Below are 72,089 nucleotides of genomic sequence, written 5' to 3'. Positions count from 1 at the left end.
GTAACAATTGTTGCTTTTTTCAATTCTATTTTTACTTATTTCAGGTACTTATATAGCGTCATTAGTTTATGCAGCGCTTTACATATATATATTGTACATTCACATCAGTCCCTAACCCTCAAGGGGTGTACAATCTAAGGTCCCTAACTTACATTCATACATACACATACTAGTGCCAATTTAGACAGGGTCTAATTTACTTACCAGCATGTCTTTGGAGTGTAGGAGGAAACCGGATTACCTGGAGGAAACCCACACAGGCACACATGCACAGGGAGAACGTCATCAGTTTACGCAGTGCTTTACATATATATATTGTACATTCACATCTGTCCCTAACCCTCAAGGGGCGTACAATCTAAGGTCCCTAACTTACATTCATACATACACATACTAGGGACAATTTAGACAGGATCTAATTTACTTACCAGCATGTCTTTGGAGTGTAGGAGGAAACCGGAGTACCTGGAGGAAACCCACACAGGCACAGGGAGAACATGCAAACTCCAGGCAGGTGGTGCCGTGGTTGGGATTCGAACCAGCGACCCTAGTACTGCCAGGCAGAAGTGCTAATCATTTAGGCACAGTGCTTTTCACTGTATATTTTATATACCAATAATTAAAACCTACAATATTAAAAAAATGAGTACCTGAGAGTCTGTAAAAGCAAGAAGGTCAGATGTACGAAGGTTTAGGTCAAGCCTAGGTTTAAGTGGTAAAACACAACAGTTTGGCTCAATCCAAGAGTATTGGAAAACCCCAGGCATGTAAAGGAGCAAGAAAAAAAGGAGTACAGGAGTGAAGGGTTATAACAAACCTCAGAGCAGAAGCTGCTCAGTGATAGCGAACTGTCAGAGTCAATAATAGAGGAGAAGAGAAGTCTTTTGCTTCCTAGAGTCGGGCAACCAGACTCAGAATTCTGCTGTCTTTTTCATGCACACTGGATGTTTTTACAGCGGCTGTTTTTGGCGTTTTTTTTCTACAGTCAGTAAACTCCCCAGCGTGTTATCCTGTCCATGCACACATAGACTGTAATCAGCGGTTTTTGGCGGGGGTCATTTTTGGCTGAAAAAAAAACAGAACTAGTGGGTTTCTAGAGGAGTTTTTTTAGACCTTTTTGAAGCAAAAAATATTTTTTTTGTAAAAAAAACTGCTAAGAAATGCAAACACAAAAAAACGCAGCTAAACGCTAAAAACTCTGAAAAACTCATGTTTTTAACATGATTGTACACAGCTAATGTTACCGGCATTATTAAAATGCCCCATGTGCATGGAACCTTATAGGGCCCACGGGACAATAATTGAATATGACCCTGAATGTTCACACCTGCTCCCTAAGTGCCCATACACACTAGGAACTGCATGTGAATTGCACAGGAACCATGTGTGGTTCTTGTGCCTTTAAGATGAAGTTCTGTGCAGTGCAATTTCAGCCCATTTGTTCTGAATTGACTGAAATGGCACTACACCAAAAGTACTGCATGAACTACTTTCAGAAACACACTGCATTAGATCACATGGTACTTTTGTACCATGCGATCCGGTGCGGGCAACCACACTGTGTGCATTTGGAGTGTCGTTAAATTTGCACTGACACCCACTGCAGATCACAAGGGCTGTGCGATTGCAATGCAGTGCGCACCACATTCTAGTGCTAACAGGCCCTGGGTCTGTAAATATAACTGTGCACCCAGGTAGGTTCACAAAAGAGAAGACAAACTGCTGAAAAGATAGCATAGACAGGAAGCAAAAGCAGTAAAGGAAGACACTATGGATGTTGAAGTATGATGGAGGTTAACTGTCAGTGACTGTCTAACAGATGATCATAAACCACAGTTGATCAGTAATGAAGAACCACACCACTCCTGGACAACCAACGTGTGAGTGACTGCCATACAATCAGCTAAACAAGCAGATGACAATCAAGTTCCTTACAAGATGGAAGAAGAAGAAGAAACCTTTAAAAATACTCTAAGGGCATTTAATATACTGCAGATCCACCATCTTATGAAGGGCAAGGTAACCATGTCTCTGGAAAGGGTCTCCAGTCCGCCCCTGGTTTAGCTAAACGGGAACCTTTGAACAAAGTATATGACAGCCTATGTTCTGACGCTCATACAAATAATAAACACTCATAGGTTAACGGACCAAAATGTAGCATTTAAAATATACTGACTGCTCCCTCTTGTGGTGATATTTCATTTTACTCCACTTTCGGTAAAACAATTTATGTATGGCCTTGGTTTCCGTGAGCATGGAGGGAGGAAAGACATGCAGTATATGTGTGCAATGCTTCCATTCTAGGGTTGGAACTGAAATCAAGAGTCTGGTATAGGCAACAAAGACATTTTCAAGTTTGCATATAGGCCAACTTTGAGTTTTTGAAACTTCCAGACCTGACTACACGAATTTCAATCACTGGAAACTAGTTTTCTCAACTATGTGATGTCTGACAATATATATATATATATATATATATATATATATATATATAAACCATCATAATTACCTTTTTTAAGTTATCACATAATCTCTGTTCTCAGTTGCATAAGGGGCTCAGAGAGGTGTGGATGGAGAAATAGCAGGACACTGATCTTCCCAGTGAATGACTGTGTAGGGGGGGGTCGTGTCAGCACAAGTCACATTGGAGGAGAGCCAGGCTGTTTTCCCAACACAGCCAGAAAATTGACTAATCTGGGATGGATGTGCTCTCATGTCTAGCATAGTCAGTTTGAAATAGGAAAGCAGGGGAGCTGGGAATATCACCAAGTAGTTCACACAAAGGAAGAAATACAGAGAACAGGATCATTTTCAACACAAGTACATGGTACAGCAGGCACATATCACGAATATGAAATGCTGGGGTAACATATTCTTTAGTGAAACACAAATAATAAACAAATTAAGATGTATTGATAACATATGCAAATCACTGTAGTACTGGGGCAAAAAGTGAAAGAACTATAACCAGAATTTAAAAAAAAAGTAGGGGAATTAATGACCTGGCACTGAGGTAAACAGGACACCATGGTATTAGACCCATGAGAACCACCATCTGTAGTATGCAGATCCAGTAGAATTCTTTTTGTAGTTGATAATGGTTTCTGCCACTTCCTCGAACCAAAGGTTAAATGCAACCCACTATCATACATCTAAAGTCATGTGTTTGGTGAAGTGCCTGCAGGGCCACTGTTAGCACCATACAGATAGGTCCCCCTACCTCATAGGGCCAGGGTTTGAGGTCGACCACCCCTCTTCCTTAGCCAGCAGCCACCCAGTGGAGACGGAGGTGGTGGCATGCACTGTGTGCTCTGGAAATATTTGGGTGTGGCAAAACTGAGTGAGGTTTGAAAGAGAGCACAGGGGTCACAAGTATGTAGCAAACAGAGTATCAGGCGTATATAATGTAGAAAATGCAGTTGTCAGGAGCATGTAATGTACAGAGTGCATGTTTCAGGAGTACATACCGTACAGTGTGCAGGAGTCATGGGTGGGTAAGGTACATAGTTCAGCAGTCAGGAGTGAGTAATGTACAGAGTTCAGGGTTTAGGAGTGGGTAATGTATATTGTTCAAGGGTCAGGAGTGAGTAATGTACATAGTGCAGGGGTCAGGAGTGGGTAATGTACATAGTTCAGGTGTCAGGAGTGAGTAATGTACATAGTGCAGGGGTCAGGAGTGGGTAATGTACATAGTGCAGGGGTCAGGAGTGGGTAATGTACATAGTGCAGGGGTCAGGAGTGGGTAATGTACATTGTACATTACTCACTCCTGACTGCTGAACTATGTACATTACCCACTCCTGACCTCTGCACTCTGTACATTACTAACTCCTGACCGCTTAACTATGTACATTACCCGCTCCTGACCCCTGCACTATGTACATTACCCACCACAGACCCCTGCACTGTGTACATTACATACTTCTGACCTTTGCACTGTGTACATTACATACTCCTGCCTCCTGAACAATGTACATTACCCGCTCCTGACCCCAGTGCTCTGTACATTACTCACTCCTGACCCCTGCACTCTGTACATTACCCACTCCTGACCCCTGCACTCTGTACATTACCCACTCCTGACCCCTGCACTATGTACATTACTCACTCCTGACCCCTGAACTATGTACATTACCCACTCCTGACCCCTGAACAATATACATTACCCACTCCTGATCCCTGAACTCTGTACATTACTCATTCCTGACTGCTGAACTAAGTTCAGGGATCAGGAGTGGGTAATGTATATTGTTCAGGGGGCAGGAGTGAGTAATGTACATAGCGCAGGTGTCAGGAGTAATGTACATAGTGCAGGGGTCAGGAGTGGGTAATGTACATAGTTCAGGGGGCAAGAGTGAGTAATGTACATAGTGCAGGGGTCAGGAGTGGGTAATGTACATAGTTCAGGTGTCAGGAGTGAGTAATGTACATAGTGCAGGGGTCAGGAGTGGGTAATGTACATAGTTCAGGTGTCAGGAGTGAGTAATGTGCATAGTTCAGGGGTCAGGAATGAGTAATGTACATAGTTCAGGTGTCAGGAGTGAGTAATGTACATAGTGCAGGGGTCAGGAGTGGGTAATGTACATAGTTCAGGTGTCAGGAGTGAGTAATGTACAGAGTGCAGGGGTCAGGAGTGGGTAATGTACATAGTTCAGGGGTCAGGAGTGAGTAATGTACAGAGTGCAGGGGTCAGGAGCGGGTAATGTACATTGTTGAGGAGGCAGGAGTATGTAATGTACACAGTGCAAAGGTCAGAAGTATGTAATGTACACAGTGCAGGGGTCTGTAGTGGGTAATGTACATAGTGCAGGGGTCAGGAGCGGGTAATGTACATAGTGCAGTGGTCAGGAGCGGGTAATGTACATAGTTAAGGGGTCAGGAGTTAGTAATGTACAGAGTGCAGGGGTCAGGAGCGGGTAATGTACATAGTTCAGGGGTCAGGAGTTAGTAATGTACATTGTTCAGGAGACAGGAGTATGTAATGTACACAGTGCAAAGGTCAGAAGTATGTAATGTACACAGTGCAGGGGTCTGTAGTGGGTAATGTACATAGTGCAGGAGTCTGGAGTGGGTAATGTACATAGTTCAGGAGTCCAGAGTATGTAATGTACAGAGCGCAAGGATTAGAAAAGGGTAACACACAGTCAAAGGCAGTAGATGGGGCAATAGCTCCAAAGACAGTGGATGGGGTATACACATGCAGCGCTGGCAATGATCTGCAAAGCATCATGGCATGGCAAATATTATCCCCTCTGTCACGTTCAGCTGTCGAATATGGCCTGTTTCACTGAATGGCCGCCCTGCGACTGCGTACAATGCTCACAGTTGCAGCATGATGCTGCAGGTTTTTAGGGATTAAATGAGACAGTGCAGAGGCAATAATTTCATCACCTGTCAAACACCCTCTGAAAATCAATCCATTGCTCTTGGTGACAAAAGTTCTGAGCACTGAAGCAGTAATCCCCTTGTCTGCAGCAATATAAAAAAAACTCCCTGGGCCCCAATTAAAGTCCAGGCCAGCCTCTTCATATTGATGTAGAAGAGGCCATGACCTTAATTTGTCAGGAATGTCCTGTCCCCTCCTCCTGGGCAACAGGGATGTGGGGCAAAAAGGGGACTGTTTAATGATTTTCAGGTGCAGGAAGAGTAATCTGCCATGCCTCGCTTCCCTCCAATTAAATTAAAGTCCCACTCTGCCCTGGTGGATTGATATGGAAGCGGCTGGGATTTGTATTTGTCAGTAAATGCGGTTCTGCAGATTACTACACCTGCACCCCAAAAAAACATTAAATAGTCCCCTTTCTGCCCCTGACCCCCTACTGAACAAAAGAGGCTGAGGGATTTTTAAATATTTAATTGCTGTAGAGTGCAAGATTACCATGCCAGTGCCCAGAACTTCGGAGTCCCCACTGTGCCTCCGAGTTCCCCTACTGCAGGGGCCTGCAACCTTTAAGACATAAAGAGCCACTTGGACCCATTTCCGAGAGGGAAAAAAAGACTGGGAGCCGCAAAACCATTGCAACATTTAAAACAAATCCGACACTGCATATATTGCAAAAAGCGCTCTGGTCATGAAGGGGGTTTAAGGGCCCAGTAAGCAAAGGGTTAATCAGGGCCACAGTGTATCGTCATAATCACAATCATAGCCTTAGGTCAGTGGTGGGCAACCTTTTTTTTCAACTGAGCCAAATCTCGCCAAAACCACGATTGAAATTTATTTTGAGAGCCACATTTTTAAAACTGAAAATACATCCCCCATATAGTAATTCATCCCCCATATAGTAATTCATCCCCCATATAGTAATTCATCCCCCATAGTAATTCATCCCCCATAGTAATTCATCCCCCACATAGTAATTCATCCCCCATAGTAATTCATCCCCCATATAGTAATTCATCCCCCATATAGTAATTCATCCCCCATAGTAATTCATCCCCCATATAGTAATTAATCCCCCATATAGTAATTAATCCCCCATAGTAATTCATCCCCCCTATAGTAATTCATCCCCCACATAGTAATTCATCCCCCACATAGTAATTCATCCCCCATAGTAATTCATCCCCCCTATAGTAATTCATCCCCCATATAGTAATTCATCCCCCATAGTAATCCATCCCCCATAGTAATTCATCCCCCATATAGTAATTCATCCCCCATAGTAATTCATCCCCCCTATAGTAATTCATCCCCCATATTAATTCATCCCCCATATTAAGTCCCCAAGTCCCCCCTGTTTCAATTCACTTACCTTTGCTCCGCGCGTTCCTCTCGCCGTGTTCCCGCGCCGTTCCGGTGTAGCATGAAAATCTGTCTCCTATGAGGATCTGTCCCCCTCGACGTATCTGCGCATGTGCCAGTTTCAGGCATTAGCAGCCGATCGGCGATTAAAACTGAAAATTCATCCCCCATAGTAATTCATCCCCCATATAGTAATTAATCCCCCATATAGTAATTAATCCCCCATAGTAATTCATCCCCCACATAGTAATTCATCCCCCATAGTAATTCATCCCCCATATAGTAATTCATTCCCCTATAGTAATTCATCCCCCATATAGTAATTCATCCCCCATAGTAATTCATCCCCCCTATAGTAATTCATCCCCCATATAGTAATTCATCCCCCCTATAGTAATTCATCCCCCCTATAGTAATTCATCCCCCATATAGTAATTCATCCCCCATAGTAATCCATCCCCCACATAGTAATTCATCCCCCATAGTAATTCATCCCCCATATAGTAATTCATCCTCTATAGTAATTCATCCCCCCTATAGTAATTCATCCCCCATATTAATTCATCCCCCATATTAAGTCCCCAAGTCCCCCCTGTGTCAATTCACTTACCTTTGCTCCGCGCGTTCCTCTCGCCGTGTTCCCGCGCCGTTCCGGTGTAGCATGAAAATCTGTCTCCTATGAGGATCTGTCCCCCTCGACGTATCTGCGCATGTGCCAGTTTCAGGCATTAGCAGCCGATCGGCGATCTCCGGCACATGCGCAGATACGTCGAGGGGGACAGATCCTCATAGGAGACAGATTTTCATGCTACACTGGTCTTCAGGGCGGACTGTGAGAGGAGCCCAGCGGGAGCCTAGCTCCGCGGGCCGGATTAAAAGGTCCGCCGGGCCGTAGTTTGCCCATTGCTGCCCTATTGCCTGTCACCTGGTGGGCAGTGTGCTCCGGAGCCGCAGCCAAGGTGAAAAAGAGCCGCGGGTTGCCGACACCCGCCCTACTGGGTCTGGTACAGAATGTACAGCTACAGGTTTATCACAATTGATGGTCTTCTGCAGATGTTGGCTTTAAAGGGCCGCCTAGATGTAATTATGCTTCTGAAAGTGACATATAAAATGGGTTCTTAGTGTTATAAAAAAAAAACCACCCAAAATAATGAAAAAATGTTCTAGTGCTAAAATGCACAGTCCCAAAATGTACCAAATGCTTTGGGCACCTTGAAAAAGGCATTAAAGTAGATCTAATGTAATTACTAAAATGTAATTGTCATTTCAAAAGTTGTTTTCAATTTAAAAAAAACCCGCAGCTTTCATAAAGGAATGCCTGTTGGGAATGCTATGAATGTCATTGTTCAGGCATTTCCTGTTATGGTGTGACAACTGTCTCCCAACTGTGATCCTGCAATGTCACCCTGTAACATGCTTCCCAGGCAGGCCCGCACTGTCCATAGGGCAGAACAGGCATTTGCCTGGTGTGCCAGTGCCGCCTGGATAGGAGGAGCGGCACATAGAGGAACCGGGCCATGCATTTCTCGGTTCTTCGATGTGCTGCCCCTCCTATCCATCTCCTGCTGCCCTGGGTTCCTGTACGCTTTCCCCGCTTTCCCACCTTCCTTCTTTCCCTCCTTCCATCTTTTCCTCTTTCCTTCCTTCTTCCCTCCTTTTCCTTTCTCACCTGCCTTCTTTCCCTCCTTCCTTCCTTCTTTCCCACCTTCCTCCTTTCCCTCCCTCCTTCTTCCTTTCCCTCCTTCCTCCTCTTCCTTCCTTCTTCCCTCCTCCTTTCTTTACCTCCGTCCATCTTTTCCTTCTTCCTTCCTTCTTTCCCTCCTTCCTTCTCCTCCTCCTTTCTTTACCTCCTTCCCTATTTCTTTCTTTCCCTCCTTCCTTCTTTCTTTCCCTCCTCCCTTCTTTCTTTGCCTCCTTTCCTCCCTCCCTCCTTCTTTCCCTCTCTTTCCCACCTTCCTTCTTTCCCTCCTTCCTTTCTCTCCTTCCTTCTGTCTTTCCCTCCTTCTCCTCCTCCTTCCTTCTTCCCCTCCTTCCTTTTTTACCCTCCCCCTTTCTTTCCCGCCTTCCATCTTTTCCTTCTTCCTTTCCCTCCTTCCCTATTTCTTTCTTTCCCTCCCTCCTTCCTTCCTTTACCTCCTTCCATCTTTTCCTTCCTTCTTTCCCTCCTTCCTTATTTCCCTCCCTCCTTCTTTCCTTCCCTCCTTTCTTTCTTTACCTCCTTCCATCTTTTCCTTCCTTATTTGTTTCTTTCCCTCCTTCCTTCTTTCCCTCCCTCCTTCCTTCCTTCTCCCTCCCTCCTTCTTTCTTTCCCTCCTTCCATCTTTTCCTTCTTCCTTCCTTCTTTTCCTCCTTCCCTATTTTTCTTTCCTTCCTTCCCCCTTTCCTCCCTCCTTCCTTCTTTCCCCCCCCCCTTCCTTCCGCTCCTTTCCTCCCTCCCGCCTTCCTTCCTTCCCTACTTTCTTCTTTCCCTCCTTCTCCCCCTCCTTCTTTTCTTTCCCTCCTTCCATCTTTTCCTTCTTCTTGCCTTCTTCCCTATTTCTTTCTTTCCCCTTTCCCTATTTCTCTTTTCCTCCTTCCCCCTTTCCCTCCTTCCTTCTTTATTTCCCTCCCTCCTTCTTTCCTTTTCTCCCTCCTTCCTTTATTACCCTCCTCCTTTCTTTACCTCCTTCCATCTTTTCCTTCTTTCCCTCCTTCCCTATTTCTTTCTTTGTTTCTCTCCTTCCCCCTTTCCCTCCCTCTTTCCCTCCCGCCTTCCTTCTTTCCCTACTTTCTTCTTTCCATCCTTCCTTCCTTCTTTCCCTCCCTCCTTCCTTCTTCTCCTCCTTCCTTCTCCCCCTCCTTCCATCTTTTCCTTCTTCCTTCCTTCTTCCCTATTTCTTTCTTTCCCCTTTCCATATTTCTCTTTTCCTCCTTCCCCCTTTACCGCCTCCTTCTTTATTTCCCTCCCTCCTTCCTTTTTTACCCTCCTCCTTTCTTTCGCTCCTCCTTTCTTTACCTCCTTCCATCTTTTCCTTCTTTCCCTCCTTCCCTATTTCTTTCTTTGTTTCTCTCCTTCCCCCTTTCCCTCCCTCTTTCCATCTTTCCCTCTCTTTCTTTCCCTCCTTCCTTTTCTTTTTTTTTCTCCTGCAAAAAAATGAAAAAAAAAATAAATATAAAATTATAAAAAATGTAATAAAAATAAAAACCTACTGACACTAGTGGCAGAACTACCAGGGTCGCAAAGGTCGCTCTTGCGACCGGGCCCTGGCATTCCACCACTGGTCTCTGAGGAGAGGGTCCCCGGGCTTGGAACTGCTCAGTCCAAAATGCACAGGCCTATTTTTTTTGTCCCAGTCCGGGCCTGTTCCCAGGTGATCAGTACAAGTGGCCATGCCTATACAACATGCACAAACATGGTCCACTTTAGTCACTATGATGAAGTAGATCCAGGGGAATGATGTCCAGTTGATGCAGGAATGAGTGCATGTAGACTGAAAGTGGCTGAGAAAGTCTGCAGAAGATTTGCAGCAAAAAAAAAAGTTATACAGAAAAAAATACAGCAATTATTTATGGTATACACAGTCTTCTAGCAAACTAAATGTCCTTTGTAAAGTTAAATCTAAAGCCTATCAGTGGATTTTGATTTGTTATTTGATTTGTTTGATTATTTTATGTGTATAAATAAAAGCTGCGCTTACCCTTGAAAGCGTAAAATATTTTTATCATACAAAATTGCAAAAAACTAATTATTAAATGCAAAGTGCAGTAATGTTAGGATTCATACAAACATATATCAGTCTTGTGAAAATATAGCCAAATAAAGTGCCAATCTCCATAGAGTGCAGTCCACTATAAAAGTGCAGTTGTGCAACTGGTGCAATCAAGGGCTGCATTTCTTCTTAAGTAACATGACTTGTGCTTTGTGCATAATTTACGCCAGACAACTCCAATGCGTGTCACCACCCGTGTCCCCTAGGGACCAAACTCACCAATGGCTGTTGACCCCCTAAGCATATACCAAGGAAGTTCAATAAGCGCTTGTGTCACAGACTCACTAGCAGATTGCCTAGGGAGTGATATTTGCTGTATTCATATCATACATAGGGAGAAAACCAAAAAACAGCCCTCATAGAATAAAACCATTTATTGAGTCATTAAATAAAAACAAATAATATCACTCTAAATGTAAGGTGCCTCCCCTGGCACCCAGAATGATCTGCCAAAGCTTTCACAGGTAACGCCAGCACTCCGATCTACATAGGAGCTAGCATGAGTTCCAAAGAGCGGAACTGACATGACCGGAAGTTTCCACTCCTACGCGTTTCGTCACATCCAGGGCATCATTAGAAGGCACTATACATTAAAATTTTATGTGCCTGGTAAGTGCAATAAATAGGACTAGAAAAAAATCCTGCACACAAAGGGGAACTTTAGTGAATACTGGAGAAAAAACTGAACATATGATTTAGGCCTCCATGGATAAAAAAGGATGCTCTCTCTTATTGTCTTCTATCAGTTCAAATAAAAATGCCTGTGGGTCAAGCCACATAGTAATTAAAAAAGCAACAATTATATGAAATGTCATATGACTCTCAGTTCACTTGATCACATGGGGGAAAGTAGAGATCATCACCTCTCACTGTAAGACCCCTTTTCTCTCTCTTTTCTCTACTTGACTAGGGGTCAGCAATGGGTTGATCAAGGCAATATTATGGGTGGATTGCATCCTGGTTTTACTATCTCTACCATCCTACTGGCTGGAGTTGGGATATAGCAGAGAGCCAGGAGGATGTGTAGGCTGCTGTCTCCTTCTCCAGGAAGGCTGTTGTGATTGGTCAGAGGGAGGGAAAGGAGAAAGTCTACTTTTTAATAGGGTCCTGATATGTAATTTTATTGAGAAAGGCTTTCTGCACCTTGGTGATCTTTGATCTCCTCCATGTTGTTCAAAATAGATCTCCACCTCTCCATGATTGCGAACCTGTGCCTTAGAAACATGGATATATAAAAAACATATAAAATAAGTGTCACTAGATGGCAGTATCTGCTACACAGTTGTAAGGAATACCCAAACTTTGGTATTTTGTACTACTTTATAGCACTTCACATTTAAAAATAGAAATAACTGTGTAAAGTAGATAAAATATTGCTGACATTAATTCCAATATCAAATAAAACTATAGCAATCTTAATTTTGAGACACAATGGACAGGCTAACCACTGTGAAAATCCAATAGCTTGCTCTGGATATAGTGCATCAAAACTTTAACCTAATGGGAAGTTAGTTGAGGAATTGTTTTAATATTCTTAATTCTGAAACATTTTTTACGTTTGTTTTACGATCAGTATATATATATTTATTTATTTCAGGTACTTATATAGCGCCGTCAATTTATGCAGCACTTTACATATATATATTGTACATCCACATCAGTCCCTAACCCTCAAGGGGTGTACAATCTAAGGTCCCTAACTTACATTCATACATACACATACTAGGGCCAATTTAGACAGGATCCAAATAACCTAACCAGCATGTCTTTGGAGTGTGGGAGGAAACCGGAGCACCCGGAGGAAACCCACGCAAGCACGGTTTGCATGGTTGGGAATCGAACCCATGACCCATTTACTGCAAGGCAGACGTGCTAACCACTAAGCCACTGTGCCGCCCATGTATATGTGTGTGTATGTTTTACTAGTGAATGACCATATTATCATCTTCATCATTCCTCCAAGTTTTGTGTTTAAAAGGTACGTGCACCAGGGTAATTAGTATACAGGATTTATATAAAGCCAACAGTTTGTGCAGCACTTTACAACATGAGGGTAGACAGTACAGTTACAATGCAATTCAATACAGGAGGAATCAGAAGGCCCTGTTGATCAGAGCTTACAATCTGAAAGGGAGGGTCAAGTGATACAAAAAGAAGTAACTGTGAGGGATGAGCTGATGGAGAGAGTGGAAATATAGTTGTTAAGCAGAGGTGGAATAGGCTTCTCTCCAGAGAAGGGTTTTCACTTTTGCCTAAAAGTGCACAGAGTAGGAAATAGCTAGACAGATTGTGGTAGGGAGGTCCATAGGATGGGAGATGCTTGGGAGAAGTCCTGGAGGTGAGCATGGGAGGAGGTGACAAGGAAGCTAGAAAGCAGTAGGTCTTGTGAAGAATGTAAAGAATGATTTGGTTGGTATTTTGAGACTAGATTAGTGATGTAGCTGGGGCAGCATTGTGGATGGCTTTGTAAGTTATTGTTAGTATTTTGAATTTAAGTCGTCGGGTGAGTGGCAGCCAATGGAGGGATTGGCAGAGAGGGGTAGCAGACACTGAGAGCTGATTCATGCGGTGTGGATTGAAGCTCAGGTTTCACAGCTAATTGATACAGTAGCTGTTCACAGGTTCACATCAGGTTCAGGACAGGATTAGCTCAGGATATTATCCTGTTCACACATATGTGGTTTAGGAACGGTTCCCATAGAAGTCAATAGCCTGTAATCCGCACCTGAACCTGAAGCCACTGCTCAGAAATCAGACATCACTCTTTTTAAAACCGCACTGAATCCGCAACGGCCGTGCAGCAGCCATATGTGAACAGGCACCTTAGGGAAACAATGTTATTTCAAACCACATGTATGTGAATGGGCACTAAATGTTTGGTACTGTGGATGAGCCTGGCAGCAGTGTTCATGATAGACCGCAGGGGGATAGCCTTTGTAAAGGTAGGTCAATGAGGAGGGAGTTGCAGTAGTTGAGGTGAGAGATAACCAGGGAGTGAATTGGAAGCTTTGTGGTGTCATTGGTTAGGAAGGGCTGTATTTTGGACATGTTGTGGCAGTAGAGGCGGCAAACTTTGGACAGTGATTGGATGTGGGGCCGAAAGGAGAGTTCAGAGTCCAAGATTACATCTAGCACCCTGGCATGCTGGGAAAGGTTGATAGTTGTTCCGTTAATCATGACAGAGAAGTCAGGGGAAGGGGAACGTGGGGGAGGAAATACTATAAGCTTGGTTTTGGATATACTGAGTTTGAGGAAGTGGTATGACATCCAGACTGATAAGACTGTTAGTAAATTAGTGATGCATGAGGAAACTGATGTTTTAGGCTGATGGGTAGAGAGATAGATTTGGACGTTGTCACCATAGAAATATTGAAAGCCATGGGAGACGGTGTAGATCGAGAATAGGAAAGGTTCAAAAACAGAACCTTGGGGAACTCCAAAGGAGAAAGGAAGAGGAGAGGAGGAAGTCGAATTGGAAGTGACACTGAAGGTGCAATGAGATAGCTAGGATGAGAACTAATGAACAGCACAGTCATGGAGACCAAAGGAGTAAAGGGGGTGGTCAACCGTAGCAAAGGCAGCAGAATAAAATGAGCATAGACTCAGAAAGTGCGCACACAAGTGCACGTACGTGGGAGCGTGCCCACAGTTTCTATTTAAGGAAGACTCTTACTGGTCTTCAGCTGTTTGCCTGTGTCCTGCGTGTTATCCGTTGCTGACCGGTTTGCCATAGACCTGCTCTTACTTTGTAACAAACAAATTAGAATTACCACCATTTTATTCGTTAGGGTGTTTGCTTTCAGAAAATATATAATGTTTGGGGGGGGGGGGGGGGTTACCTAATCTCCAAGCCTAAAATTATATTTTTTAAATGTGCTTGGCCAATCAAGAGTCAGCTGGAGACAACATGTGCACTTCCCTTCCTTTTAGTTTGCTCTGAGTCACATGATCTGAGGGAACTACCAATCAACGAAGAGCACAAGAAGCAGGAAGTGTAGTGCTGGCTATAGAATCTTACTGGAGAGCAGAACATTGCTACCAGTTGTCACTTCTGTACAGTTGTGGACAGGAGATCCAATCACACAGCTGTCCTGTACTACACACGGCCCTGTGTACACCTCTATAGTGTGGACGTCGGAGTGACGAAACGCGTAGGGCGGAGCCTATTGGATGACGTCAGGACGTTCCCTGTAACTGTCGGCGAGGTGTCCGCGGTGAACGGAGTTCATCCATTCTGTGTATTCTGCCACTTTTTATACCAGTGTCAGGGGGTGTCAGGGATCGCGGCGTCCTGTCGGCCGGCGCATGCGCGCTGGCAACGGCTCACGCCGGGATACAAGCACTAGGTCCCGGCGAGCCGCGGATGACAGGACGCCGCGCATGAGCAGTGGGAGCCGGGGGCGCGCCTCGGGCGGCCAATGACAGCCCAGGGGCGCGTCCTGGGCGGCCAATGACAGTGCAGGTCGCGATATTTAAAGATGCCCTGCACTGTCACTGATTGCCGCAAGGTCTTCTGAGTTCCTGAATCCTGTACCTGTGTTTTTGATCCTGATTGACCCTGACTACTCTACTCTCTCCTGCATTTTGACCCGGATTGTCCTGACTACTCTACTCTCTCCTGCATTTTGACCCGGATTGCCCTGACTACTCTACTCTCTCCCATCCTGACCCCCGGCTTGTTAAACCTATCTACGGACTGACTTCTCCTGCTGACCCTGCGAGTGACCTGACGATTCTCCGCCTGCCGATTCTGTACCACGCCTCTCCCACGGGACCGCTGCTCGCAATCTATCCTGCTGGGCCCTGCCGTCCTCCTCACATCTGGCTCTACCGGTACCAATACATCCCCAGAGGTTCCCCCTGCCACTGGTGGGCCTGCTCAGAGGTCGTGACCTGGTCCTGGTCTGTTTCAAGTCCATCCCCACCATCAGGGGCCCTGGTGAAAGCACAGACCGGGACTTAGACTCCACGCTTTGGGTAGGTCTGTCAAGTGGGCAGCCAGCAGCACCATCTGGCGGATCATAACAGTACCTTGCGGCCATGACAGAGCCAGGAAGAGGACCGGCGTCCCTAGAGGATATATGCCAGCATCTCTAACCCAGGCCGTCCAGAACTTTCACAGCCGCTGCACCCGTCTTGAAGACCACTTAGAGACATTAGCCACCCAGACTCCCCCTGCTCCTAGTTCCGCCACTGCGGAGTCACCCGCTACCTCAGCATCCGGAGCAGTTGCTGCACCCCTAGCTCCTGAACCCCGCGTTCCCCTGCCGGAACGATTCCGTGGAGACCGAAGCCGCTTCCGGGCCTTCCGAAACGCGTGCACTTTATTTTTTGACCTGCAGCCCCGCACATTCATCACCGAGACCGTCAAGGTGGGGTTTGTAATCTCCCTCCTTCAGGATGAGCCCCAGGATTGGGCTCATCGCCTGATGGAGAAACGCGACCCCCATCTTGATTCCGTGACTGAGTTCTTTCAGGCCATGGCCGTCCTATATGACGACCCCCATCGGGCTGCCTCTGCAGAGGCTACGCTATACTCTCTGCGGCAAGGCCGCCGGGCAGCCGAAGAGTATGCGGCTGACTTTAGGCGTTGCATGGGAGATACCAGATGGAACGATGCGGCACTATGTCACCAGTTCCGCATCGGGCTGTCTGAGTCGCTAAAGGACGAACTAGCACGAGTAGGTCTACCGGACTCTCTTGAGAAACTGATAGAGTTGGCCATCCAAATTGACCGCAGACTGAGAGAGCGTCGCCTGGAAAGGAGCAGCCAGGGTCAAAGGTTGGCATGGATTCCACCGAGGGAAGCAGTTCCAACCCCAGGGAACCATACCCGGAGCACGGAAGCAGGGGACACCTCGGAACCCATGCAACTGGGACTGGCCCGTTCCACTTTATCGGCCGAGGAACGTCAGAGGAGACGATCGCAGAACCTATGTCTGTAATGTGGGGAAGCTGGTCACCAGGTGCGCTCCTGTCCTGCAAAAATGAGTAAGTCCGCTTCCTGTTTTCCTTTACCTACTGAAAGGGGTGATCAACCTAGTTACCTGGCAATACCTGTGTCTTTACAGCTCCCCGGAAGAACCCTGTCGGTGATTGCAATCATTGATTCGGGAGCATGTAGTTGTTTCATCGACCTTACTTTTGCTCACCGGCAAAAGATTCCCCTCCAGACCAAAGAAAGGGGGTTTAACATCTTCCTGGCAGACGGGTCTAGCATAAGGTCGGGAGTGGTGGATCAGGAGACTCCCCCTATTTTTACCACGATGGCGGACCATCATCAGGAGTTCCTCCGTCTGGATGCCATCGCGTCCCCCCTTTTCCCAATCATACTGGGGCTTCCTTGGCTGCGGGCCCATAACCCCCAGGTTGATTGGGAGATGGGAACGGTTCAATTTCGGTCACCGTACTGCCGGGATCACTGCCACGTCCCAGGGCCTGTGTCTTCCCGGTTTCTCCTGTGCATGGATGGTGATACAGATCTTTCTCAGGTTGTCCCTCCGGCCTACCACGATTTCAAGACGTGTTTAGTAAGCGAGGAGCAGACATTCTTCCCCCGCATCGTTCATACGATTGCCCCATAGACCTCCTACCGGGATCTGAGATTTCGTTTGGTCGCATTTTTCCCTTATCTGAACTAGAATCAGGAGTTTTGAGGGAGTACATTGATGACAATCTACGGAAGGGATTTATTCGCCCGTTCACGTCCCCGGCCGGGGCTGGGTTGTTTTTTGTGGAAAAGAAGGATAAATCATTACGGCCCTGTATTGACTACCGTGACCTGAATAAGATCACAGTAAAAAATCGCTACCCGTTACCCCTAGTCCCCGAGCTCCTCCAGAGGTTAGGATCAGCAGCAATTTTTACTAAATTAGATCTGCGGGGGGCTTATAACCTTGTTCGCATCAGGGAGGGGGATGAGTGGAAAACAGCCTTTCGTACGAGATTCGGTCATTTCGAATATTTGGTGATGCCGTTCGGGCTCTGTAATGCACCGGCCACCTTCCAGCACTTTATCAATGACGTCTTTCCTGATTTCCTCGATGTCTTCGTGGTTGTTTACCTAGATGACATTCTGATATTTTCATCCTCACTGGAGGCTCATAGGGAGCATGTGGCAAGGGTCTTAGCACGTTTACGTCAACACGGGCTTTACGCCAAAGCAGAGAAATGCTGTTTTGAACAGTGTAAAATCACGTTCTTGGGACTGGTTCTCTCTCCCGCGGAGGTTGCGATGGATCCCCAGAAAGTCACGGCGATCTTAGATTGGCCAACACCCACTGATAAGAGGGGGGTACAGTGTTTCATTGGATTCGCAAACTTTTATAGAAAGTTTGTCAGGAACTTCTCAGGGCTGGTCTCCCCAATCACGCAACTGACTAAACAAGGGCTCCGTTTTAGTTGGACTCCCGAAGCTCAGACCGCGTTCGACATGCTCAAGAAGTTGTTTACTTCCGCTCCCATCCTCTGCCATCCAGATTCTTCTCTTCCATATGTTTTGGAGGTAGATGCCTCCAAAAACGCGGTAGGAGCGATTCTTTCCCAAATGAGTGGGACCAAGGAATTACTGCATCCTGTGGCGTTTTTCTCCAGGAAGTTGACTCCGGCGGAGCGCAATTATGATATTGGAGATCGGGAACTCCTGGCCATCAAATCCGCTCTAGAAGAATGGAGGTATCTCCAGGAAGGAGCCACGCACCCAATTCTAATATTCACGGATCACAAGAACCTCGAGTATTTAAGGACGGCGAAACGACTGAGACCACGCCAGGCGAGATGGGCTCTCTTCTTCTCTCGGTTCAACTTTCATATAACGTACCGACCTGGGTCTAAGAATACGAAACCAGACGCTCTGTCCCGTATGTTTGAGGATCCCGACGATACGGTGTTACCTGACACAATTTTGCCATCCGGAAGCTTCCTCGCCCTGCAAACAGAACTTCGCTCCAGACTGATTGACGCTTCCGTTGGACTGCCAGTCCCGCCTGGGTCGCCTCTCCAGAACCGTGAGGGTCTGCTTTGGAAGGAAAATCGGATCGTGGTGCCAGAAGAGGTTCAAACTTTGGTCCTGGGGCACTGCCACGACCATCCAATGGCGGGGCATTTTGGGGTGACGAAGACTCGGGAGCTACTGCAGCGCTCATTCTGGTGGCCAAACATGGTCAAAGACTGCGAGCGCTACGTCCAGTCCTGTCCCACCTGCCAAAGGAACAAACCCTCCCGAAGCAAGGCCTGGAGATTACTGCGTCCATTACCGGTTCCCAAACGGGCCTGGCAAATGATTGCCATGGATTTTGTAGTTGAACTCCCACCGTCTCAAGGCTACACAGCTATAATGGTGATCGTGGATCGCTTTTCAAAAATGGCCCATTTCGTGCCCCTGGAGAGGACCCCGTCGGCGCCGGAGACTGCCCGGATATTCATTAAGGAAGTAGTGAGGCTACATGGGATTCCCGAGGACATAGTGTCGGATCGGGGAGTCCAGTTCACATCGAGATTCTGGAAAGCCTTATGTGAAGCATTAGGAATCAAACTGTCACTGTCATCCGCTTACCATCCACAGACCAACCGGCAAACGGAAAGGACCAATCAAACGTTGGAACAGTACCTAAGATGCTACACCTCCTACCTTCAGGACGACTGGCTAACACTATTGCCTTCTGCAGAGTTCGCCTATAATAACTCGATCCACTCAGCTACGGGACAATCACCATTTTTTACCAATTTCGGATATCATCCTACATTTCTCCCCGACCTAATGCCTGAAAATCCGGTACCCGCATCTCAAGATGTTTTGCATTTCTTTTCTGTCAATAACAAGACTATTCAGGAGACCATCACTAAAGCCCAAGAAGACAGTAAGAAGGAGTTCGACAGAAAGAGAAGAGGAGAGCTGTTGCTCCAGCCAGGGGATCAGGTTTGGTTGGCTACGACCAACCTGAAAATGCTGTGTCCTTCGAGGAAGTTAGGACCGAAGTACCTTGGCCCGTTTCCAATTAAACGGGTAATCAACAAAGTGGCCTACGAACTCGGGCTCCCGGAATCCTTCAAAATACACCCTGTGTTCCATGTCTCTCTCCTGAAACCGTCCAGACCTGATTCCTTCCCAGATCGCCAATCCAGACCTCCCGAGGCAGTCACCATAGGTGAACAAGAGGAATATGAGGTGGAATCTATTCTCAGTTGCCGAAAGAGGGGGGGCCAGACGCAGTTCCTAATAAAATGGAAGGGTTATGGCCCCGAGGAGAACTCTTGGGAACCCCTCCAGAATGTGCACGCCCCCAGGCTTATCCGGGAGTTTTTTCGTGGCCATCCGCGGTGGAGAGATCAGTGGGGCTCCCGGAGGGTGCCCGTAGGGGGGGGGGCAATGTCAGGGATCGCGGCGCCCTGTCGGCCGGCGCATGCGCGCTGGCAACGGCTCACGCCGGGATACAAGCACTAGGTCCCGGCGAGCCGCGGATGACAGGACGCCACGCATGCGCAGTGGGAGCCGGGGGCGCGCCTCGGGCAGCCAATGACAGCCCAGGGGCGCGTCCTGGGCGGCCAATGACAGTGCAGGGCGCGATATTTAAAGATGCCCTGCACTGTCACTGATTGCCGCAAGGTCTTCTGAGTTCCTGAATCCTGTACCTGTGTTTTTGATCCTGATTGACCCTGACTACTCTACTCTCTCCTGCATTTTGACCCGGATTGTCCTGACTACTCTACTCTCTCCTGCATTTTGACCCGGATTGCCCTGACTACTCTACTCTCTCCCATCCTGACCCCCGGCTTGTTAAACCTATCTACGGACTGACTTCTCCTGCTGACCCTGCGAGTGACCTGACGATTCTCCGCCTGCCGATTCTGTACCACGCCTCTCCCACGGGACCGCTGCTCGCAATCTATCCTGCTGGGCCCTGCCGTCCTCCTCACATCTGGCTCTACCGGTACCAATACATCCCCAGAGGTTCCCCCTGCCACTGGTGGGCCTGCTCAGAGGTTGTGACCTGGTCCTGGTCTGTTTCAAGTCCATCCCCACCATCAGGGGCCCTGGTGAAAGCACAGACCGGGACTTAGACTCCACGCTTTGGGTAGGTCTGTCAAGTGGGCAGCCAGCAGCACCATCTGGTGGATCATAACAGGGGGACACTTGTTTTGTGAGTAAGATGAGATTTTAATAAATATAAATGGTTTTAATTTACTGCACCATCATGCCTTTCCTTTATTTCTGAGTGATATTGCCATATATGTGGAGGATGATCGATATATAGAGTGGTCTTGGCCATACTTCAGAGTGGCTGCAGAGTATTGCTCCTGGTGTCTGGATGATTTCAAGCTACAGAGTGTTGCTTCATGATTTGGATTCTCTCATTACTCCCAGAGCAAATACGCTTGTGCTGATTTATAATTTGATCAGCATTGAGCTCTGGTGAGTTTATTCCATTCATCTGGTGGTGGATGAAGCACGGTGTATTTACACGTTTAAGAAGGAATTTCTTTGGGATGTTGGACTTTTTGCACTAATTAATTGATGGACTGCTGCACTGGGGATTTTTGTATTATATATTGAATTTATGGTGGTTTTGTCTTAGCACAACATATGTAATTTTGATATAATTTACCTTATTACTTAAAGACAGTTAATGGAAATTGGGGTCCTGCTCCCAGGTGCTGAAGAGAAAAATGGTTGAGGTGAAATCAGGGTTTGTATGCCATTTCCTAGATAGAAAACTCCAGAATAGAATGCACTGACTTCCTGCGCTCACTGCTTACATCACCATATCTCGATGTGGTCCAGCGCGTACAGCAGTACAAACTCCAAAGAGGTAGGTTAATTGGATTCTGTCTAAATTGGCACTATTATGTGTATGCATGAATGTAAGTTAGGGACCTTAGACTGTACACCTCAAGAGGATTCGGGACTGATGTAAATGCACAATATATATGTAAAGTGTTGCGTAAATTGACGGCACTATACAGGTACCTGTAATAAATAAATAATAACACTGCAGTGCTTTTCATAGTACTGGAAGAGCGTTGACAGCCTTTCAGAGGAAATGCATCACTCTTGCCAACAGTTTAGCTGACAGGATCACCAGGTATTTAACGGGAAAACAGGACAACCACACTAGGCAATGTTATTCCTATTATATTTTTAAATTTTTTCCCAATAGCTCTACTAGTATGTGTCAAATATAGGGAAACGGGGTAGCAGGGACGTGATCACAGCCTACATACATTGTCCTACAAGGTGTCCTTTTCCCCAATCTCAGAAAGTTAGGAGGTGTGCATTTCAGTGTCTTTTCGAGAAGGGCGAACAAAAGACAATTACCTAAAAACATTTCCATCTGAAAGAAAAAATATTTGATCATAGTTAGTCTGCCTGAAAAAAAGACAAAATTCTATCCACTTCAACCATAGAAAAAAAAAAATCCTATACCCACAGTTGATCCAGAGGAAGGCAAAACAAAACCCCAGCAAAGCATGATCCAATTTGCTCCTGCTGGGAAAACAATTCCTTCCTGATCCCCCGAGAGGCAATAGGATATTCCCTGATCAGATTGAAATGATGTTGAAATTTAAAATGTGTACAATACAAACTGTTTTACAACAATGTATTTTATTTTTCAGCTTTTGGTTTGTCTCCTATATCATTAGAGATCTCCTTAATGGTAAAATGACAGAATTAATTTCTTCAAAATAAAATCATATAAAAGTTTTGGGCAATATATGAAATAGGAACTATGAAACTTTAATAGTGTGTGATTTGAATGCCGCATATGCATCATGAATTCCACTTTCATTAGGAGCCAAGATGGTCAATTCAAAGTTACTTTAGTGGTCTGCAAGTTATAGGTTTCAGCAGATGGGCTTCCATTTTAAGTGATAATCTTTTAAAAATTAAGGCACCCTTTAATTAAAAGAATATCCCAATATATGGGAATACAATAGGTTAATCAAGGATAGGCTTGCAAATATGATTAGTGCAACATTGCATATTGTCTTCAGCAGTCTTTTATCCTAATCTCATTCAAGATCGAAAGGACAGTTGCCAGCCTCTATTCTTTCAACTGGAAATACAGGGAGAACAAGGTGAGAAATACGGCTCCACACCCCACCCAGTTTATCACTATCCATCTCCTGATGTGATCTACTGGTGCCAGAGTGAATAAACTGCTTCCACAGAAAGTCTCGGACTTTCTCTTCCAACTCTGGAAGAGGAGTGTCTGGCTCTAGTGATGAATCCTCCAGTAATATAGTGAACACAAGTGCCACTTTCTTGTAAGCAGCATTTTCATGATCACAGTACTTGTAAAGGATGAGCAAGGAGCCAGGAGGCAAGGTTTCTAGATAGTTTAAAACTGCGGCACGATGCCTAGACTCAAATCCTGAACTTAGTTTTTCATCTATATTAAGTTTGGCAGTGCTGTCATCATATTTGGCTTGAGATGGACCATGGATCACCAACCAACTGGAATTGAGGGCAAAAGCATAGGTTTGTGCTAGACCACTAGCTAAACATAGTAAAGTGTGTTTGGCATCTTGGGCTGCAGTGAGGATGATAGTAGCGGGTTCATCGGGATGAGATTTGTTCAGATGATTTGTCATCATTTTTCCACTTCTTAACCACAAGTTCTGACTCTGTTCAGGAAAATCTTCTTGGAGTCTTTTAAACTCATCCTGGAAAATCTGAAGTGCTGATCTGGAGTTTGAAGTCTGTGTTCCACAGAACTGATGGATATACACACCAACACCAATAGCAATAGCAAGTACTAAAACAGCTGCACCACCTGCAATACAAATAAAGACACCATAACACCAGTGTCGCTTAGACATCTTCAGAGACACGTGTGCAACAAATTTAAGACAACACAATTATATCTGAAATGTGCAAACTAGTGTCCCAGTTCATTACAAAGTAATGAAATAGGAGTGATCGCCCCATTTTACATAGTAAGAAAGACACCCAGACATATGTTTTTTTGTTTTTTTTTAAATCTTCAGCATAAAACCTACAGCTGTCACATAATCCAAATGAAAGTTGTATCCAATACCCATTATGTTGGGTGTATTGAGTTATGCCTATACTCTGCATTCCCTCTCACTTATTAGTATTCCAGAGAACTACTTCTATTCAGAAAAACAGTTTATGTCAAGTACAATTAAAGGCTTTTGTATTGCTTTCTAACCAAATCTAGTTACTATGGGGGAGATTTACTAAAACTGGTGCACACAGAATCTGGTACAGCTGTGCATAAACATAAATCGGCTTCTAGGTCAGGAGTGTCCAAACTTTTGACCTTCCTGAGCCACATTGGAAGAAGAGGAATTGTCTTTGGCCGCATTTGCTTGGGTACAGAAGCCCATTCATTTGAATGGGCTGCTGTTCCTGCACCATTTTTGAAATGCAGCGGCCGGGAAAACGCATTGTGCTTTTCCACCATGCAATTCCGTTGGTTCTCACACTCACACTTTAGATACGTGGGGGAGCCATTAAGAATGAATAGCAGCCATGTGCATCTGTAAAGAGCAGCATGTTGCATGTGGGGGAACACCCGCAACCACCCACAGCAGTATGAACCTAGCCTAAATTCACGGACAGTTTGTAAAATCTGGGATACTTTCATCTGTCTGTGAACATCCACGGACTACATGTCCATAACACATTCATAGACAGATGTAAAAATCATGGATTTTATAAAAAAAACTGTCCATGAATTTAATGGGGGTTGGCAACCATGTGGGGTGATAGAGGGGAGGTTGTAGACAGGGGGGGGGGGGGCTTCGGGGGGGAGCAACTGAAATCTGGGGGGGGGGGTGCGCAGCCCTCAACACCCCCCCAATTTAACCAAGTGGCATTTACTTGCCTGGTGGTATGTAGAATCCCTGCTTTAGCAGTTTTACAAAGACGGCACCCTTGGCATCCTTTTAGCTGTGCTCATTCCTGAATTCTCTGCCTCTGTGGCTTCTAAGCAAATAGGTATATACGGCATTCCCTGCAACCCTTCATATATGCTAGCTGCTGTGTCTTCTTTTGCACGGCTTCTTCTAGACATGACCCAGGTTGGAAACCCCTGTTCTAGGTTTTATTGCCAAAGATAAACTGAACAAGCTGACATTAAAAGCTAATAGGTTACTATGCACAGGTGCACTAGATTCTGTGTGCTCCAGATTTAGTAAATCTCCCCCTGGGTGACGCACAAGACTCAAAAAGTAAACAAAAATCTTCCTTTACTTTCCCCTGACTGATCCATATCCTCCTTCATTTGCATCTCACATGTTCCCAGGCACTGCAGATCACAGTGGGAGGGTTTCAGCAACAGAGGCAGTACTATGAATCCACAAAGAAGTAGGCAGGACTAGGTGAGGTCAGGTACTGATTGAAAAGCTAGAGGCTGGTGACTTTTTTTTTTTTGGAGGGATTAAGATAAAACTACAAAGTGCACATCGACTTATAATTAACCAACTCGTGCCCAGCCACTATATTTAAATGAATGGGCAGTAGCCTCCTTGTTCAAAGATGACATCCATGGGACACAGCAGATCACAGATCTGGGTAAAGGGCCACTGTGATTGGCCTTTAGCATGTGATCACCATGACCAATCACAGCAATCACATGTAACCACAGGCTGCAGCCTGTCACGTCTCTTCTCTCAGCGATCAGAGAGGAAGAGGAGGTGAGAGAGTGAGAGGCGAGAGAGGAGGGGCGTGAGAGGATAGAGTGAGAGGAGAGGGGGGTGAGAGAAGAGGGGGGGTGAGAGGAGAGGGGGGGGTGGAGAGGAGAGGGGGGGGGTGGAGAGGAGAGGGGGGGGGTGGAGAGGAGAGAGAGGGGGGTGAAGAGGAGAGAGAGGGGGGTGAAGAGGAGAGAGGGGGGGGGGGTGAAGAGGAGAGAGGGGGGGTGGAGAGGAGAGAGAGGGGGGTGGAGAGGAGAGAGAGGGGGGTGGAGAGGAGAGAGAGGGGGAGGAGAGGGGGGGAGAGAGGAGGAGTGGGAGAGAGGGGGGAAAGGGAGGGAGGGGGAGAGAGAGGGAGGGGGAGAGAGAGAGGGAGGGAGGGGGAGAGAGAGGGGGGAGAGATGGAGAGGGAGATGAAGGGGGAGAGAGAGAGGGGGGAAGGGAGAGGGAGGGAGGGGAGAAAGAGAGAGAGGGATGGAGGGGAGATAGGGAGAGGACGAGAGAGGGGAGATAGGGAGAGGACGAGAGAGGGGAGGGGGAGAGAGGAGAGAGAGAGGAGGGGGAGAGAGGGGAGAGAGAGGAGGGGGAGAGAGGGGAGAGAGAGTGCACTCCACACTGAAAAAAGTAATCACTGATAACTGTCATTAGAACAGTGCAATGTCACTATGGTGACAATGTACTGCTTTAGTTAGTGATCAGTCACACTATATGCCATTGCAGCAGTGTCTCTGATCATAGCAGTACAATGTCACCATAGTGAAACTGCAGTGATCTGGTTAAAATATATATTGTAAATTAAGGACTTGCAGTAATCTCTGAGGAACGATCGGCTTTCAGACCACTTTTCAGGGAGCATTAAACAGTTTTAACTCCCTAAATGCTGGACTACCACACCACAACCGAGTGCAATGTGTGCAGTTGTGATGTAGTTACAATGAGGCTCCATTCACTTGAATAGATTTGTGCTCCGCTGGGCGGTAATGCCCACTGTGCACAACAGAGGGTGTAATTCCTTCTGTGGTCACTACCTTTCCAGCTAAAGTGGAAATGTTGAGGGGCAGTAAAAATGCAGCTTAGTCAAGGGGGATTTACTGCCCCCCAACTACAAGTGTGAACGAGCCCTTACACCCTCACCACACCAGTGCAACCAGTCACAGGGTCCCTTAACACCGACACACCAGCAACAGTGTCACCAAAAGGCCCCATTCACACAGGGCGTAGCAATGCATAGTCCATGTGAGTGCTATGTTTACCCATGTGGGGATGCACAGGAGATCCATGCATAAACATGGCCTTCGCATGGTGTATGCATTGATAAACCCCATGCAAACAAGGCCTAATAGTACAGCCAGTCACAGTGTTTTTTGATTGACACCACATCAGTGACAATGTCACCAGACTAGAGCAATCAGCAACAGTGTCCCTGATCTCCATCACATCAGTACATTGTCACCAGAGCCAGTGCAGCCAGCAAAAGCATTCCTGATCTCCACGCCAGTGAAATGTTGCCTCTGCCTGCCTCTCGATCCTGGCCATTTATAGACTATGTTTCTGTCTGGACTGATCCTTTGCCTGTTTATTGACCATGGCTCTGTCTGCCACCTGAAATGACCCATCTGCATGTCCCGCTGAAAGAATTCCTGCGAGTCAACTGCGCTCCTAGATCTCTTTTGTTTTTCCTTTCTATAGCCTTCTGTATTTCCTGGTCAGTGAACATGGCATTACTAGGGGCAGCCACGCACCAGTAGGCTAGGCTTGTTTGACCATTACAGTACTTTGTTTTCAATGCAGTGTTGGTTGATTTTTGTGATACACAAGATGCAATGTCTAGTACATAATCAGTCCAAACATTGAAAAAGTCTCACAAATGGGGTATCCTCATACTAGAGGGGGAGTAGTAGAATGTGTTTTGGTGAGAACATCTAAGCATGCACATGTTGTGTGTGAAAAATATCTTATAAAATGGACAACTTTAGCTTTTTTTTTTTTTTTTTTTTAATACACAATTTTCCTTTTCTTTTGGCATTTTCCAAAATCTTGTGGTAAAAAAAGAAGTGTTTTCAAAAGACTCACTATGCCTCTTAACCACTTCCCCTCCCGAGGATTTACCCCCCTTCCTGACCAGACCATTTTTTGCGTTACTTTAACTGTCAATTGCTCGGTCATGCAATGCTGTGCCCAAATTACATTTAGGTCCTTTTATTCCCCATGAATTGAGCTTTCTCTCGGTAGTATTAGATTGCCTGTGCCGTTTTTATTTTATGCGCTATAATAAAAAAAAAAAAAAAGACCGACAATTTTGAAAAAAAAAAAAAGATTTTTTTTTACTTTATGCTATTAAACATGTCCAAATTTAAAAAAAATCAAACTTTGTCATAAATTTAGGCCAAAATGTATTCTGCTATGTCTTTGCTAAAAAAAAATCCCAGCACTTGTAAATTAATTGGTTTAAGTGAAATTTATTACAAATGGCAGTATAGAGATACCGAATTTTATTTTTCTTTTATTAGTAATGGTGACGATCAGCAACTTATAGCAGGACTGCGGCGGACATTCTGACACTGGGGGGACTGACTTGGTGTCACTAACATCCCCAGTGACACCAATACAGTGATCAGTGCTAACAAAAAAGCACTGACACTGTACTAATGGCACTGGCAGGGAGGGGTTAACATGAGGCGAGATCAAAGGGTTAACTGTGTGCAGGGAGTGTTTTACTAGGGGGCCATGTCAATGTGCTTCACTGTAATTACACTGCTCTGGATGGCTGTGGTGATTAAACAGCACCAAAAAAAAGCTTGGTCTCAAAAAAAAATGATCAGAATTTTGGATACAGCCATTCAAAGTGTGAAAGCTCTGAAAACTGAAAAATGGCCTGGACAGGAACGGGGTGGAAGTGTTTGGTCTTGAAGTGGTTAAGAGCTGCAGCTATACTTATAGCATTTTACTGAAGCAGCTACTTAAAGTAATATAACTGAATTTAAAATGTAAACAGAACAAGCATAGACTTTTACCTCCTGTCCACAGTTTCTCTAGCATTGGCTTCGGACTCTGTATCTCCACCTTCGGCCTTGGCATCTCATCCATCGGCCTCACCGTCTCCACCTTTGGTACTGCACTCGGTCTCTCTTGCACTGGACTTGGTTTCTCCGCTTCCAGCACGGGACTCTGCTTCTCCAACACACTTGGTTTCTCCAGTGCTGCACTCTGCCTCTCTGTCTCCGGCAACAAACTCTGCTTCTCCGGAGCCGCACTCTGCTTCTCCGGAGCCGCACTCTGCTTCTCTCTCTCCTGCAACACACTCTGCTTCTCTGCCTTCAGTGCCACACTCTGCCTCTGTGTCTCCGGCAACACACTCTGCTTCTCTGGTGGCGCAATCTGCTTCTCTGCCTCCGGCACTGCACTCTGACTCTCTGTCTCTGCACTCTGCTTCTCCATCTCGGGCACAGAACTCCGCTTCTCCTCCTCTGTACTCTGCTTTTCTGACTCTACACTGTGCTTCTCTGCCTCAGGCAATGCACGATGCTCCACCTCCGGACTTGGCTTCAGGTCTACCTCTGTGTCCTCCTTTGGCATCTTCAAGTCTACCCTCATCTCATCTCCTGTAAACTTCTCCTCATTACATCCCAACCTCATCTTTTGTCTCTCCTTTTCTACCTCTGAATAGTCACTTTCTTTGAATTCTGCATTGATGCTCGATTCTGAAGGGACATTTTCACTGTCCACAATTTGAGTTTTGTTTTCTTGTCTTTGGTCAGACATACTGAAAGTTGAATGTGTCACAGCTGAGAATTTTATGTGGATTTGTTTCTGAACTTAGTGAGAATTTTTAATGGTATTCACTTTTAAACATCTTATTTCCAAAAACACTTGATTACATTACTGAAAGGTACTTTCTGGAGGTTGTGGTTACTCTACAAGTTCCAAGGAGGTTTGGGTTCTTTAAGGATTCTGTGATTTGAGTGCTCCTCATTTGCTGTAAAGTTTCTCTTTCATACACTGATCTTTATCTGTTAGGAAAAACAATGAAAAATTCATGTGAGGCAAAGTAGTGATAAGACACCATGATATATAATAGTCTAAAAATGTAAAATCAAAATGATAAATAACTGTAATAGTTAAATAAAATTAAAGCAACGTAAGGCTTCCCACAGATTTGAGATGATTGCTGCCCGACTCGTGGTAATCTCATGTTTACAAGGTCCAGGCAGACACCCCCCAGCTGAACACTCTTAAAGTGGTTCTAAAGGCTGAAGGTTTTTTACCCTCTTGCATTCTATGCATTTAAGGTGAAAAACTTTCTCTGTGCAGCATTCCCCCAAAATACTCGCCTAAGCCCCCTCTCAATTTAGCGCTGTGCACTGGAGTCTCGGCTATCCCGGGACTCCCTCTTCTCATTGGCTGAGACAGAAGCGGGAGCCATCACTGCTGTCAATCACAGCCAGCAAGCCAATAAGGAGGGGGCGGGTCCGAGCTGCAGCTCCGTGTGTGAATGGACACACGGAGCAGCGGGTACCCTCATAGCAAGCTGCTTGCTATGGGGGCACCCAACAGGAGGGAGGGGCCAGGAAAGCTGGCAGGAGACCAGAGAAGAGGAGGATCCGGGCTGCTCTGTGCAAAACCACTGTGCACAGCAGGTAAGTACAGACATGTTTGTTATGTTTTCTTTAAAATAAATAAGCCTTTGGAATCTCTTTAAGCTGGGCATTAACAGATCAAAATTTGTATGGTTCAACAGGGACTGGCCGAATTTCGATTTGTGTGTGGCCTCCGTTGTTTGACAGAAATCAATCATTAGATTGACCCCTGTTGAACTTACACACTGGAAAGCATTTGTAGATCAGCACCTGCAGCCATTGATCACTGTATTCTGACAGTAGTGGGAGCCTCTGTCACAAAATATTGTCCCAGCGTTAGGGATTCCTCCATGCACCTCGCTTGTGTGGATGGTGAAATTTGTTTTTTTTTTTTTCATTCAGACAGTCTTATGCAAAACCTTGTGAAAACACAGGTACACTCTGATAAACTCCATCAGCAGGGAGTTTATGTACCACTCTCCCTGTACAAAGCAAAAACATGAATATCAACCAGAGCCAAGCATTTGTGTTGTGACTGACAGTATGGTAAGGTTTTCAGATAGTGGCCAGATTGTGCCTGCATGAATAATCTCCCCAAATGTTTATGGATATTATATCATATCACAAACTTGAGAAATGTGCACTAAACGAAGAATAATGCTTTAAAGCGCATCTATGGTCAAAATCAAAAATCATATCTTCCATTTCCACGTTGAATTTCTATTATTTTTAGCCTGTTCCCAATATTCTGTAGACTTACTTTGTGAAGATCCCAACACTTTTACTCCCTTGAATTCTGTGAAACATACTATTTCCTGTGCGTAGGCACTCCAGTGACAAAACAATTCACTGAGCCTGCCTTCTGAACTACAGAGGTGCCGAGAGACTGAGTTCCAGGAGGCGGAGTCAGTACGGGAATCAATGCTTGCGGGAAGCAAGGTACAGTGTATGGGATATATGGGACATGTAGTCTTGTAGAGACGCTGCAAAGAATGTAGGGAATCCAGAAATATACGGTAAGAGATGGCCAGCAGACAGGCAGAATTCACAGCAGGAAAGGAGATCCTTCAAGTACCTTATGACTCTAGCTTACACAGTCCCCCAAACTGGCTTCTTGAGCTCCTTATTGATTAGTGATGCTTCAAAATCATTAAAGCACCAATAGGGAGGCTTAGGAGATGTGAGATTAAAATGGTTGTAAAGGCAGAAAGTTATTTACGTTAATGAAGTCTCTGCATTAAGGTAGAAAACCTTCTGTGATCAAACCCCCCCCCCCCCGAATAATTACCTGAGCCTGATCTCGATCCAGCATTGTGCCCGCGAGCAGCAGCACTGCTCTCTCCTCACTGGACAATGAGACAGCAGTGGCTGTCTCATTGTCCAGTGATTGCTGCAGTCAATCAAATCCTGTGAGGAGGGATCAGGGGGCAGGGCCAAGGTGTGTGTGTCAATGGCTGCTCTGTGTCAGGACTTTTCAGTGCAAAACCATGGCACATAACAGGTAAGAATGATAGGTTGATTATTAAAAAAGAAACTTTAGTAAGTTTAATCTTAACGGTTAAAATGTGAGACTTGCATATAATTTTAGCTGCTTTTTATCTCTGAATCCATTTCACATTCTAACACGTGGGTTCAATGATGGCAACCGCTGCCTGCGGATTTTCTCTTACATTCATGACGAACACAGAAAAAGAACACAGCACTGCCTATGGGCAGTCCTAGCTGGTTTAAACTCCCTCTCCGCCATAGGCAGGCCAGGTACTTATGTCTAGTGCTTCAGTAATAAGGACCTAGCTGCCCAATGGGACCCATAATTCCATTGCTTTTTTTTCCTGCAGAGATCATCAGTCAACAGCATGGATAATCTAGATCCAGTAGTCACCTCAGCCTGGCTAGCGAGTACACGTAGATCTCTAGCTACACGCTGGGTTGGATGTGACTGCCCCATCCTGGACCGGGGAACCCAGAGAGCTAAATTGTTACTAAACCCACAACAGTAAAATCAGTCTGTATATGCAGTAAAGCATGCTTGTTATACTCACTGTGGAACCTAAGGGGTTAATCCTCCGCATTATGTAAAAAGACTGATTCGTTCTTCTCTGCCCCTCCTTTTGTTGAAATGTCCACCTGATACAGACTGAATACATAGGCACATGCTCAGTTTGGTATGTATTGCTACAGAGGTTTTTTTTATTTTCTTGGGAGAGTGTATGTGATCAGCACAGGGGGGAGGAGGGGGGCCAAGGGGCGGTGAAAAAATACTGCAAGGGCAGAAACCTGCCTTTTTTTTATATTCAGGAGTTTATTACTGCTTTAAGGATCAGGTTTATGCCTTTGCAGTCTTTTTTCATCATTACCTTGACCTTGCTCCTTGATTTGTACCTTTACCCAGAGGGTTTGTCATGGGGCATCCCCTGTGTGTTTTCCATTGCCACCATGGAACCTGAACCTGTTTTTTTCAGTCCTTCAGAAGTTTCCCTTGAGAACACTGGAGAAATTACTTTGCTAACGCATTTTCAGAAGGTCGCCTTTTTTTATCTCAAATCACATGCGCGTGGCGCATATCAGAGCTAGAGGCCTTGTCCTGCAAGTCTATTTATTTGGTCTTACACAGGGATAAGATGGTTCTCCGTCCGCGTCCTTCCTTCCAAAGGTGGCATCATATTTTCATCTGAATGAGGACACTGTCCTATCTTCACTGTGTCTACATCCTTCACACCCTATGGAGGTTTCGCTACACTTGGACATGGTCCGAATGGCTTGTGTGTATCTTTCCGCTATGACTTTCTTCTGGATTCTTTGTGATTACAGACGGTCCACAAAAAAAGCCTGGTGGCCTCCTCTTCTTGATGGATCCAGCAGATGGTGGTTAAGGCTTACGACATTAAGAGTTGGGCTCCTCCCTTCTCAGTTACGGCACATTGTACCAGGGTGACTAGTGCTCTTGAGACACAGATTCCTGATGTCAGGATGCCCAAGTTTGCAAGGCAGCTACCTGGTTGTCTATGAATACCAACACCAAATTTTACAAAGTTGTTGTTTTTGCATCTTCAGATGCTTGTTTTGGCCACAGGTATTTGCAGGTGGCTGTTTGAAGTTCCTAGTTTCCCCAGTGTGGGGATTTCTATCAGGTGGATGCCTGTTGGCTCCTGTTTTTACTCCCCACCCCTCATAGAGGCACTGCATAGAGACATCCCTATGGTCAAGAATGAAGAGAAGTTGTGTCCGTCAATGAATGTAAGTAAAAATGCCACGTGTTGCATTGTTCCAATTGCTCCAAATACATGCATGGATTTGTAGATAGCGACAAAGGAAAGCAGACCAGTGGTAAAAGTAAGTATAGACACCAAATACCTAGGACAGGATGGAATGGTGGATTGTATTTAAAGGTCTGAAAACGTAGGTCAAAAATAACAGTGCCCATAGATTTTGTTTTTTTAATCATTCAACGTCAATATATTTAGTAACACTTTACAAACATTACATTGGTCACTTTATTTCCTGCCCCAAAGGGGTTTACAAAGTCCATAACTTAATGTGCACAGAGTTTAAAACTAATTTGCTAGATAGGTAACCTATGAGTATGTTTTTGAACTTCGAGGAACAAAACTTAGAAGTAACACACAAAATCCTTTCAGATAGTGCCCTTGAAACCAAACCAAGGACCCTTAGCATTGCAAATAATGTAATCTCTACCAGAGATTGCAAATTCTAAATGTTTATGGGCAGCACAGTGGCTAAGTGGTTAGCACGCCCACCTAGTAGCACTAGGGTCATCAGTTCAAATCCCAACCACAGCACTACCTGCATGGAGTTTGCATGTTCTCCCTAAGTAAGTGTGTTTCCTCCAACACTTCAAAGACATGCTGGTAGCTTAATTGGCTCTTGTCTAAATTGGCCTTAGTGCGTGTATATAGGACTGTAAGCCCCTTCAGGGCAGGGACAGACATCAATGTATAATATATATGTAAAATGTATGCTATATAAGTACCTGTAATAAATAAATATGTTTTTCACGTGTTTTGCTATACATTTTGTCTTTCCTTTATTATGTTTATGCTTTCTCCCTTTTAACTTTTCTTCTCTTTACTGAATCCTGCTGGCCCCACTTTTAAAAATGTAAATTGGTGCTATAAGCTTCTAGACATAAAGGAATGAATATATGGGGAAGGGGAGAGAGGTGCCCAAGGAACCAATATACAGCGACTTGAAAAGGTATTCATTCCCCTTGAAATTTCCACATTTTGTCATGTTACAACCAAAAGCGTAAATGTATTTTATTGGAGTTTGCTATACCAACACATAGTGGAACATAATCGTGAAGTGGAAGGAAAATGATAAATGGTTTTCAAGATTGTTTAAAAATAAATATCTGAAAAGTGTGGCGTGCATTTATATTCAGCCCCCTTTACTCTGACGCCCTTAACTAAAATCTAGTGGAACCAATTGACTTCAGAAGTCACCTAATTATTAAATAGAGTCCACCTGTGTGTAACTTAATCTCATTCTAAATATAGCTGTTCTGGGGTTAGGTTATTAAAAAAAAAAAAATCCCAAGCTTTGAACATCTCACGGAGCATTGTTCAATCCATAATCCTAAAATGGAAAGAGTATGGTACAACTGCAAACCTGCCAAGACATGGCCATCCAACTAAACTGACAGGCCAGGCAAGGAGAGCATTAATCAGAGAAGCAGCCAAGACGCCCATGGTAACTCTGGAGGAGCTGCAGAGATCCACAGATCAGGTGGGAGAATCTGTCCACAGGACAACTATTAGTCGTGCATTCCACAAATCTGGCCTTAATGGAAGAGTGGAAAGAAGAAAGCCATTGTTGAAAGCAAGCCATAAGACGTCCCATTTGCGAGAAGCCATGTGGGGGACACAGCAAAACATGGAAGAAGGGGCTCTGGTCAGATGAGACCAAAACAACTTTTTGGCCTAAAAGCAACACGGTATGTGTGGCGGAAAACTAATACTGCACATCACCCTAAACACACAATCCCCGTGAAACATGGTGGTGGCAGCATCATGTTGCGGGGATACTTTTCAGCAGGGACAAGGAAGATGATTAGAGTTGATGGGAAGATGGATGAAGCCAAATACAGGGCAATCTTAGAAGAAAACCTGTTAGAGTCTGCAAAAGACTTGACTGGGGCGGAGGTTCACCTTCCAGCAGGACAACGACCCGAAACATACAGCCAGAGCTATAGTGGAATGGTTTAAATCAGGGGTGTCAAACTGGCTGGCCCCTCCAGCTGTTGCAAAACTACAAGTCCCATCATGCCTCTGCCTTTGGGATTCATGCTTGTAACTGTCAATCTTGCAAAGCCTTATGGCACTTTTAGTTTGGCAACAGCTGGAGGGCAGCCAGTTTAACACCGGTGGTTTAGATCAAAGCATATTCATGTGTTAGAATGGTCCAGTCAAGGTCCAGACCTAAATCCAATTGAGAGTCTGTGGCAAGACTTTGCTGTTCATAGACGCTCTCCATCCAATCTATCGCTCTGTCTGTTGAACTATTTTGAAAGAAGAATGGGCAAAAATGTCACTCTCTAGATGTGCAAAGCTGGTAGAGACATACCTAAAAAGACTTGCAGCTGTAATTGCAGCGAAAGGTGGTTCCACAAAGTATTGACTCAGGGGGGTTGTATACAAATGAACACCACACTTTTCAGATATTTATTTCTTAAAAATTTTGAAAACCATTTACAATTTTCCTTCCACTTCACAATTATGTGCCACTTTGTGTTGGTCTAGCGCATAAAATCTCAATAAAATACATTTACGTTTTCGGTTGTAACATGACAAATTGTGGAAAATTTCAAGGGGTATGAATACTTTTTCAAAAGCACTGTAGTGTATGTCAATTTATTAAAAAGATCAATAAAATCATATAAAATTGCACTCCCAAGGATGAAGTGTTTGCCCACATGTCATTATGGCAGAAGTCCATAACTGAAGGCAGATGGAAGACTTGATCCACTGGGAGCTGGATGGAGGGGCAGCCACTGGAGGTGGAGAGGATGTAGGCCTTAGAGAGCAGGATGCAAAGCCAGGAAAGTAGCAAAAAAATGCATGAGCTTCAGCCGCTGTGTGCACTTGCGAATCAGTGGATCAGCGGATTGCTGGAACCAAAGCTTTGCTGGAAAGGACTGTCATGCAGGAAAGGATGAGCGGCCTGGTAACACCACTGAAGGAGTGTGTGGGACTCTAGGGAATGTGTTTTCGGAAAACAACAAACTTCTTTCATCATTAGTCAGTGAGTAGACCACCTTGTTACTGAAACACTAGCAGTGATTTGTTTCACTGAATTCATTAACACCACCTGATCTGTGAACAAGTGCTGCAGGCAATTTTTTTTGTTTTTAGACATGAAGGAATACCTAAATACAAAGCAGCGACTGCACTCCCCTTAACCAGACTGTTATAGGCAGTAGTATACAATACATATCAGAAGAGAAGCAATGCAAGAATAATAAACAGTATTTTGCTGCATTGTAGGAAGACAACAAAACCCCTCCCCTTTGTTCTACAGAGAAGAATGGAGGGTGAGGTTTTGTATTTATGTTGCAGTGTGACAGTTGTGTGCGCTGTCACCCTAGGACAGGAAGTGGGTTACTAGCAGGATCACTAGGTAAAATGAAAAAAAAAAAAAAAAGGCTGAAAAATCTTAACTAATGGAGGCACCATCTCTAAGATTTGGTAAGATGCAATATTATACAGAGTCACACACACTCCCTCAGTGGTGTTACCAGGCTGCTCATCCTTAACTGCATAACAGTCCTTTCCAGCGAAGCTTTGGTTCCAGCGATCCGCCGATCCACTGATTCGCAAGTGCACACAGCGGCTGAAGCTCATGCACTTTTTGCTACTTTCCTGTCTCCAGGGATTAAATACAGTTTGAAGTTTTGAAACAAAGCCATAAAGTATAAAGCACCAAGTGCATTCAGAAATGCCATCCCAGGACTAGCATGCTGTAGACTTCAACTGAAGTTACCGTGTGTGCAAGGAGTAACAATGGCAGTACACTAGTAGAATTTTTTTTTTTTTAAAAATGTGTTTTTAGAACGTTCATTTGATTTTCTCATTGTTAGTGGGGTCTAATTAATGGTTGTTTTCAACCTCAGTGATGAAAAATTCAAAGGAACAGGATAGAAAACATGTCTCCAATGAATTAATTTCTAAGGCCCCTTTCACACGAGTAGTCTGATCGGATCCACCTATTCTCTATGGGCAGTCGAATGTAAATAGACTTGTGTTCATTTACACCTTGCTACCTTCAACCCGAATTGAATCAGCAAAAGAAAAAACGAAAAAGGGGATCTATTCCCCACTGTCTGGCCGCATTGGAGGGCACAGAGTGGGATATGTCCATGTCCGCTCTGCATTAGCGAAGCGGACACGGACCTGGCATCCGCTCAGCTTAGCAGGGGATCAGCAGACAGATCACCTGTTGAGTAAAACGGGCCCGGGAATGGACCCGTGTGAAAGGGATCTACCAGTGAGTGTGGTTTTTGTTCAGGAAAGTCTATATACGGTTAGCAAAATAAGGATTAAAAGTAGTCAATATTGATTGAGAGAGCGAAATTACGCTTTAATAGCCCTTCAGAATATCTCGTGTAACATCTTGAGTGTTCACACCACCACCATGTCGTTTCCAACAATAGTGAAATCTTCCACCTTCAATATCTCTTTTGGATATGCGCTCCCCTTTGCTGAAGGACCCGTTTCCAGGTGAACAAATCAGCATATATCCCTCCAATGGGGTTAAGTATCAGATCTCCACTTTCCCTTTTATTACCACTCCAACTCAAGAGAAATATAAAGGAATCATAGTGCTTTCAATTTTAAAAACAATGTATTCAAACAAAAAGAAAATGACCCACCTAAAACAGCCGTGTTGGCGCTCCACAGCTGTATATGCTGAGGGTCATCTCTTTAGGTCTCATGTTGTGGAGCACTACACACCTCTTGTATGTGAATAATTTTCTTTTTCTTTTAATTATATTTATATATTAAAAAGAGTGTATAGAGTACACATATGGTGGGACTACCCGAAAATACAAGATTACTTGAAGGGATTACAATATATTCAGGAAATATATGGGATTACTGTACAGTGAGACCCGTAGACTGAGCAAACTATTGGCGCTATATAAATCCTGAACAAAGTACTATATCATCTAATCAGTGTGGCTAAGAGCTTGATTGCCACATTTTGGCTTGCCCCAGACCCATCAAGAATAAATGACTGGGTTAATAGAATAAAAAATACCGTATTTTCCGGCGTATAAGACGACTTTTTACCCCTTGAAAATCTTCTCAAAAGTCGGGGGTCGTCTTATACGCCGGCAACGGCATGCTGACACTTTTTAGGGGGGCGGCGCGGTGCCGCCGCCGCCCCCCCCCTTCCAACAGAAGGGAAACTAAGTACAGGGGTGGGCAGGGGCTGCTGTCTCTTACCTGGCTCCGGTCCCACGACGATCCGGTCCAGGAAGCGCGGCTGCTCCTTCCTTCGGTTCGTCCACTGGATGTTCGCGCGGCTGCTCGGCTCCGCCTCCTCACCGGTGATTGGCTGCCAGAACAGTAGCTCAGGAAAGGCACACAGGCGGCCAATCACCGGCGAGGAGGCGGAGCTGAGCGGCCCCGCAAAAATCGAGTGGAGATGCAGGTAAGTGTGCCGTGCTTAGGTGCTGCTGCAACCACATATGCTGGCTGCAGCAGCACCGTACTGGAACAGGGGTCAGCAAGTGTCAGTGGGAGGAATAGTGCCCCATCGTTGGTGTCACTGATACCAATGATGGGGCATTATTCCTCCCACTGACACCAACGATGGGGCACTTTTCCTCCCCCCCACTGACACCAACGATGGAGCACTATTCCTCCCCCCCCCCCACTGACACCAACGATTGGGCACTATTCCCCCCCCCCCACTGACACCAATGATGGGGCACTATTCCACCCCCCACTGACACCAATGATGGGGCACTATTCCACCCCCCACTGACACCAACAATGGGATACTATTCCTCCCCCCCCACTGACACCAACGATGGGGCACTATTCCTCCCCCCCCCACTGACACCAACGATGGGGCACTATTCCTCCCCCCCCCACTGACACCAATGATGGGGCACTATTCCTCCCCCCCCACTGACACCAATGATGGGGCACTATTCCTCCCACTGACACCAAAGATGGGGCACTATTCCACTGACACCAATGATGGGGTGCTATTCCCCCCAATGATACTAATGATGGGGCACTATTCCTGCCACTGATACCAATGATGGGGCACTATTCCTCCCACTGACACCAATGATGGGGCACTATTCCTCCCACTGACACCAATGATGGGACACTATTCCTCCCACTGACACCAATGATGGGGCACTATTCCTGCCACTGATACCAATGATGGGGCACTATTCCTGCCACTGATACCAATGATGGGGCACTATTCCTCCCACTGACACCAATGATGGGACACTATTCCTCCCACTGACGCCAATGATGGGGCACTATTCCTCCCACTGATACAAATGATGGGACACTATTCCTTCCACTGACACCAATGATGGGGCACTATTCCTGCCACTGATACTAATGATGGGGCACTATTCCTGCCACTGATACCAATGATGGGGCACTATTCCTCCCACTGACACCAATGATGGGGCACTATTCCTCCCACTGACACCAATGATGGGGCACTATTCCTCCCACTGATACCAATGATGGGGCACTATTCCTCCCATTAATACCAATGATGGGGGACTATTCCTCCCACTGACACCAATGATGGGGCACGATTCTTCCCACTGGTGTGCACTGGAAGAGGGGTAGTCTTATACAGTGAGTATAGCACAAACACTACATTTTAAACAGGAAAAGTAGGGGTGTCGTCTTATACGCCCAGTCGTCTTATACACCGGAAAATACGGTATCTACAGGATTAAGGAGTTGTCATATTGAGGAGGAGAGAATAGAAAAATTTAGGAAAATGTGGAGAAGCTGGTTAATTTTCAAAACATCTAAAAGATATCTGGAACTGGTGGGAATATAGGTGGAAGAGTATCAGAGGGAGTTTTAATGGAGTACCCAATAGAGAGAAGGAGATAGGAGGGAAGGGATACAGATATAGATAAATAATCATGAAAAAAGATAGAAATTAGGATATTGGTATGGACTGGGGAAAATGTAGGAGGGGAGAGTGGGAGGAAAGGTGGGGTAGGGGATAAGTCAATGCAAATGGAATTTATGCATTGGTGAAGTTCTTTTTACTGTTGTGTGCATAAGATGCTCTTTTTGTATTAGAAAAAATTAATAAAAGATATTTTAAAAAAAAGTCTGCTTTTTGGCACAAAAGCAATGAATTAGCATATTTTAATGAAAGCTTTTGCATCCAGACTCCAGTTTTTTTTATGTTTTGAATTGTGATTTACCATATTTAGTCATTTTAACAAGACCTCCCATACCTTCTAGTATGGAGTGTGTGTATAATGTATTTATTCCAAGTAAATAAGTTATTGACAAAAAAAAAGAAAAAAAGTGTATAGAAGCGGGTTTTTTTCACTTATATAAAAGGGATTGATGATTTGTTTATATTGAGTGGATGAATATATACTGTATATTAGAGGATGCACAAAACGGTTTTTGTTTTTTTTTTATCAGGGAGTACAAGTACCGGTACTTTTGGTGAAGTACTCACTGATACAGAGTACCAATACCTTTGCAGTGTGATTTGAGTCCATACAAAATGAATGGGCTCAAATCACACTGCAAAGAATTGCATGCGATTTGAACAGGAATGCTGTGCGATTCCTATCCAAATCGCATGAGGTTTCATGCACAGCTCCTGTGTGAACCCAGGCATCCCATAGTCCACAGTGCTGACAATCAGCCATCTAGCCCACATTGTCAGTACTGCAAGGACAGAAAGCTGTGGGGATTTCAAATCTCCAGACCTGTGAAGAGGCTTTTCGTTGTCTGACAGTAGGGAACGGCAATCTGGTACAGTGGGATGGGGGGGTCCAGTGGATATCTGGAACCGCTGGAGGCTGGGAGGGAGAGAGCCATGGAAGACGCAGGAGGAGCCGCCGCAGGATGCAGCCGCTGATGTCCACAAAGGGATCGGGAGCTGGAGGAACCTTTCATGCAGAGAGGTTTCCCCCACCATTCCTGTGTGATCTCAGGCTCAGAGTCACTATGGCAAGGCTGGGTTCACACAGGAGCTGTGCAGGAAGCCGCACATGATTCAGCCTGGAATTGCACAGTATTCCTGTTCATATCACATGCAATTCTTTGCAGTGCAATTTTAAACCCATTCAGTTTGTATTGCATTGCAAAGGTATTGAGAGCATTTGCACAAGTACCTGGTATCGGCCCTGATACCAATATCAGCATCAGTGCAACCCTAATATATATATATTTTTAATATATTGTGCCAAAGGTGGGAATTGTTTTGATTATATAAATAAGAAGGATTGTGTTTTTGGGTATGCACCGATAGGGAATTGGAGTGCTGCAGTATATATTGCTTGATTTTTATTTGTTGGTGTGCGAATCACATTTGTTGCAGCCGGCTCCTGTGTTAGGTTCACACTTGTGTGGCTGGTTGCGGTGCAGGACATAGTGTAAATTGTACCTGTTCCTGCATCTGTGACCAAAAAAACTCTCCTTTTGCAGGTGCAAGGGGTTGCTACTCATTCCTAATGGCACCACCACACATCTGAAAATTCAGCTTGTTATCAGGTGCTGGAAATCGCATACTGCCAAAGCACCATAATGCAGGCCATAGACGGTTCGTTTATCGGCCAATTTTTCGTCCGAAAGAATAATCAGCCGATTTTCGCACTGTTAGTGGGGTAATGGCATCGGCCGTTTTTCGCAGTTCCTCCTCATTTAGTTTATCGGGCATGCTGGAAAATTTGTGAAAAACGAACGATTTTCACAATCATTGGTGGCAACATTGGTTTACAGAGTGAACAATGTTTCGTTTTTTGGACAAAAAAATTGACCGATAAACGAACTGTCTATGGTCTGCATAAGTGTGAACCTAGCGTTTGAGGGAGGGATCGGTTATAGCTTTACAAACTGTTTTTTCTTCTTTATCAATACAGAGTGCTAATGACACTCCTATGTGATGACACTGGTTGCCTGAGCACAAAGAGGGAGATAAGCAAGTCTCATTCTTTATATCTATCTGTATTTTTTTTCACCCCCAGCAGCCTAACAGAATAGCAAGACAGCCAGGGAGAAGGCAAGTACATCTTGCTTGTAAGAAAGTCATAAACTTGAACATTGACAAAGTACAGGTTCTCCTTAGAGGTGAACGTTATCATTTAAAGGCAAAAATAGTCATGTAGAATCAGTAAACCACAACAAATTTCAGCAGCCTAAAATGAGTGGTTGGTTACTGCAGCTTACAGTTGAGATTTACTCTTTTGAACTACAATATAACAATTAAAGCTGCTCTAATGTCAACTATTACAGACATCACATTGCAGTGTGCAGCTAGGTGCTGTGGATGTCAGTTAATGAATAGACTTTGCTCCCCTTATCTCCAACAGGTAGCACAGTCTGTGGGTCATAGATAGTCTTTTAAAGGCTAAGTTCACTTTTACAAAACTATCTGCATTTTTTCTAGATATAAAATAAATAATAAAATGCTAATTTTTCAAGAGCCTGCAGAGCCTTGCACTTGCACAGTCTTCCTCTAGTGTTCTGCCCAAATCTCTATACGAGCTTTCTGTTACAAAGCTGGAGGAAGAGTGAATGAACCACGAGCATGCTGAGCAGTGCAGAATTCTATGAATGAATGACACAACTAAGTGGGTGCAGCCACGCACAGGCGTGCCGATTTTATAAAAGTGACTGTGGGTGCAGGGAGAGGAACCCTCCGGCCAGCTGTCACAGGATGGGGGCTGGGGTGCTTAACAGTAGCCTAAATATGGATGTAACATGTTACCAAAGGTGAACTTATCCTTTAACTTTTTTTCTGCATGCTCTGATATGTACACTGCTCAATAAAATTAAAGGAACACTTTAAAAACACATCAGATCTCAATAGGGAAAAATATGCTGGATATCTATACAGATATGGACTGGGTAATATGTTAGGAATGTAAGGATGCCCCATTGTTTGATGGAAATGAAAACTATCAACCTACAGAGGACTGAATTCAAAGACACCCTGAAAATCAAAGTGAAAAAATGATGCAGCAGGCTAATCCATTTTCTGAAATTTCATTGCAGCAACTCAAAATGGTACTCAGTAGTTTGTATGGCCCCCACGTGACAACATCGGGGCATGCTCCTAATGAGAAGATGGATGGTGTCCTGTGTATTTCCTCCCAGATCTGGAGCAGGGCATCACTGAGCTCCTGGACAGTCTGAGGAACCTGGCAGCGGCAGATGAACTAAAACATGATATCCCAGAGGTCTTCTATTTGATTTAGGTCAGGCGAATGTGGGGGCCATTCAATGATATCAATTCCTTCATCCTCCAGGAACTGCCTGCATACTCTCGACACATGAGGCCGGGCATTGTCATGCACCAAGAGGAACCCAGGACCCACTGCACCAGCGTAGGGTCTGACAATGGGTCCAAGAATTTCATCCCGATACCTAATGGCAGTCAGGGTGTCATTGTCTAGCCTGTAGAGGTCTGTGCATCCCTCCATGGATATGCCTCCCCAGACCATCACTGATCCACCACCAAAACGGTCATGCTGAACAATGTTATAGGCAGCATAAACATTCTCCACGGCTTCCCCAGACCCTTTCACATCAGTCACGTACTCAGGGTGAACCTGCTCTCATTTGTGAAAAGCACAGGGTGCTAGTGGCGGACCGGCCAATTCTGGTGTTCAATGGCAAATGCCAATTGAGCTCTACGGTGCCGGGCAGTGAGCACAGGGCCCACTAGAGGACGTCAGGCCCTCAAGCCAACCTCATGAGGTCTGTTTCTGATTGTTTGGTCAGAGACATTCACACCAGTGGCCTGATGGAGGTCAGTGCTCTGGCAGTGCTCATCCTGTTCCTCCTTGCACAAAGGAGCAGGTACCGCTCCTACTGATGGGTTAAGGGCCTTCTACGGTACTGTCCAGCTCTCCTAGAGTAACTGCCTGTCTCCTGGAATCTCCTCCATGCTCTTGAGACTGTGCTGAGAGACACAGCAAACCTTCTAGCAATGGCACATATTGATGTGCCAACCTGGAGGAGTTGGACTGCCTGTGCAACCTCTGTAGGGTCCAGGTATCGCCTCATGCTACCAGTAGTGACACCAACCCTAGCCAAATGCAAAAAACTGGTGAAAAGCAGTCATAAAAGATGGGTAGGGAAAAAAGTGTCAGTGGCCTCTACCTGTATAACCATTCCTGTTTTGGGGGTCATCTCATTGTTGCCCATCTAGTGCACCTGTTGTTAATTTCATTAACGCCAAAGCAGCTGAAACTGATTAACAACCCCCTCTGCTACTTAACTGACCAGATCAATATCCCAGGAGTTTAACTGACTTGATGCTCTGATTAAAAAGTGTTCCTTTCATTTTTCTGAGCAGTGTATATGGGCTAGTAATCTCCCATTTGAAACATAAACATGGCGGCGGTTAATGACAATATAAATCCAGTCACTAAAATCTCTTATGAACCTAATGCAGTATTAAACCCAAAAATATAATTATTCTGCAGCTCATCATTTCTTAGATGTGACAGATGTATTAGTTTTCTAAGACTTCCTTTCTTCCATTTTCATCTGGTGATCCAGCCAGTAAGTTTGTTGTTTTTCAAAAGAACAAGCTCTCTTCCAGATGTATCAGGGATGAGACAAACCATTTGACACCAGCAAAGGTGCTTAAAATGATCATCTCTATTTATGTAAAACCTTTGATCCCAAAAAGAAACTTGCTGTAACTGCAGATTGAGTTGGAGTTTGGCTTCAATTTGTTAGGGTATCTATATCTGATAGAACATTTAACCCCTCCCCCCATCCCTTAGACTGACAATGCTCCTGTCCAAATGTGTCCCTGTGCACCTTCATCCAAAGGCACTCTAATATAGGAGGTGTGTTACTGGATAAGACCACCAGGTGAAAACAGAAGGAAAATGCTTAAAAAAAGAAAACCAATGCAGACACCACATCTAATGATTGGTAAGATGCAATATATTACATTTTTGACTTTGGGTTTAATACAATTTCAAACATCTTAATGTTATTTCAAAAGTTGTTTGGAATTGTTCTAAGTCTGCAGCTTTCGTTCATACCTGGTGACACTGCTGAGGTTCTTTATTAAGTGGGCTGGATTTGGCCTGCAGGCCTTGTGTTCGACACATGAGATCTATACCAATGTATGTAGAGGAGGAGGAAAAACCGGTAAAACCATATTCCATGCTATAGAACACTGCTTTAGAAATCTAAAGGTCATCTAGCTAGGATTTACTTTAACTACTAAACCCCAAGGCCAATTCTGATATTTCTGTCATTTCTTTGCTAGAAAATTACTTATAATGTTTGGAGGTTCTATTTCTTTTTTAATCAGAGGCTTCAGAAAATAAAATAGTGGGTGTTTCAGTTTTTTTATGCGCCACGGTTTTTCAAACGCAAATATTTTGTAAAAAATACACTTTAATGCACAAAAACACAATGTAATACCCAATTGTTTTGTAAATATAAAAGATGATGTTATGCAGAGTAACTAGATACCTAACATGTCGCACTCTAAAGCTGCATACGCCCATGGCATGGCGACAAATTACAGTACTTAAAAATCTTCATAGGCCACGCTTTAAAAAGCCTTTACAGGTCACCAGTTTAGTGTTGCACAGGAGGTCCGGTGCTAGAAATATTGCTCTCAATATATAATGTTTGCAGCAATACCTCATGTGTGGTGCAAGCACCGTTTACATATACATGTGCAACCTACGTATGCGTTCGCCTTTTGCGGGTGAGCACAGGGCGCTTTAAACCTTTTTTTCTTGTAAGTTTTTTTTACACGGTCTCTTTAAATTTTTTTGATCATTTTTATTGCTATCACAAGGGATGATCAGCATCCCTTGTGTGATAGCATTGGCAGTGACAAGTTCTCTTTACTGATACATCTGGGGTCTATTAGACTCCAGATCTCTGCTCTGCCCTTAAAAGCATCTGATCAAACTGAGATTGGTTCGATCAGATGCTTTCACAAGCCAGTAAAAGCTTGTTTACATCTTCATGAAAAAGGAAGTGACAAAATCCTTGTCGCTTCTGGTTTTAGACCATAGAGATGATCGGGGAACTTCTGGTCCTCAATCATCTCTATAGTAAGCTAGTGGAACGAAGGGTAGTAGAAGGACACCCCAAACCCCCCGCCCCCTTGTGTAAAAGTGATCCAGTGGCTATTAGTTTTTTTTTGTTTTTTCAAAGCATCACCTTTTTAAATGTACCATTTATGCCTGCCATAGACGGGTCGAAAATCGGGCGATTTTTCAGCCAAAAAAAAAAAAAACACAGCTGATTTTCTCACTGTTAGTGGTGTAATTGGTCAGCCGTTTTTCAGGTTTTTTGCACATTTTTTTTACCGGTTATGTTGGAAAATTTGCAAGGGACAGAAGTTATGGGGTAAACTTGATGATTTTGTCGGCCGATTTTTTTTACCGTTGGTGGTAACGTCGGCCGACCAAACGACCGAGTTTTTGTTTTCCGAAAAAAATCGGCCAATTTTCGACCGGTCTATGGCCTGCCATCGGCCGACAAAATCATCAAGTTCACTTCATAACTTCTGTTCCTTGCAGGTCACAGGTCATGCGTGGATTTTTTTAATCAGTAAAACGATCGGCCGATTTGCCCATCATTGCCAGGAAAATTGGCCAATCGTCAAAATTGGCCGCAAATTTTCCAACATGACTGATAAAAAAATGTGCAAAAAAACACAAAAACCGGCCGACCAATTACCCTACTAACAGTGAGAAAATCGGCCGATTTTCAACCCGTTTATGGCCGGGCATAAGACTTTGCTAATTAGAGATAATGAACCTATAGGTCCATGTCACAACAGCAATATTTGTAACAGATTTGCAGCAGGTAAAAACTGGATCTTTTTCTCTGGCAATTTGTAGTAAACTAGAGAATTGCTTCTGTAGCTAGCTACAATAAGGGGTTGGTTTACTAAAGGCAAATATACTGTGGACTGCAAGTGCAGCTGCTCTAAATCTGAGGGGAAGCTCTGCTGATTTCTATCATTCAATCATGTGCAAACAAAAATGTTGTTTTTATTATTTTCCTTGTGATTGGGGAATCATTGCAAAGTGAAGCTTTACCTCATTTACTGAGTTCTGCAGCCATTGCACTTAAAATGCACAGTATATTTGCCTTTAGTAAATCAACCCCCAAGTCTCTAAGCAGCTACAAATTGCTGGAGTGCCATGGCGGTCAGTAGCTGCATTAGATGATATCAGTAGCTGCAGAAGCTGGCAATTCTGTAGCTAGCTTGAGGTGATTGTAGCCGTATTAGTGCATTTGCGACAGAAACAATTGAGTACTGTCCGTGATACTTTTTTTATTTGCACTAACATACAATTTTGAGGACAAGCTTTCGGGGTATGTCCCCTTCTGCAAGGTCCAAGTACTGCTTGTCCTCAAAATTGTATGTTAGTGCAAATAAAAAAAGTATCATGGACAGTACTCAATTGTTTCTGTAGCTAGCTTAAAATCCTAAAATGTGTAATTCTTTATGCAACTGAGCGAAAAACAACTAGAATTGCTCAATTGCACACTTAACATTGACTGCGACTCATTTACTCCTAGCAACAAAAAAGGATAATTCTGTACTAGCTGCAATTTGCCCTAACAAATTATTCATGTGATATGGCCTTTACTTCTGTTCTGTACCTTTTCCTGATTCACAGTTCTGCAGCCTGTCAGGTCATTACTATTGTCCAGGTTCCCTGACATAGTTCTGGAAAGCTGAGATAGAGGAAGACTTCAGTGCTGGGGTCTTGGACAGATATGAAGTGCCAGCAAATGAAAGAACCTTTTCCCTAATATCCAAAATGAAGATTTCATTTTTCAGTGGAGCTGCTGCACAAACCAAAAGTTATTTTATTACTTTATTAGGAACTGTACAATGACTGGAAAAGTGCTAATCTAAAGACTCATTTTATGCAGGTCTAACTTAAAGTGAATGTAAAGTTTTGTTTATTAAAAAAAAAAAAAAAAAATTAATATATATATCATACCTACCTGCTCTGTGGATAGAGTGATATAAATACTGCCACAGAAAATATAAACCAACAAAGTGAGAAAATGAATCAGCCGCAAAACCTGACCTTTACAAATAGGGTGCATAAAATATAAAGAAAACCAGGTTGCGCTAATTCAAAAATATTCAAATAAATATATATAAAATGTGAAAAAAATCATATACAAATCATATAAAGTCCAAAAATAAAAAGTCCAGAATGATATAATATGTAACGAAATGAAGTGTCCAATAAATATCACCAGTGTGAATCCGCCACCAAATAAATTGAATGAACTCACCAGAGCAATATGCTGATCAAATTATAAATCAGTATAAAAACACTTTCTGCTCAGGGAGCAATGATCTGCAAGATGATGAGGCACAGAGTGGACCTAAAGTTCTCTTCTAGAGTCCCCCCACCAGCTCTTGGTTGCTCCTTCCTTCCGAGAGAGAGAGCGGCGCTGAGTCAAGATAAGACCCGTTTACCCCGTGCACACGATAAGAAAATTGTCCGAAAAATTTTGCGCAACCACTGATCGAACGATTTTCTCTTCGTTGATGAGCAGGATGTTTTAACCGATAACGATATTGTGAGCGAAAAAATCTGGTTGAACAACAGTGAAAAATGTTGTAGTTTCGCATATGAACGACCAATTTTCTATGCGGTGGTATGACGGTCGTACGGAAAAAAATCTGTCAAGCGCTATCACGCATGAATGAAAACAGAAGATGACCCGGAGGATCATGTCTAAGGAATCTTAGTAAACACGAAAAGAAAAATCCAAAGTTAAAAGTAGATTGGCCTAATGCAGTGGTTCTCAACCTGTGGGTCGCAACCCCTTTGGGGGTCGAACAACCCTTTCACAGGGGTCTCCTAAGACCATCGGAAAACACATATTTCCGATGGTCTTAGGAATAGAGACACCGCTCCTCTATCAGTCTCCAGGCGGGTACGCCCACATGCAGATACGTCCACATTTCCCTGGACCGCGATGTGTGCGCGGGATGACATCTGGCCACATCCCCAGGATCACTCAACAGCTCCGCCTCCTCGCCAGTGATTGGCCGCCGGAACTGTAGCTCAGGAGAGGCACACAGGTGGCCAATCACCGGCGAGGAGGAGGAGCCGAGCAGCAGCGCGAAGATCAAAGAAGATCGAGCGAGGGAGCAGCCGGAGAAGGAAGACAGCTGACAGGTAAGTGTCTGTAGCGTGCAGATGGTGCTGCTGCAGCCAGGTATGCTGGCTGTAGATGGGAGAGGGAAGGAGCGAGCCCAGGCTGGAGCAGGAGTCAGCAAGGTAAGTATCATTGGTGTCAGTAGGAGGAATAGTGCCCCATCATTGGTGTCACTAATACCAATGATGGGGCACTATTCCTCCCACTGACACCAATGATGGGGCACTATTTCCTCCCCCCCCCCCACTGACACCAACGATGGGGAACTATTCCTCCCCCCCCCCACTGACACCAACGATGGGGAACTATTCCTCCCCCCACTGACACCAACGATGGGGCACTATTCCTCCCCCCACTGACACCAATGATGGGGCACAATTCCCCCCCACACTAGTATCAATGATGGGGCACTATTCTCCCCCCCCCCCACTGACACCAATGATGGGGCACTATTCCTCCCACTGACACCAATGATGGGGCACTATTCCTCCCACTGACACCAATGATGGGGCACTATTCCTCCCACTTACACCAATGATGTGTCACTACTCCTTCCACTGACACCAATGATGGGGCACTATTCCTCCCACTGCAAAATTACAGTTATGAAGTAGCAACGAAAATAATTTTAAGGTTTGGGGTCACCACAACATGAGGAACTGTATTAAAGGGTCACGGCATTAGGAAGGTTGAGAAGCACTGGCCTAATGAGATAATGAAACCAGAATTCTGCATATTATATTTTTATGTATCACTATTTATGTATATAGATAATGTAATAAACTATATTATACTCATTGCTGTTAATTGTTGTGTATATCGCTCGTTCTGGCCGGAAGGGCATGGCTACAAGGTCACACACACACTGCATCACTTTCACTTGTACGGAAGATGTCAACACTACTTATTGCCCAACAAACTATTTTTTTAGATTAGTTAACGTGGGCCATGATTTCAACCAACAAACAAACGCCTCTCGGTCGTCAGATGAACGATTGGTCGATTTTCTAATCGTTTATTCCCACCTTAAGAATCTGGGGAGTGGGGGAATGATCATGAAAGGTTTGCTACCTTAATGCAGAGAATGCATTAAGGCAGGGGTGGGCAACTGTGGCCCTTCAACTGTTGTAGAACTACAAGTCCCATGAGGCATTGCAAAACTGACAGTTACAAGCATGACTCCCAAAGGCAGAGGCATGATGGGACTTGTAGTTCACCAACAGCTGGAGGGCCACAGTTGCCCATCCCTGCATTAAGGTAAAAACAAATTAGCCTTCACACCTGCGTGTCAGCCTCCTGCGTGTCAGCCTCCTGCGTGTCAGCCTCCTGCGTGACAGCCTCCTGCGTGACATTCCATCTAGTGCAAAGTGACTTCCTTATAACTCTACGCATTCCCCAATACAGGATTTCCACGATGAGGTTGCCATCACAACACTTTGTGGTAACAAACATTCATTGACATGTGTGGGTGCCCTACAGATGAAGATAGAGAATGCTACAATCCTGGCTGCAGCAAGAGGACACATAATATTAATAGGTGGCTAGTTCCAGATCACAGAGTAGCAAATGACTATTATAACATTTATCAGGAAAAGGGGGTAAAGTATATAGGTTGCTTCCAATTGAGCCAGACTCTGTGACTCATCATATTGCTTGTCTTTTCATCAATTCAATCATACACAGGCAGCCCAACTCACACATGTTGTCTATTCTGAAAGATTGGAACATTATGCATCTAAATTAAATTTAAGGGAGAATGGCAGATGAAAAACAAACAAACACAAAGCCTGCCTGGGACATGATATGGCTCACGTTGCAGGCACATCAAATCCGAGCCATTCAAATGTAATCCTCTTCTCTATACATTGCTGTGATTAATCCAGGACCGTGGATGTCCACAGTGGAGCTCCCTTTGTGCTGCCAATGCAATGTAGGGCTTGCCTCTGTTTGAGGCAACTCAAAGCAGCACAAGGATAAGGGCTCGTTCACACTTGGCTGTTTTACCAACGCTTGCCAAACGCCCCTATAGCGTTTGGAAAGCGTTGGTCTGGCGTTTGCAGAGCGTTTTTTAACGCTCCGCAAACAACGCATGCGCGGTTTAGCAGAAGTTGCTAGGCGTTTGTCGAGCGTTAATAACACCCCACAAACGCCTATAATGCAGTTTGAGTGGTGTTACCGCCCCGCAAACGCCCCGCAACCGCACGGGCCGGCCGGGAGTTTGCGGAGCGGCACCATAGATGAGAATAGGAGGCTTCAACGCCTCCTGACTCGACCAGAGGCGTCTGTTTTGCCGCGACGCAACGCGACACAAACGCTCCCGTTAGAACAGCACCATGTGCTGTAATGTGCAGAATTGGCAGAGGCGTTTGGGAAGCAGTAAAAACGCTTCCCAAACGCCTCTCTGCGGCCTGCGCACAATGCTAGTGTGAACGTAGCCTAACAGAGAGATCAAGCTCTCATAAGATTTAGTCCTTAACATCAATACTTATGCATTACAAACGCATGGAATTTAAGCTCAATAATATACAGGTGAAACTTGAAAGATTAGAATATTGTGCAAAAGTCCATTTATTTCAGTAATGCAACTTAAAAGGTGAATCTAATATATGAGATAGACTCATTACATGCAAAGCAAGATAGTTCAAGCCGTGATTTGTCAGAATTGTGATGATTATGGCTTACAGCTCATGAAAACCCCAAACCCACAATCTCAGAAAATTAGAACATTGTGAAAAGGTGCAATATTCTAGGCTCAAAGTGTCCCACTCTAATCAGCTAATTAAGCCATAACACCTGCAAAGGGTTCCTGAGCCTTTAAATGGTCTCTCAGTCTGGTTCAGTAGGAATCACAATCATGGGAAAGACTGCTGACCTGACAGTTGTGCAGAAAACCATCATTGACACCCTCCATAAGGAGGGAAAGCCTCAAAAGGTAATTGCAAAATAAGTTGGATGTTCCCAAAGTGCTGTATCAAAGCACATTAATAGAAAGTTATGTGGAAGGGAAAAGTGTGGAAGAAAAAGGTGCACAAGCAGCAGGGATGACCGCAGCCTGGAGAGGGTTGTCAGGAAAAGACCATTCAAAAGTGTTGGGGACTTTCACAAGGAGTGGACTGAGGCTGGAGTCAGTGCATCAAGAGCCACCACACACAGACGGATCCTGGACATGGGCTTCAAATGTCGTACTCCTCTTATCAAGCCGCTCCTGAACAACAAACAAACGTCAGAAGCATCTTACCTGGGCTAAAGAAAAACAGACCTGGTCTGTTGCTCAGTGGTCCAAAGTCCTCTTTTCTGATGAGAGCAACTTTTGCATCTCATTTGGAAACCAAGGACCCAGAATATGGAGGAAGAATGGAGAGGCACACACTGCAAGATGCTTGAAGTCCAGTGTGAAGTTTCCACAGTCTGTGTTGATTTGGGGAGCCATGTCATCTGCTGGTGTTGGTCCACTGTGCTTCATTAAGTCCAGGTCAACGCAGCCGTCTACCAGGAGATTTTGGAGCACTTCATGCTTCCTTTCGCAGATGAGCTTTATGGGGATGCTGACTTCATTTTTCAGCAGAACTTGGCACCTGCCCACACTGCCAAAAGCAAAAAAACCTGGTTCAATGACCATGGGATTACTGTGCTTGATTGGCCAGCAAAATCGCCTGACCTGAACCCCATAGAGAATCTATAGGGCATTGCCAAGAGAAAGATGAGAGACATGAGACCGAACAATGCAGAAGAGCTGAAGGCCGCTATTGAAGCATCCTGGTCTTCCATAACGCCTCAGCAGTGCCACAGGCTGATAGCGTCCATGCCACGCCGCATTCAGGCAGTAATTGCTGCAAAAGGGGCCCAAACCAAGTACTGAGTACATATGCATGCTTATACTTTTCAGAGGTCCGATATTGTTCTATGTACAATCCTTGTTTTATTGATTGCATGTAATATTCTAATTTTCTGAGATTGTGGATTTGGGGTTTTCATGAGCTGTAAGCCATAATCATCACAATTATGACAAATCACAGCTTGAACTATCTTGCTTTGCATGTAATGAGTCTATCTCATATATATTAGTTTCACCTTTTAAGCTGCATTACTGGAATAAATGAACTTTTGCACGATATTCTAATTTTTCGAGTTTCACCTGTACTTGCCCTTCAAAGCCACATGGGCACATGGAGCCATACATCAAACTGAAAGACACATTTGTATACCTATCTTTTTTCAGTCCGCTCTAGTCTGGTCCTATAATCTCACAGCTCTGGCTCCCCTGTGTCAGAGAGGACTTGACAACGGCCTGGAATTCCAGAAGCCACAACCTTACTCATAGGCTCTCGTGGCCCAGTTGTTGTCAACGTTCCCTCCACACCCCTGTAGCTGGCCACTTACTGACACAGGGGAGATGGAGCTGTGGGATCATGTGAAAAAAGGTAAGTATACAGTTCTTTTTTATATAAAAGGTATGCAGGATAGATAGCAGGAGTGGGGAGAGGGAGTAACAATAGTTATAGTTAAGCAAAAATTCCAATCTAATCATAAGACTACCTCTGTCATTTTTTCTGAACACAGCTCTTTACAAAATGCATTAAGGTAAAAAACCCTTAGGGCCAGTTCACACTAGATGCATTTCAATCTGCTTTTTTCCTGCATCCAAAATGCACAGAAAGGAAGTCATATGGTTTTCAATGTCATAGTTGATATCAATGCTTGCAGTTCCAGTGCATTCCGGATGCAGAAAAAAACAAAAAACACTGCATTTTTCCTGCACAGAACTGTACCAAAGCGTGGTAAAGCACATCAAAAATGCACCAGAACACACGTCTCTATTTAAATTGAGAAAAAAGAGGGGAAAAAAAGAACCAGAAACCATCAAAACGCACCAGCACACATCAAAAATGCACCGGAACGCGTTAAAAACATGCATGCGGAAACGCATCTGGACTGCATTTCTATGGTGTGAACCGGCCATCAGGCTTTAGAACCACTTTAACCAGTTGCAGACTCTGGGTGTTCTACACACACCCAAAAAAAGTCACCTTTGTACATAGGGCGTGTATAGAAAATCCAGTCTTTCTGCCCTGCTGCCGGGGGGCCCCCCACCCCTGTCCCTGTACACAGCAATACAGCTCTGATTAATGACAGCTGCATTGCCAAGTACACAGAGAAGGTCCCAGCAACTGGAGCTGTCAAAAAAATGCAGTCTGACAATATGTTTCTGTGTATCTTTCAAGCTAAGCAGTACTGTAGATAAACAGTTTTATTTTGTACATTTCGTACATTTTAACCCCTTACTAACCCTTAGTTTACTCTAATCAGCTCTACAAAAAACTCCTTATACTCCTCCATTCAATTATAATTTATCTGCTGGTTTTTTGTTTGTTTCTATTTTATTAATATTATTTAAACTTTTTGTTTGTTATTATTTTTACACCCTTAACCATTTAACAACCGCCCCATAGCAGATGTACTGCTACAGGGTGCCCGCACTGTGCAAATTCTTGTATAAACATGTGATTTCACATCTCCGGGTAGGGGGCACGCACATGTGCATACACTGCCCTACCTGCACTTTCATTGTCTCCCGAGGATGTCAATCACCGGGTCCCAGCTAGCGATTCATGGCCGGAACTCGGTAATCAGCGGAGAAGCTGACAGGAGAGGGATTACATTCTCTCTCCTGTCAGCAGAGACATGCTGATTTCTATCACTTTGCTTATTAGAGAGATAGAAAGCAGCATGTCCCCAGTAAAGCACCACACGTGGTACACTGTTAACCCTATGATTGCCCCAGATGTTAACCCCTTCCTGCCCAGTGTCATTAGTACAATGTCAGTGCTTTTTATTAGCAGTGATCTCTGTATTAGTGTCACTGGAGAGGTTAGTGGCAGTCAGTTCCCACCCAGTGTCAGAATGCCTGCCACAGTCACGCTATAAGTCGCTGATCACCGCCATTACTAGTACAAAAGATTTTTTAAAAACAAAAATTCCAATATATATACACCGCCATCTGTAGACGCTATAACTTTCACGTAGACCAATTAATATACACTTTTTGGGATTATTTTTTTTTATTTTATCAAAGACATGTAGCAGAATACATTTTGCCATAAATTTTTGAAGAAATTTTCTTTTTTTTATTGGATATGTAAAAAAAAAAAAAGTCAAAAATATTGTTTTTCTTTTTTTTACACTGTTTCCCATAAAATGGTCGGCCTTTGTTTATTGCGCAAAAACTAAAAACTGCAGAGGTGATCAAATACCACTAAAAGACAAAAAAATTATATACATTTCATTTATGTACAGCGTTGCATGACCGCACAATTGTTACAGAAATTAAACTCTGTATCGCAAAAAATGGCCTGGTCATGAAAGTTGATATATCTTCCAGAGGGCAAGTGGTTAATATATATTTACATGTATCACATTGAAAAAAAAACAAAACACTTTACTTCATTTGTAAATAACTTTGCAATGCTTTGTACCAGAATCATAATTTTAGTATCATTTTAAACAGGACAAATTACAGAATAAAATGCACAATTTCTAAACTAACAGTGCTCAAAAAAAAAAAGAAAAAGTGAGTTTTGTTCAGTTTTAGATTTAATTGTCTAAAGATTGTGAAAAAAAAAAAAAAAGGAGATCATTGTTGCAAGATAATATTCACGAAAAGTAAGCCTTGTTTGTACTTAAAAAAAAACAAAAAACAACAATATATGTATTATGTTGTTATCTTAACCAGTTGACGACCGCCCTACAGCAACTTTACTGCTACAGGGATGCCACTGTGTGCAGAATCACACACACACACAGTAATACCTCGGTTTACAAATTTATTTCATTCTGCAGGACATTTCGTATAGCGGAAAATTCGTAAACCGAAACACTGCTTCCCGTAGGAATGCACTGAAAACCAATAATCCGTTCCAAAGTTCAGAAAAACAGTAAACGCTACTAAAATACCGCATGAGTTATTTTATTAACTCATGCAGTGTTTTAGTAGTGACAACCATGTGTTAATGTTTCAGCTCTCAGCGGCATTCCCCACTGACAGCTGAATGTAAAACAACTGCCGGCAATTGAAAAAAAAATTTTTTTTACTTGGCGGCAATTCTTTTACACTCAGCTGTCAGGTGCCAGTTTTCAAATGTAATTACCGTTTTTTTTTTTTTCCTTCACCATACAGTAGTTCAGAAATTCAGCTGTCACTTTCCCCCTCCAGCTAAAAGAGAAAAAGTTTCTTTTAGTTTATTTCCCCAAGTAAAAAGAAACAATGTTTCCTTCCAGTTTCTTAAAAGATACGTTTCCAGTAACTCTGGGGAAAGTGACAGCTAATGTTGTGAGCTATAGTGAAGAAAAAAAAAAAAGACGGCAGTTGCATTTAAAAATCAGCACTGACCTACACTTCGTACTGTGAAAATAAATTTGTAAAAAATTTGTAAACCGAGGCATTATTTTCAATGGATTTTCATTCGTAAAACTGAAAATTACGTTAACAGAGGCATTCGTAAACTGAGGTATTACTGTATACACACACAATTCTGCACTTCCTGGATGGGCGTGTGCAACTGCTGGCACCTGCTGATTGGCAAGGAGAGAGACAGAACATGGCTCTGCAGAGCTGTGTCCTGTCAGCGGCAGTGTGCTGGATTTTGTTTCCCTGCACTGACTAACGGCACTGAAGGGGGGCACTGACGGGCACAGGTGGGCAGCACTGCTGGGCACCGATCATCAGTGCCCTGATGATTGGTGCCGATCAGCCCTCTGACAGTTGTTGGTTATCGGCAGTACTTTCCTCACGCTGTGACAGCGTGAGGAAAGTGCAGCCGATAACCGGCAACTGCATTTACTCGTGATCTGCTGTGTCATTGGACATGGTTGATGACGTGGTAAAAGGCCACTGTAATTGGCCTTTTACCACATCATGCCAGGGGCGCGCGGGAGGGTGCGTTCTGGGAGGACGTCATATGATGCCCTCCAAGAACTGACCGGCCACAGTGAAGCCGTCATTCGGCTATCTGCGGTCAGCAAGTGGTTAATGGATATGTTTCATAGCAGAAAGCAAAAAATATTGTTTTTTTCAAAATTGTTGGCCTTTTTTTTGTTTAGAACACAAAACACAAAAAACCCAGTGGTGATCAAATACCACCAAAAGCTCTATTTGTAGGAAACAAAGGGACATAAGCTTCATTTATGTACAGTGTTGCAGAACTACACAATTGTCAGTTAACCGCCTCACAGCTGATCACATGTAAAACAGGAAAATGCCGGTTATCTGCATTTCTCTCCTCTCGAGCTGTCACGCTGACAGCTCGAGAGGAGAGCAGAGTCGGTAATCGCATTTCGCGGAGGGGACATGTACACTGATCATCAGGGCACTGATGATCAGTGTAGCCCAAGCAGTGCCACCTGTCAGTGTCCATCACTGCCAGCTGTCAGTGCTCAACAGTGCCACATATCAGTGCCCATCTGAGCTGCCTTTCAGTGTCACCCATCAGTGCCACCTATCAATGCCAATCAGTGCCACCTATCAGTGCTGCCTTTCAGTGCCCATCAGTGATGCCTGTTAATGCCCATCAATGCCACCTACCAGTGCCTCCTCATCAGTGCCACCTATCAGTGTAGCCTATCAGTGCCCATCACTGCAGCCTCATTAGCGCACAGTGAAGGAGAAAATTCACTTATTTACAAAATTTTATAACAAAAACTTTTAATTTTCAGTGGTTTTTGGTTTAAGAAAAAATAAGAAACCCAGAGGTGATTAAATACCACCAAAAGAAAGCTCTGTCTCCAAAAATGCTAAAAATCTCATATGGGTACAGTGTTGCCTGACCACGCAATTGTCATTCAAAGTGTGACAGCACTGAAAGCTGGAAATTGTCTTGGACAGGAAGGGGGTTTAAGTGCCCTGAAGGCTAGTGGTTAAAGTAATGCAGTGCTGTATAGCAAAAAATCTTCCAAAAGTCAAGTAATGACAAAGTTACCGTCGAAAAAACAAGTCCATAGTAGAAATGTAAAAACTGCTCTGGTCCATAGGGGGTGAACAGGTGTGAGGTGCTCTGGTTAGGATGTCACAAGCATTGAATGCCCTGCCCGTGTGTGAATGGCCCTGTACCACTTGCCCTCCAGAGGATTTGTCCCCCTTCCTGACCAGGCCATATTTTGTGATACAGTGCCGCTTTACTTTGACAATTGTGCGGTCATGCAACGCTGTACATAAATGAAATGTATGTCCTTTTTTCCCCACAAGTAGAACTTTCTTTTGGAGGCATTTGATCACCTGTGTGTTTTACATTTTTTTTTAAGGTACAAACAAAAAAGCCCGACAATTTTGAAAAATGTATATACCGTATTTTCCGGCGTATAAGACGACTTTTTACCCCTTGAAAATCCTCTCAAAAGTCGGGGGTCGTCTTATACGCCAGTATACGGCATACTGACACTTTTTAGGGGGGCAGCGCGGTGTCCTGCCGCCCCCCCTCCTTCCAACGGAAGGGACACTAAGTACAGGGGTGGGCAGGGGCTGCTGTTTCTTACCTGGATCCGGTCCCACGACGATCCGGTCCAGGAAGCGCGGCTGCTCCTTCAGTTCGGCCACTGGATGTTCGCGAGGCTGCTCAGCTACGCCTCCTCACCGGTGATTGGCTGCCAGAACTGTAGCTCAGGAAAGGCACACAGGCGGCCAATCACCGGCGAGGGGGTGGAGCCAAGCGGCCCCGCGAAAATCGAGTGAAGGAGCGGCCGGTAAGTGTGCAGTGTAGAGGTGCTGCTGCAACCACATATGCTGGCTGCAGCAGCACCATACTAGAACATCGGTCAGCAAGTGTAATTGGTGTCAGTGGGAGGAATAGTGCCCCATCATTGGTGTCACCGATACTAATCATGGGGCATTATTCCTCCCACTGACACCAACGATGGGGCACTATACCTCCCCCCCCCACTGACACCAATGATGGGGCACTATTCCACCCCCCACTGACACCAATGATGGGGCACTATTCCACCCCCCACTGACACCAATGATGGGGCACTATTCCACCCCCCACTGACACCAATGATGGGACACTATTCCACCCCCCACTGACACCAATGATGGGACACTATTCCTCCCACTGACACCAATGATGGGGCACTATTCCCCCCACTGATACTAATGATGGGGCACTATTCCTGCCACTGATACCAATGATGGGGCACGATTCCCCCCACTGACACCAAAGATGGGGCACTATTCCTCCCACTGATACTAATGATGGGGCACGATTCCTGCCACTGATACCAATGATGGGGCATGATTCCTCTCACTGACACCAATGATGGGGTGCTATTCCTCCCACTGACACCAATGATGGGGAGCTATTACTCCCACTGACACCAATGATGGGGTGCTATTCCTCCCACTGACACCAATGATGGGGTGCAATTCCTCCCACTGACACCAATGATGGGGCACGAATCGTCGCTCTGACACCAATGATGGGGCACTATTCCTCCCACTAATACCAAAGTTGGGGCACTATTCCTCCCACTAATACAATGATGAGGCACTATTCCTCCCACTGACACCAATGATGAGGCACTATTCCTCCCACTGACACCAATGACGAGGCACTATTCCTTCCACTGACACCAATGACGAGGCACTATTCCTTCCACTGACACCAATGATGGGGCACTATTCCTCCCACTGGTGTGCATTGGAAGAGGGGTAGTCTTATACGGCGAGTATAGCCCAAACACTACATTTTAGCAGGAAAAGTAGGGGGTCGTCTTATACGCCGGAAAATACGGTATATGTTTGAAAACATATCCAGTAACATTTTTTTTAAAAAATCAAGTTTCTTCATAAATGTAGGTCAAAGTGTATTCTGCTACATGTCCTTGCTAAAAAAAAAATCCCAATATGTAAATTAATTGGTTTATGTGAAAGTTATAGCATCTACAAATGGCGGTATAGATACTGGAAAATGTATGTTTTTTCTATTTCAATGGTTTTTATTAATTTTTTAAACAGTATAAAACAGAGGCAATAAAACACACCCACGCAGGGGCTATCAAGGAAATTTTATGTTTTTTATAATAGTAATGGCAGCAATCAGCGACTTATAGTGGGACTGCAGAGGGCATTCTGACACCGGGGGGGGGGGGGGACTAACTGCCACTGACATCCCCAGTAACACAAATACAGTGATCACTGCTAATAAAAAGCACTGACACTGTACGAATGACACTGGGGCGATGAAAGGGTCAACTATGTTTGTTTTACTAGAGAAACATGCTGCTGTGTATTTCCATGCTGTGCAGAGCAATACATAGCAGCATGCTGTTGCTGACAGGAGAGAAATCTGAGTCCCCTGTCAGTTTTACTCAGCGATCGGCGGGTGATCGGACTGACATCCGAAGCCGCCAACAGTGGCGCAGGCAGGGTGGCACGTGCCCCCTACCCAGAAATGCAAACCATGTATAAATATGTGATTGTGCGCAGCCCAGCCGCACTGTAGCAGTAGTTCTACTACAGGGCGGTGGGGAAGCGGTTAAGAATACAGTCATGTGTGAGGGAAATGTAAACAAAGAAATGAAATAGGACAAGTGAACCCTCAATTCCTAAGCACAGGAATCAGACAACTCCTTTAATAAATCGATCCCCTTCCTTGTCTCCTTGGGCAGATTTAGAAAAGGACAGAAGCGAAGAAACGAAACTGAAAGCTCCTTCCCCCCCATTACAATACACCTTCTATAGACCTGCAGTGGGTTTCTCCCCCCAATATCTCCCACTGACAAGCACAAGACATGAAGACGGGAGACTCACCTCAGCTGTACAGGGGAGAGCTCTGCTCCTCAAACACTTCTGACACCACTGGCTGAAACTACTGGCACTGCTCCCCTTCCCGTGTACCACAGTAAACCTTCCCCCGGAAACCTGACCCCTCACAAGACGTTCCGCCCAAAGCAGAGAATGCAGGGCGGGTACAGCGGAGAGAACACTGCCACCTACAGGTGACTATTAGGAGCCTCGCTACTGTGTGAACCAAACTATTAACCACTTCAGTACCGGGGTAGTATGTTATATTAACTCCCGAATAATAATAATAATTCCCCAGCCATTTTTATATATGTAATAACTCCCCTAGTTTTGAAGAAGCTAAATGACATAAAAGTTGAAAGTAAGAGTTTAAATTAATCTGCTTTATCTATTAATATATACGTAAGAGTGTTAACAGATTTTAATTATTGAAAGTTATGAATTATTTGGAGGATCGATTCTTTAAAGCGCCAAATTCTTTAAAATGCCAAATTCCAAGTTATAAATGCGCTCATTTGTTTAATAATAAACATTTAATTCAAAAATTGAATTTATTTTAGCTAACTTACACCTTTTTCTTATTATTTGTGAGTTAATATAACATACTGCACCGGCACTTCCACCCCTGCCTGCCCAGGACAATTTTTAGCTTTCAGCGCAGTCACATTTTGACTATTGCGCAGTCATGCAACACTGTACCCATGTGAAATCGTTATAATTTTTGAGACATAATGCTTTATTTTGGCATATGATCACCACTGGGTTTTTTTTTAATTTTTGCTAAACAAATGAAAAAAACGAAATTTACAAAAAAAAAGTGCATCTTCATTTCTGTTATAAAATTTTATAAACAAGTAATTTATCTTCTTCACTGAGGTAGGGAGATATGCTTTTAGGTTGGTTGTATGGGGCCCCCTATTCTCTGATGCCCCCCCTCCAAAAAAAAAACAGTTTACTGTGGTTCAGTTACGAATGAACACAGTGAGTGATCAGTACTGATCACTCATTTTGTTCATTTAGGAGAGGAAGGGGCTGGTAAACGTGACATATTTACCGGATTTCTCCCCACCTATCCATCCTGAAGGATCCTTTTCTTTGTGCTTGCAGCTGTCAGTGGAAAGGGGAGGATGGAAGCTGGCAGCAATGTGGGGGAGGAGCACACAGGGGGTCCTGGTCAGCAGGGAGGGTGATGGGTGCGGAAGTGGATAATTACTGGAATGGATCCCCTGTATGGCTCTCTCCAGAGAAGCAAAAAGCCAGCAGCAGGGAGAGGAGAAGAAGCCAGCTTTTAGCTGCTGGAGAGAGAAATACAGGGGATCCGTTCCAGTAATTGCCTCCCCCCCCCTTGCTTTGCCGATCACCCTCCCTGCCCACATCCCATTCACCCAGCTGCCTGGGTTAGCTCCGTACAGTAGGACTGGTGGTACCCCCTTATCCACGGCCCTGCTGATGTGCACTGGTAAGCTACACTGATGGGTGCTGTCATAGGATTGCCAGTTATTGGCTTACCTTTCCTCACACATGTCTTGGAAATTTGCTTTAACAAATTTCTCCTTACCGTGAGTACTCGCAGTTGGATGCGCAAGAAATCCCCCATAAAGCTGTGCGAATCTCGCTTACCACGACTGCAGCTAAATTACACGATTCCTGCCCATCCAAATTGGTTAGCTTCTGTTGAAATGTGGGGAATTGGAGCTCCGTTACCCTAGAATCATCACACGACACTCTAAGGCTAGTGTTGCAATTCACATAAGGGCCGGCTTCAGACTCAGCCCCCGGTTTTATTACAAATACACACATGCCCCCCACATGAATAAAGTCAATCCCCTCCAACCGAACAATGCAATGGGGAGTGCCTATACACAGGATGTACATTCCGATTGGAGCATAGTCTTTCCTATTATCTATCACTGGTCCTCCCCCATGAGCCTTCTGAGGTCAGCAGACTTCCTCCCCTTCCCCCCCATGAGCCTTCTGAGGTCATATTTCCTGTCCTACTAGCTCCTATTGGTATGTAAATTCTTTGTACAAGCATTCCCTAAGCTAAACACCAGTCTGTACCTGGATGGGCCCAGTACGATCTTTATTAAAACACATCCATCCAAGATACAGCTTCAAGTTGGTAATGGGTTGTAAGATATGCATAAGCCTACACGCGGAGTTCGTACTGCTTGGCGCCTTGTGGCATGAAGTCCATGTGGTACTATGCTGCTGATATGTGGATACAGGCCCGCGGTCTACTGCCAGCGGCATTCGCATCGAATGCCGTGGTGGTATACACGCCGGTCTATAAGCGCAGATCCGCCATCTCATCCATTACCGAGCTGAGTACTGTAATACATACATTGTACATGCGCATGGCCCAATTGCAGCCTTCAGAGCTTTAATTAAGCCACACGAGAGACATATGAATAACACTCATATATGACACATTTAAAGTTCGACCAACAATACAAAATTTCCATGACATTCCCTCCTGTTTTATCATATTCTCCTCGTGTCCCTTCTTGATCTTCTTCAGCTTGATGGGTGTAGTCTCAAAACCTCAAAGAGTTGGTCTTAGACCAGAGTTCCTGTAGTTGTCCCTGAGAATAAAGCTCCACGGGGTACCTGAAACAACAAGACCCGACGCAAACTCGACGCAAACAGGCTTGATTGAAGCGATGATCCTCAAGAGCGTTGGAACCTTCACTACAGGAAGGCTCTTGCAAAAACCACAAACAGACTTGTGGTATGAATAAGGCTTGTGATCCCACGGTGGTCTGGGGAGATCCAGCAGCAGATTCTCAAATTGCCCCTGCAGACGGGGCCACACAAGGCTGGTCTCGACCCAGACAGTTTTCCAAATCGCAGACACAAACCATGATGAGGCTTGAAGCTTGCTTGGAGGTCTTGGAGAATGTGGTCTTCAGAGAGATAAATTAGAGGGAAGCCAGGACATAATCTGCAGAGAAGGTGGTTGGTTGGTGAAGTCTTCCTCCGATCAGTGGTTGGAGTGGGATCCCAGGAGCGGGCATGGAGATGTGGTCGTTTGCCCGAGCTTGGTTTACACGGTTGATGAGGCAACAGGAACATCTCACCGCGGCATATAAGAGGCAGAGGAAAAAGAGAAGCATCAGGACATACACTCCCACTTCCTTCAACCAAGATCCGATGGAGAACAGGAAATCTCCCAATCCTCCCAAACCCTTGAACGGATTCCAACCCTCACTAGCTATAGCTCTAGCTTTTCCCTGTAGTTCACTAACTTTGTCCATATGGGCCTGGACCTTGTCATCGGTGTCTTCTATCCAAGTACAACAATCCTCTCCGATGAACTCACAGAACCCCCCTTTGGCGGCTAAAAGATAATCAAGGGCCATCTTCTCCTGAAGCACTAAAATTCCCATCTGCCGTTGTTCTTGGGCAATTTCTCTGACAGCCTCTACGGTCTCGTTAAACATACTATCCACGATGACAGAAAAATTGTTCAGGCGCTTCATAAGTTCTATTCCCCAACCTGTCCATGAGGGGAACCAAGCCCATGCTTGGTCGCCCTCAGAGAACAGCTCCCTGCGAACTCTCCCTGCCATCCTTACCTTCTTGTGGACCATCAACTCTTCATGATCCATCACTACATAGGATGCGGGGACTAGCTTTATGAGGGCACACGAACCTTTCGCGTTCTGGGGAAATGTTCTATAGGCTGCCGAACCACACAGAAAATAGTATGGACCTGTCAGAGCAGAGCAGGAGGAGTTCCTCGTTCGGCCTCTGGCACTGAGCAACAGTTGCACAGACTGGGGGATTGCTCCCTCAGTCTGCACATCACATCCGTCCTTCCAACACACGTGGTCTGGTCGGTCAGTGTGGTTACTCAGAAGGGAAGTCTGGTTAGTCAGATTGACAGTTATACCTCCCTCACAGGTGGTAGTCCCAACAAACTTGTTACCTGTGCCAAAGCTGATGTTAAAGCACACCTGAGGGCTGCCTAGCTGTCCAGTTACCCATAATGGACTGACGAGGGTCCTACAGGAGCTAGAGCTAATATTGGTGCTAAAACTGATGCTACCTGCTAAAAATGTGTCATTAAGTTCTACCGACAAATGTCTACGTGGGGGCTGACCAGGGGTCCCTTGCTTTTTCATGCCGACGCGGATGTCATATAGGGCATGAACAGTGGCCATTGCAGACATGTGATGACTGGGTGGGGGCTTAGAGCATACCCAACAGTTGGTTTTGTTGGCGGTTCTGGCTAACCGCAGATGCATTTTAAATAAAAGGTTGGGGTATCTGCCGTCTTTTCCTCCGTTCACACACATGTAAGACATACAAACAAAAAGAAAAAGGAAAATGACACCCCTCATTCTCTGGTGTAGCTGAAAAGCTTCTTGCAGTGGCTTGCGTGCACCCAGTTGTCTCGTCCCTCGAGCTTGAGTGAGGTAGGTGTCGTCAGCTGGACTTGGTATGGTCCGGTGAACCGTGGCTCGAGTCCGGTTCTTTGATGTTTCTTTAGGACGACCCAATCACCTGGCTCAATAGAAAGAACACCTGTTATTGCATTTGGATCGGGGAGCGATTCGCGAACCCGATGGTGTATCTTCTGCAGCTCCCGTTGCAGAGATTGCACATAACCTGTAAGCTGTGAATGCAAAGACGACAACTGTTGAGGAAAGTACAACCCTGTTTTGGGAGGTCCCCCAAACAACACCTCGTAGTGTGACAGCCCATGTGGTTGCCGAGGGGCATTCCGGATGGAATAGAGGGCAATGGGGAGACACTCAGGCCAAGGTTTTTTGGTATCGGCCATGATTTTGGAGATCCTCTTTTTAAGGATTCCGTTGAGACGTTCAACCTTACCGCTACTCTCGGGGTGATACGGGGTGTGTAGCCCTTGGTTGATGTGAAGGGCTTTACATACCTCTGCAAAGATCTGTCCAGTGAAGTGTGACCCCCTATCGGACTCGATGGTTTCAGGTAGACCCCAGCGGCACAAAACCTCAGACAGGATTTTCTTCGCCGTGGTACTAGCGTTGGCACATGTGACGGGCCACGCTTCAGGCCAGCCTGAAAACATATCTACACAGACCAAGGCGTATTCGTACGGCCCACTCTTTGGTAACGAGATGTAATCGATCTGGATGCGTTGGAAGGGGCGTTCAGGTTTTGGTGAGTGCCTTTGGGGTATTACTACCGTTCTGCCAGGGTTGTGTAGGGCACAAACTAGGCAAGAAGCTGCAAAGGTAGCTGCAGCAGTACTGAACCCAGGTGCAATCCAATGCTCGTCTACCAACGCACACATAGCCGTCTTAGATTGTTGCCCAGGGTAGTGAGCCAAGTGGGCCATCATGGGGAAAAGGGACTTTGGCAAACACCATCTTTTGTTCAGGCACCAAATGTCATTCGACCCTTGGGAGGCTCCTGCTGCTGTCCATCTAGCCTTCTCCTGCAAACCCGCCTGCGATTGCAGTTTTTTAAACTCGTCTAACGAAACCTCTGAGGGGATGGCCAGCATCAGAACCCCCCTTTCCTGAACCAGTGCACCGGCCTTTGCGGACCGATCTGCCAAAGCGTTTCCACATGCCTCCACACTAGTCTCAGTGGTATGAGCCTTCACCTTAAGAACAGCAATCTCCCGTGGCAGGCCGAAAGCAATGAACAACCTGTCAATCAGTTCTGCATGCTTCACCGGTTTACCTGAACTTGTGAGAAATCCCCTCGCTTTCCAGATGGGACCAAAGTCATGTGCAATACCAAACGCGTACCTCGAATCCGTATAAACATTAATCCTCTGACCTTCATGTAACTCACATGCCCTGGCCAGTGCCCACAGCTCAGCTTCCTGAGCTGACATATGTGCGTTCAGAGAGCCCTTTTCCACAACATCACTTTCAGTCGTGACCGCGTAACCAGTGTGTGGCTTACCGTCTTGGGTGTAGTACCTGGACCCATCGACAAAAAGATTTTTCGCTTCCGGTAGTGGCGTTTCCTTCACTGGGCTGATCGCCGCTGACTCCAGTTCCATCAAAGAAATGCAGTTGTGTCCTTGGAAGAGAGGTTAGTAGTGGACAAAGAAGGCATGTTAGTAGAAGAGGTGTTGGTATTGTTAGTCGGGTTGCAAGATTTAGCACTGTCTTTGTTGTCCTCCCCCCCCTTCTCGTCTTCCAACACAGGAAGAAGAGAAGCTGGGTTAAGAATAGTGCATCGTTTGATAGAGAGGTTAGTAGGAGTTAGGAGGGCTACCTCGTATTTGGTCAATCTTGCTGCAGAGAGATGTTTAGTTTGGACCTGGTTTAGGATCTCTTGCACCGAGTGCGGAGTGTAGAGTGTGAGGGGTGAATCCAAGACGATGTCACCCACTTTTTGGACAAGGACAGCACAAGCAGCCACTGCCCTCACACAACCCGGGGACCCTTTGATGACTGGGTCCAGAGCGGTCGATAGGTACATGATGGGGCGGTACTTGGTTCCGTGAAGTTGGGTTAGTACTCCGGTTGCATGGCCCTGACTTTCGTGACAGAAAAGGTAGAAAGGTAGGTCATAGTTGGGTAGACCTAGGGCTGGTGCTATTGAGAGTTCCTGAGTCAAATCTTGAAGAGTTGACCAGTCGTCATCTGACATTTGAAATGGTGTTTTGGATGTCAGCTCATACAGGGGACCAAGTTTGCCCGAGATATTGGGGACCCAATCTCTGCAGTAGTTGATAAGGCCGAGGACGGCTCTCAGCTGATGGTGGTTTTTGGGTCTCTTTAGGTCTTGCAATGTCTGCACTCTTTGGGTTGTTAGGTGCCTGGTGCCCTGAGAAATACAATGCCCCAAGAAGATGACTTTCTCCTGGCAGAGTTGTAATTTCTCCTTGCTGGCCTTGTTGCCCGTTGACGCCAGATGGTTGAGTAATGAAACAGTATGTTGATAACAATCCTTTTTAGTGGGACAGCAGAGGAGCAAGTCATCAACATACTGTAACACCACCACCTCTGGATTCATTGGGGTCCACTGATCTAACACGATTTTCAGCTTGCAGCTGTATTCCGAGGGACTGGTTACCGCCCCCTGGGGGAGACGGGTCCAGGTAAGTTGTCGGCCCTGGAAGGAGAAGGCAAAAAGGTACTGACACTGGGGATCCAGGGGTACCGAGAAAAACATGTTTGACAGATCAATGACGGTAAAAAATTTTGCGTTGGGTGGTACGGTTGCCAGCAGGGTGTGTGGATTGGGCACCAAAGGGGCATCACTGATGATGATTTTGTTTACCGCTCTCAGGTCATGTACCAGCCGGTAGGTGGTCGGTTGACCCGGTGCTGTCTTTTTGGCTACTGGGAATAATGGTGTGTTACACGGCGACTGGGTTGGGGTGAGGACCTTTATCTGTAGATAATGGTCGATCTGGGTTTTTAGGCTGTCCATTTGAGCTACACTTAAAGGATATTGTGGTAGTTGTGGTAATACGCTTCCTGGTCTGATGTTGACTGTAGTTGGAGGTACCGGCAAGAGACCCACATCATATTTATCTGCCGCCCAAACTTTGGGGTCAACTTCAGCCAATACGTCCAACTCCAGACAATATGTAGCCTCGGTGAGATAAGGTAGGGCCAACAATGTGCACAGTCTTTCTTCCGACAGGGCACTACTCACCACAACACCCGATGGGGTGAACTCAATGACAGCTTGAATGTCTGACAAGATGTCCGCTCCCAAAAGATTGATGGGGACGTCATCTGAGACCAGCACTGACCTGACAGCCTCAGTGTGCAGACCTAACCTGCAATGGAGTGGTTTGGTGGACTGTAGAGACACCGTTTGACCTGTGAGACCTACCGTCGGTGTGCTTTCCCCTGAGAAGGGTACCTTGCCTTGGATATCCTGTTTTCGCAAGACTGTTCTGGCTGCACCGGTGTCGATGAGGCAAGGGAGGGGATATTTTAATTCCTCGAGAAAAAGATGGATCTGGGCCGACACCGATTTGCCAACTTCCTATGAGGATTCATAGGAGTTACTTACCATGGTGGTCACAGGGGCGGAGAACTCATCAGGAATGAACTGCCACCGACCTTTAGGTAATTGGGGACATCTCCTCCTCATGTGCCCCGTTTGGTGGCACTGGAAGCACCTGGGTGGGGGCCTATCCTTCCTGTGACCCAGATCCCTTGGTTTTTCGTGTGGGGTCTGGGACATAAGAACTTTGGCCTTGTCCTGTTTTCTTCTATCCATTTCCCTCTCTATTGCCGCAAGAGTGGAAAGGATAGCAGGGATAGACATCTCATTATATTCGGGTCGGGCCAGAACCAGCCTTTCCCGAATTTTAATATTGATGCCTTCCAAAAATTTGGCCCGCAACAGAATGTGCGTCGCGGTCACCTTTACCCCTTCAGTTGGAGCATCAGGTCCAACTTCCAGATCCGCATCCAGTGCCGTCTGCTTGAGACGGCGCCAGAAGCAGGCGCTTTCCTCATTAGGACCCTGGGTGAGCTTCATCATGTCCGTAGTAGAGGTAGCACCATACATTTCTGGAAGCTTTGCCTTTAGCTGTGTACAGAACTCTTTGCCCCCTGAAGTCATCTCCTCATGAGTGGTTATAGAGCACCCTGCAATCACTGTACTGGCCACTTCCATGCCCACCTTTGCCCGCAGGATCTGCGCACAATCTGACCCGCTCATACCATAGCTGAACTGGTTTTGTCCAAACATTCGAGCAAATCCTCTCGGATTGACTCAATAGTCCGGGAGCTCAGCCAGAATAGTGCGGATCTCTGCCGGGGTGAAGGGGACATGCCAAACTACCCGTTCCCCTAAAGTCCGTTCCCCCTGTGCATTGGGAGGACCTTCAAATTGCTGCACCCTGACTGGATAGGCTTCGGTCCGGGAAGAGTGCAAGGGCTGGCCCAGCTTCATCGGTGGGCTTAGATTAACCACCTCGCTTACTGCACCTTCAGGTTTGAGTCCCTCAGATCAGGGTATAGCTGGGGGGCAGGGGTCTGATCAGTGGTTCGTAGCGCTTTGATGCAATCCGCCCTGTTTCTTAACCGGGTGTCTATTCCCCTTGATTCACAGATAGTCTGCAAATCGGTTGTTGAGTAGGCTTCATAGTTGGAAACAGAAGGAGCTGGGGTGAAGCAGGGAGAAGGGAGAGGTAGAGGTAGAGGCTGAGGCATAGATACAGAAGACACGAAAGGTACATCAAAAGTGACGTCACTAGCAGAAGAGACAGGTGCAGTTATACTTATCTCAGCCACTGTTGGTTGTTCGGGAACCCCAGCAGACCCTGATCCTGCCTGCCTTAGTAGAGTCAGCCCTGAAAGAGCTTCCTCCACCTCTGACACCGGATCCTCCTGTTTTATTCCCTCTGGAGGCCAGGTATACATCACCTGGTTCTTCCGGACAGACACCAGTTTATGTATGTCCTGCTTCTCTAATCGGATTGACCTGTGAAGCCATAGCTGTGCGATCTCTAGTTCTGACGCCTGCATCCGTGGTCCAAATTCAGAGATGAATTTTTCCCACCTCCATGCGTCAAATGTACCTTCCCGGGGAATTTCCCATCTGGTACCCGTCGACCATTTATTCCACCTTTTGAGGGGTTCTGTAGACTTCCCCCCCAAACTCACCTTCATCAGTTGTGCAGCTGTCCTTACCCTGAAGAGGGCTGTTTCCCCCTCTCTCTTCATGGACTGACTACTGCCCATCGTGACTAGTCACTGGTATATATCCCGCGTCCGGGTACCTGTTTACCCCCTGGAGCACTCGGTGGGATCCTACCGAGAGGCCTGATTCCACCACTTTCCCAGCACAGCGTAATTTATGTGATTCTTATCGATCACCCGAAGCGCATCAAGTGGCGGTCAGACTGAGAGCACACCTCCCACTCCCACAGCGCAATTTATGTGATCCTGACCACCCGAAGTGTTTGTGGTAACCAGGCTAAGCGTTACACTTCCCTGGACCGCCCACTCACACAGCGTAATTTATGTGGTTCTCATCACCCACTGTGTTTGGCAGGCCACACCGCACAATGATGAAAGTGGCTTCTCTCCCTGCACACAGTAGCTAACACAAGTCAAAACAAAAAGAGGGGTTCTTGGATGTTACTTAGGGGTCACTGGTTGCCCGAAAACCTGCTAACTGACCTTTAGGAAATTTGTTTAAAGAAAAAACTTTCCTAATACACACAGAAAAACCCCTTTTCAACCTGAAAAACCGTTAAAAAGGACAAAGTGGATCCTTATGAAAAACACGGGACATTTCACAGTAAAACAATTACACAGAGGTAAACGGAAAAACTGCGCCAAAAGTAACCTTGTTGCTGACGCAAAAATCACTCCTATCAGCGCCGCTAAACGATCTGCGCTACACAGGCAATCTTCGCTGCAACCACCTAAAACCGTTTACACAAAAAGTCTGCTGGATGCGAAACACGCAACGCAGCAGCTTTAAAACAAACCCGCTTTACAATAAGGAACTACTTTTAACAGGAAAAACACAAGAAAAACATAATCACTATACAAGAAATCTATGTGCAAAAACCCAGACTTCACCGCGCTCACTAAATGTGGAACACGTGAAGGGAAAACTCGCTTAACACACTTTAAATTGGCTGGCAATACGCAAATTTAAAGCTAAAAGCAAACAACTTAAACTGTAAAAATTTGGAATAAAAACACAAAATGGGTCAAATGCATATAGGAAACTTCATGCACATTGCATAGAGATTACTGCACATGTGGTAGTCAACAAAATGGCCACCAACAGGTAAAGCACATGTGGTAGTCAACAAAATGGCCACCAACAGGGGAAGCACATGTGGTAGTCAACAAAATGGCCACCAACAGGGGAAGCACATGGGAACACTAGCCTCAAAATTGCCTCTAACCTCTTACATAAAACAGACTTTTGGACAGAACATACACTGGACAATTACACAACAATATACAGTACACATACAACACAATTTGGCACGATCACAGAACGGACATAAAACACCAACATATCACACTAACATGCACATGTAACAGAAAGGACCCCCTGCTGCATGCTTGCTGGGAGCAGTAGTACCACAAAACACTGCACAGACTATATACACACAAAGGTCTTACAACAGTTAACAATTAACCTAAACCTTTCAGCACTGTAATAATTACCTCACGTGGAGGGGGGTAGAGCAATCACCACAGTACCTACAACCCACAAATACTTACCTAACAC

At 45.1% G+C, this 72,089-nt stretch overlaps 1 protein-coding gene across 1 annotated transcript; it reads right to left on the bottom strand.

The window, feature by feature from the left end:
* Positions 1–22,074: 22,074 nt before the first annotated feature.
* On the bottom strand, positions 22,075–61,039 carry TOR1AIP2 (torsin 1A interacting protein 2). Its single transcript, XM_089671489.1, has 3 exons — positions 60,918–61,039; positions 28,161–29,156; positions 22,075–23,264 (listed from the first exon to the last, which is right to left on the bottom strand). The coding sequence occupies exons 2-3, from the start codon at positions 28,906–28,908 to the stop codon at positions 22,501–22,503; spliced, it is 1,512 nt and encodes a 503-aa protein (XP_089527615.1). The 5' UTR covers positions 28,909–29,156; positions 60,918–61,039; the 3' UTR covers positions 22,075–22,500.
* Positions 61,040–72,089: the final 11,050 nt, after the last annotated feature.

This window comes from Staurois parvus, unplaced genomic scaffold (assembly GCF_062004578.1).
Source record: "Staurois parvus isolate SC_StPar_1 unplaced genomic scaffold, SC_StPar_1.0 ptg000106l, whole genome shotgun sequence".
In the NCBI taxonomy this organism is placed as follows: domain Eukaryota; kingdom Metazoa; phylum Chordata; class Amphibia; order Anura; family Ranidae; genus Staurois; species Staurois parvus.
The sequence above is the reverse complement of the archived record's forward strand: the minus strand, read 5'-3'. Positions and strand labels throughout refer to the sequence as shown.

Coding starts and splice junctions, on each gene's coding strand:
- TOR1AIP2 (XM_089671489.1), bottom strand. CDS start 28,908: ATGTCTGACCAAAGACAAGAAAACAAAACTCAAATTGTGGACAGTGAA. Junction 23,265..28,160: donor AGAGAAACTGTGGACAGGAG/GTAAAAGTCTAT, acceptor TTTGTATTGCAG/GTGGTGCAGCTGTTTTAGTA.